We start from the raw sequence: 63,601 nt of genomic DNA on the forward strand, positions 1-63,601 counted from the left end.
CCGCGTCAAGGGTGATTTCTAGACCATCTCTTCCAGAAAACACACTTCAATTGTAATTTTTTGGAACAAAATGAACAACATCAACCTACAGTTTCTTTGTCGGGAAGTTCCGTTTACCTTTGCGTTTCAATTTGGAAATCACCTCAGAACACTGATATGAAACACGTGTGTTGCATGGACATTGATTGGTTGATACCCATCTTTTGACCTTTCTAATGATTCCCAATTTTGTTTTCCAATGTAAAGAAGAATTGTAATTTTCACACTTAAAGTGCAAGTATCATGAAATATAGTAACAGAGTTCTTACTTCATTATGTAACCAGTACAATACGGTGGCCGAGAAAAAAGTGTTAAAGCGTAAAGCTAGGGCTGTTGCGGTTTATTAAAAGTGCGCATTAAAAGTCTGTATTTGTCACAACCCAAACGAATCTTAAAAGTTCTAACGAGGAGGCGTGGCCTAATTAGCATGGGCGGCTAGGCCTCGAAGCTGATTGGGTCTTACCATGTATGTCAGGAGTATGGCCAGCGGGGGCGTGCCAAGTAACCTTGATTTCCAGTGAATTATATAATTTTAACATCGTAGGATATTTTCCTTTTCAATTTTAGGGACTGTTACGGCATAGATTATCGCAGGGCACATATTGTCACCGGCGACAACATATGCCAACGGTCACGTCACATATTGTAGCAGGCGACAATAAATGCCGGGGTTCACTGCACATGTTGTCGGCATTCGTCAACAAAAAAAGTTGGAAACATATAATGATGGGGGTACATATAGTCGTCAGTATGTCATTGTGTTTGGCCGTTAAGTATTGATTTCAGTCCTCATTGATAAATACTTCAGCAATTAAAACTTCAGAGACTTCTTGTTGTTTTTTTCATTAACACACGAAACTATAGACAACAATAAGAAATCACTGAATAATGCAATACAATATATAAATTGTCAATGCAAGAGAATAACCAGTCTAGATTATCCGCCGAAACAAATTAATATTTGGCGTAAAGGTCAAAATAGCTGTGAGATTATTTGAATTGACTACTGAAAATCAGTGATGACACCAGGTGTTCGCGAAAAAAGTAAGCATGTCGTTCCCTAGCGGTAGCATCGCCTTCCACTCATGTTGTTGCAACATTAATGCAATGTTGATTATGTATTGATAAATAAAATACGAAGTCGTTCCCATTTTCTATCAAGTTTATGTCTCTCCTGTTTTTCATGTGAACATTATCCTATGTCCTTGATTAAACGCCGAACCCCGATTAAACGAAGAAACGTCGCGTAAATTTTATGCAATAATTTCTCCAAATTATTAACTTTGCGATTAAACGCTGGGGATGAAGGTGTACCTATGCGGTTGCCCCAGTCGTCTAAGGCGCCGAGACTTGCTGTGCAGAGTTGCGTCCCTTGGGCACGCCAGAAACCTATGATTGTGGGTTCGAATAGCGATTATGTTTCTTGGTTTGTCAGCACCATACCCATGCTGGTGGGTTCCACGTAAGTGGTAAACGCCTGAGACCTGCATCACTTCGGGCTTTCCTCCCACATTAAGCTGACACGGCCTGATATGAAACCCAACTCACTCACTCAAACTGCCCATGTACCAACCCAAGTGAAAGCTCATCATGTTTTAATTGCATGTCTATTTTAAAAATTAGACAGATAGAATTAGGGTGTAGCTTTCCTTATACACGTCAATGAAAATAGATTAAGAGTATCCACACATATAAGTATAAATAAAGCAATGAGTAACATAGACGAAAAAGCGTATACCTATTTCTCTTCCCTCTTAAATATCATTTAATGTATTATAAAACTGTACAAAACATTCTTTAAAATCTATGAGAAACCAATGGTTTTGATAGAACGTTGGAACGTAAACTAAAGATTTCGGTATTGCCTCTTTTTCTGTTCATAAATATAAACATGTATATGAGTGTATGAATATCATTTGTTAGAACAGGTATAACTATGTAAGCGCGTTAACGTAGTGCCCCTGACAGTGGTAAATCGTATAGTTTCGAAATCAATCAAACATAACTTTTTCATATTATCATATCTAACATATTCTCGAAGTACTTACTTGTCTGACTTGGATACAGAATAAGCAGGAGTAGAAATATCATTCTGAGATATTGTGAAGAGGCTTAAGCTTCTATCTCCTATCTTGTCCCTGTCTTAAGTGTTATTTGGAAAGGCCGTTGAAATGGCTAGTGATATACAGCTGAAGGCTGATACATTCGCCAATCGTGCCAAGATGAAGCTCACCTGGCACAACACATTGGATTATATACCAAGGTCCCATATGATATTCAAACTTTCCACTTTCAAGCATAAGTTTGTTGTCATTCATAAGTACCTAACATCTCGCACAAGTAATACTAGATAAGAATGTATTATGTCACATGGTTAATCAAGCAATACTGCTTTCTGTGTCAGTCAAATAAAAACTGGTTCATTGTCCCTTTCCGGCCTGAAGTTCAATGTTTCAAGGCTTTGGTTTCATCAACATTGTTGATCTAACACGTTTCGAAAGGGATTATTATGTGCTTCATGTCTAAATACATTTACCATTTTCGCGTGCAAGGACGGCACTGTCATGTGTAACGCGTTCGGGTGATGTGATTTCTTCTACATGTGCTTCGCTTTCAGAAAACTCACTTTCCATTAATTATGTTTTTCTTTAGTAAAAAGAGCATCATCAACCTATAGTTTCTTTGCCGGGGAGTTCAGTTAACCTTCGTGTTTAAATATGCAGAATACAGAGATAGGGTACTGATTAGTATCTTGTGACTAACTCGGAATTGTTTTTTAATATAATATTTCTTGCATTTATCAAAGTATAACTGTCACAAATCGTATACAATCTCATAGCGTTACAAATATATTTAATGCGAAGTGTGTATGTTACTGGTTAAATTTTCTTTAAAGAAGTTTCTTGATTGAGTCAATAATTGGGATTTCGTATTGTTAAGACAGCCTTAAACACGGACATTGTTTCATATTTGCGATTTCGACTGTATCATAAGCATGTGTTTATGAATCACTATCCAATAGCACCCGTGAAGATTAGGGTCAGAGTTGCTGTTCAGCAACCCATGTGCGAAGTAAGAGGCGACGAACGGGATCGGTTGGTCTGGTTGATGCATGACATCTCAATTGCACAGATCGATGTTCATGATGTCAATCACTGGGTTTTCATGTCCAGACTCGATTATGTACAGCACGCCGTCATATAGCTGCAATGTTGCTGAGTACGGCGGTAAACAACAACCAAAACTGTCAAATAGTGATGATACCACCTGTAAAGGTGAGCGTATCCCGCCCCACCGGTGGGACCCGCCACAAAGACATGCAAAGTCAAGTCAATCGTTCACCTAAAACACGGGATACATAATGTCAACATAATCTTGAAAGTATAAGGTAACACACACACACACACACACACACACACACACTTAAGGTTAGGGTTTTATGGAATTAAACAGACTGATATTTACAAAAGTGATATCATTACGCATTACCTCTCAATGGCACCATTTGTATATGTAAAGTCAAAACCAAATCGAATTGTGTGAATGACCAGGTAAGCTACGAAAACTTAATCTTCATATGTGATAACAGTACAAATTTCTGGGTGAAAGAACAAAGAAAGAATTATATTTCAAATATTAATATTCAGAGGGAACGACAGGGTTGTCTGTTTCTGTCTTTAATTCAAATGGGAAGAATCCGATATGAACTTCCATTTATGATATATTGCCCGAAGGTATAATACAGGCTGGAGTTGGTGTGTCGGGGTGTCGTGTTAACATAAGAGACCTCTCAATGCCTAACTCTCGTTTGAGTTATAGTAACGAGGTAAGTGTCGCGGCGATATAACCAAAGGGTTTAAAGTTTCCACATTTCACACAAAGATAAAACGGGATTCTTGGGGGCACGCCATTGAGAGTACAGTTTCATGATAATATCATGTCGCTGTGCAGAGTTGCGTCCCCCGGACACGCCAGAAACCTATGATTGTGAGTTCGAATTCCGGTTCGCCCCGATTATGTTTCTAGATTTGTCAGCACCATACCTTTGCTCGTGGGTTACACCGAGGTGGTAAACGTCTGAGACCTGCAACACTTCGGGCTTTCCTCCCACATTAAGCTGACACGCCGTGATATGACTAGAATACTGTTAAAAGCGGCGTTAAACCCAACTCACCCACATACTCACTCATAATAATAATGCAACAGTTGTGGTGTCGTTTGTGATATAAAATTTCCAAACTATGTTGTTTTGTTAACACAAGATCAATTGTACTGATAAAAAGGTCTTCTCTTATAGGTGGAGTTCGTACCTCTTGTGTGAAAATAGACAAGTGCCCTCAAACACGTACCCGTGTATGTTTAGTGATATATTTTCTCTGCATTCACCCACATATCAAGTCAAAAACTAAATACTTATACAGTTGTATGCACGAATTGCTTGGAAATGCACGACTTCTTTGGTATAATCCCAAATGATCTATTCGACATTATCTAAAAAAATGAAATTAAAGTAATGTCGGAACTGCTAGAAAAAACGGCTTTCTGGCTTCAATTAATACATACGAATCATAGACCTATGAAAATAACATATATCAAAATATCTCACGTCACATTCTTTGGCCTGACCTTACTGACAAAAATGTACTTTTACAGCTAAAATTATTACATTACTTATAAAAAAATATTCGTGTCTTGTGATACATGTATGCAGCGTCCTGTAGCCTGCGTCCTGTAGCCTGAGGACACCTGTCCCGACGTGATGACCCCACTACAGCTCGTGCAAATATTTGGTGGTAGTCTCAAAATATTGCTGTTACTGTTCTTTATTGAGATAGGCGTTGACGGGGATAGCAGATAAGATATGTACTGCATTTTATTTGCTTGTGAAAATGATGGATTAGTTAAAAGGTACAAAACGGGAGGAGTATTTGAATTATGGGTTTTTTAAGGAGTGTTTGTTTCTCTACATATGGTTTCCTTAGCAAGCATCTGACTCTTGATAACTTGACAGTATGTTTGACAGTATCTGGTTCTAGTTCCCGGACCGTTATGATAACTGGCGTTATCCATGACTATCACAGTTTTCCATTGGGCAGTAGCTGATGTTCCAACCACCATAATCACCATAATCACCAGGGTTGTTTACTTTTGCACCGCCAAATTCAAATCAAATCCATCAATAAACCCAAGATCACAGGTCCTGGCGTGCAAAACAATGACACAATGACCTTTTCCTGAGGGTACCATGGGTGTTCATCTGACGGTTGCCACACGTTGTCAATGGAATGATTATTGTTTACCTAGGTTTCATAAAGGTAAAGGATCTTGAAGCCCTGCAAACGATAGTTATGAATAATGCGGAAATAATGCGACCTCGTAGACAGAATGGAATATGGTCAAAATGGTCTCTGAAAACTGTTCGGTCATCAGCAGGTGCAGTGTATTGAAATCCCCTCTCGTGAAGAGCAAGGAGTAATGTAGTCCGGGAAAAATTAATTGTGGCTTTAATTTCCTCCCGAATTTCCCTACTAGTCAGGGGTACCCTCTGCTCATAAATTAATAAGCTTGTACACTGTTCAAAGCTGTCTAATATCCTTTATGTCCCGGTTGTTTTTGAAAGACCCCTGCCTTCTTTGTTTTATTTATTATATCGTAGATTCGTTAGTATGAAAACTCTGTAGTTTGGGCAGTTCAGTTATACACACTATCTAAATAAATAGGTAGTGTCCCTCTATCTCTCCCAAGTGTAGCGAACTTGTGGACATTTCTTTCTAGCGACTCGACGTCATGTCCTATGGCTATGCATCATGAAAACATTGTTGAAAAAACAAAAGCAGCGGCATTGTGTTGTTTTCCAATAATGCACACCTAGAATTTTCTCTAATTAATTTGTTTTTGTGGATTAGATGTTTTATGATGACTATTATTATTAATATTATTATTATTATTATTATTATTATTGTTATTACTATTTACGGATTAAAATACAAAATGCAGCAAAGAGGGTTTGGTTGATCCTGGCACAGTCAGGCTGTTTAGGCTTATCATCAGCTCAGGGCCCTTGTCCCCCTACAAGCAGCCCAGACAGCGAATCGGACTTCTCACAGGACGCGCTGCTTAGTCGAAGCCACTGCAGCCTTCTGCATTACCCAGATTGTCAGAAGGGCTGTATTCCTGGTAGCAAACCCGGGCACTACTATCACGCGCTAGATCGGCACCGTCAAATTTCAATATAAACTGTACATGCAAGAACCCGGGAAAGAAGAGGTCTTCGGCAACCCATGCTTACTGTAAAAGGTGACTATGCTTGTCGTAAGACGGGACTATCGGCAGCGGGTGTTCAGGCTCGCTGACTTGGTTGATGCATGTCATCGTATCTCAATTGCAGGATGTCAATCACTGGCTTGTTAAACAACAAACAACCAAAGTAAATGCAAAGTGATAACCAGTCGAGATTGTCCACCGAAACAGATTAAAAAATTGATGTCAAGTGCAAAATAACGGTAATAATAATATAATAATGTACGTTAAATCACTGGTGACACTAGGTAAGCGAAAAGGGTAAGCATGTCCTGCCCTACCTGTAGCATCGACATTCACGAAATATCTTCGTTGAGCACGTGTGTGCAACGACTGCCATGTGTGTACCGTTGTCTGAGTGTCATAATGCCATTCCTCTAGCATTAATACCAATACCTTTACAGCTTGAATCTTTAAAAATAACCTTCGTCCCGTTCCGCTTTTTGTTTTTGCTGCGTTTGTGAATGGTGCAGGTGTTGTTTGTCCACGTTGCTGTTGTACACGTGGTTACTACTCGGCACAGTTCCCGACACGCGGAGAGGGTCAACGCTCCAGTTAATTCCACTCCTTCTCCAGCCGCCCCTTCGCTCACAGTCATACACTGAGGCCCTGGAACATTGTAAATGGAATGATTTTGTTTGCAATGTTCCAGCTATATGACGGCTGTCTGTAAATGCTCGGTCTGTAATAATTGACATCATGAGTATCGACCTACGCCATTGGGATACGATGACATGCATCAACCAAATCAGAGAGCCTGACCACCTGCTCCCGTTAGTCGCCTTTTACGGCAAGCATGGGTTGCTAAAGACCTATTCTGACCCGGATCTTAGAGGGTCGTAAATGGAATGAGCGTAAACTCTACATTCATAATGAGTCGTTTATTTGGGGTCAAAAGACCAATGTTTACATCCACATCAGAGATCAATTTACCAAAAGGATATTAAAATTACACACAACGTATATGTAAAAATGAAGAAAAAGGGCTTTTACACATCATGCCCAACCTTAAACCAAAGGGGACTAACTAGATGAAGTGATGGTCATTCCTGAAACATTCCGCTATGTATTCATTGTGGTAAAGGTACAACCAATCAACAGTGTTACAGACATAATATACATAACTTCCATAAATGTCACTGTCAGATGGTACACCAAATACAGACAGATACAGACATGAGCTTGTTTCTAGTGTGGTTTGTCTTTTATTTAGGTAACCTAATATACTGTAGATATTATATATCTTAAATCAGGTCATATGCTCTTGTAACAATGTGTTTATAAAGAGGTTAATGACTGTCCGGCCGGTCGAAAAGGCGGCTACTCTCATATTCTTCAAAATCCAATAGGAACATTCGTCAACGCATGAAACGAGAAGAAATTATAATTACTAGATTTCACCTTGGACACCGGTTCAAAGCCTTCTGCAGTATTATTTAATAAATAAAAACTTCTAAAACGTATACAAGAATGTTAACTACAGATTTCTTTTTATTTTGATACACTGTGGACAAGGTAATAGCAAATCGAATTCGAGGAAATTTTACACAGGAAATGTCAAGGTATCACTGTTTAATAAGACATCGGAAAAAGTCAGTTTATGAATCACACATCGACGTTTGATTGGCGTTCAGAACTGCGCGACATCTTCTCGGCATAGAACGAATTAGTCTCTGAATCTGATGTTGCTGCAATGTAGCCCACTCTGCCTGTAGTGCTAGTTGCTGGAGTGTCTGGGGCTGTGGGTTACGCTGTCGCACCCGTCTGTCCAGGGCATCCCAAAGATGCCAATTCACCAAATTCCAGGCCTGAACGTTTGTACACCATTGAACGCGATGACGTCGATGCTGCTGACGCATAACGGGGCCAAAGTAGGGTCTTCTTGCTCTTAAACCTGCCTCTCGTAGTCTGTTCCTGACAGTCTGTTCAGATATCCTTCTCAATCCGGGTATTTGCCGAGCGGTAGTGGTCGCTGTAGCTGTTCGTTGACGCAGGTGATGTACCCGGATGTACCTACTTTGCGCCGCAGTGGTCACTCGATGACGTCCATTTCTATGTCCATCTTCAACTGAGTTCTGCTGCCGATATCTCTCCCAGAGACGAGAAATCGTGCTTTGATGAACATTCATTCGACGGGCAACTGTAAGTTGAGATTGTCCTGCTTCCAGGAGACCTATGGCGATGTGACGATTGGCGCGGCTCAGTCTTGGCATTTTGCAGTCTTCACAAACTTCCAAATAAAGTGAATGAAAAAAGACGGAGACCGATCTTTTATACCCATCCACGACACGATGTGATCCCCGAGTTTCCCGCGCATTGCACGTGCAACACGTATTCTGTGACATTAAATGCGTCTATCGAAAATCATGCTTTAACATACGGGTTTTTCAGGCGGGATGCGTTTGGATATGACGTTTTAAGACAAAAACACCGGAGAAATCATAAACAAAACAAATATTTTTGAAAAACCCACCCTGTACCAAAACATTGCTGCATCAAATCACTATTTTCGTTATGCGTTTCCTTTTTGAGAGAGTGTATATATCACTGCCATGAAAGTGCATTGTGCTCCCTATACGGTTAAACATTTGACTGCAATGGCAACAATAACATCAGACTATATTATCTCTGGTTACTCATTTGGACCCTGATATCCTTTTTATTTCAATTCATCATTTTCTTCCTTATTTAAATATCTCAGAAATGCAGTTATACATTTATCCTGACAACAAAACCATGTTAATTACCTGTTACTGTCTCGCACAATCGGTAAGTAAATTCGATGACCTGAGTGTACTTGCTTCTATAACTGTGGTATAGTGTGCACCCACGCGTCTTGAAATCCCAGTAAACAGACTTTATTTTCCAATTTGTAAACCCATAGTTTATACACTCCAGTATATTCCTAGAGAATGGTTCCTTATGTGTCCGCCTTTTCGTGACACGGGCGGACACACACTGTGAAACTGAAAGAAACATAAAAATGATTGATTACTTATCAAGAGACCATGTGATTCACCTGGTTCCTAGTTTTAGAATCAGATTAGGAACCATGCAGGTAGCAAAGATACTGTAAGTCCCCATGGTCCCTGGTATGGTGACTTGAATTCTTGGTGATCTCTAGCCTGTTTTTATAATGAGTCGTCTGTCATAATCTCATCATTGTATTCTTCTAAAACTAGTTTTACAATAATAATCTGTCATATATTGCTGGTTGTTGTAATGTCTTTCGACGATAATTTTTTTGTATATAATATAAATGCATAATTTGTTCAAATCATGATATGGCTGAAATATTGCCGATGTGACCTTAAATATTAACTCACTCACTCATTAGAATCAGATTAATTATCGTTGTAATGTTAAACAGTGAATGTCTGGAATGAATGATAGTCTTATGAAGCCCTCCCAATTACACTAGATGTCGGCAAACGATCTATTACTCTCATCATAGTCTACATATTCCACAATAAATTTCATTCATTGATTATCCCCTACAAGCTATTGCAATGTGGTGATTTCAGACATGTTGAAAGTTAGGATCGCCACAGAGGCACCCCACTCTGTAAACGGCTCTGAGGTTTCATCAGTTTCTCATCAGAAGGAATGCATGAACGTTTAGACAATTTTTAAACATAGGATATGCAGATATTCTATATCTCTGTTTTCATTATTGCGTGGAAAAGTCATACAGTGGGCTTTGAAGAAGAAACAACAAAATGAGGACATCAGCCACGCCACCGCTGATCGTGCACTTACGGGAAATCTTTATGTGATTGAATTTTATTGTTCTTTTGAGAAGCTGGATAGTATTTTCAAGCTTTCCGTGTTAGAAATCTGGAAAACGGAATCATTGAAAGCAAAAAATCAAGTCTCTATCTCTGACAGGCTCCATGATGTCCAATACAATCTCAGAAACTGTAGCTCGCAAATTCATCAACCATCTCCAAAAGGTAAAACCTCAACATTTGTATACGGCATACACGAGGTGCTACAAAAACAGACATAAATAACGGATATAGCAATCACCAGAGACAAGGACATTTTCCTCATCACAGAATCCTGGTTAAAGGCGACAGGAGATGATGTTGTGAAGGCTGAATGGGACTACACATACCAAATAATGACGGTCAAGCTGAATGTCGAATCATCACACTTACGTGCAATAGAAAAGACCGATTTGTTTGAATCCACTGAAGAAAAAAATAACAATGAAACATGGAGTGATTCATGTTGCCTGTCTATACGGACCTCCTATGTTTCAAGAAGAGCAATACCAAAATATCAACATTTCATGAGGATTGGCAAACTACAATCAGCTTCTTGCAGTTTACTATTATTTGTTGATTTAAATATAAATATACATTTTGAAAACCAGTCGAATGCAGATACCATAAAGTTGATATATTCCTTGGACTCACTCGGCATGACGCAACATATAACCACCTCTACTAACACTGGTGGTCACACGCTTGACTGGGTGATCTCCCACTCTGAAGATAACACGCTTAGCAGTATTGCAGAAGATCTTCAAATGTCAAATGATTTCCCCATATCTGTAACATTGAGCATCCTGAAATCCCAGTCAAAGCTATAGAAAATAGCTTCGAGAAACTTCAGATGAATTAATAGAGATAAATGTTAGCAAGACATCAAAGAATCTCCCCATGTTAATATCATGTCCGAAAAAGCTTGAGCACTTGTGGCTTTGTACAACATTGTCCTCATACCAATCCTCAATAAGCATGGACTAGAGCGGGAGCAAAGATTTACTGTCACGCCGTTGACATCACGGTACAATGACTTGATTAAGAAAGAAAGACTGTTCGTCACCATCTTGGAGGTGGAGAACCTACTTGATGAACTGGATAAACTCACCTGAGATTCACCAACAAATGTATAGAGCTCAAAGAAACAAATTAATAAGAAAGGCGAAAGTTGAGTATCAACTCCAGGGTTGCCAAATGTGGCTCTTATGCCAAACAAGTGTTCAAATGGACCTCCAGCTTAACAAATAAGACACAGCCAACAATTTGTCGTTGTTTTTTCAAGAAAATAATTAGGCAATCCATCAACAGCTTAACTCCCAATTATCTTCATCTCAGCCAGAAATCACAGGTGACTGCTTCATAGACCACGTTCTGTCAGACGCCAAACCCTTCACTGAGGAAGAAATTGGTATGGTCATCAATGCATTACCAGCAACAGCGAGATGGACACAGTTCCAACAAATCTGCTGAGAGAGTGCATGTGCATCTTGATACAGTGCATCACTAATATCTTAAAATTCTCGGTGAAAACGGGAAGGATGCCGACAGCACTAAAGAAAGCAATAGTGAAGCCACATTTGAAGAAAGAACATCCAACGACGGGTCTGTTCACAAATAGTGAAGGCAGTAGTCCATTTGTCAGAACACCTGGTATCTAACAACGTTCGGGAAAATAATCAATCAGCCCACGGCGTGAGGCACAATACAGACAACATTCTTGAAGGATACAAATGATATAATGATTGAGGCAAACAAAGGCAACACATCAGCTCTAGTCTGCCTATACGAAACCATCCACCAATATGCCAATGACAATCAGCCCTATGTATCATGAACACACAATGCCATTTAGAAAACGGTCAAATGTAACAAATGTTATATTTGGGATAAAACCTTTTTGGTAAAGTACAGATTCGGTGGTTGAGTGGGTTAGATCGCTGATTTTGTGTGCTGGCGATAAGGTGCCTCACTCTGGCAGTGTGGGTTCGAATCCTGGACTCAACCCAAAAACGTATGAGAATCAGTACTTTACTCAAGTGTTATCCCAAATATAACATGTGTTACATATGTATCATGTTCTGTGGATGCGTTACCATCATGTCTGAAGAAAATTTAAAACTGCAGCAATGATCTTAAAATATGGATGAAGTCTAACTTACTGAAGTTAAACGATATCAAAACCAATTTTATTCCATTTGGCCCTCAAAAGATTATATCAACACTAGAAAAGTCCACTACCACAGTAACTGTGGGACATATTGAAATACCATCAATATTAAAAGTCAGGAATCTTAGGTCGATGCAGAAACCAAACTTGTTACAGCACCCATGACCTCCAACCACCACTTCTGTAACAGACCCCAGACTAACATCAGCCAATAGTAACTCCAAAGCCTTCCACAAATACAAAACACTGCAGCTAGAATAGTCACGAGAACAAAGAAGTTCGATCACATCACCCTGTCTTGAAAATCTCCGCTGGCCACCAGTACTTTCAAGAATTGACTTAAGAGTATACATTACTGCTTTTAAATGCTATAATCGCGTCTATCTCACAGAGTTAATGCCCCCGACATTTACTCAGATCACAAGACCTAATGCGCCTGTATGTCCCAAACGTCAAAACCCACTCTTTGGGGCAAAGATCCTTCCGACATGCAGTTGCAATCAACTGGAACAACTTTCCCATTCCGACCAAGTCCTCCCGAAACAGCTGTTTTCAAGAAACAACTTGGAAGTCCTATTTACTTCAAAATGCATGATTAAATTGATGGAGCCGCTCCATCACGTCGCCTAGGATACTGTGTTTGTGCCATGGCATCCACTGATTATTATTATTATTGTTATTATTAATAGTAGTAGTAGTAGTAGTAGTAGTAGTAGCAGTAGTAGTGGTCACAAAATAAGGATCGAGTCAAACTGAATCACGTATAAATAGTTTAGGGTGGACAGTTTACATGTGTTTGTGACAGGTGACACCGATGGAGCAGGATACGCTCACCTTTTCGCCAACAGCTGATATCAGCACTATTGAAAAGTGATTACCAAAGACTTGATTATGATATAGTCGGAATCGTACAATGGACTCTGCTCTTAGCAGATATTTCTTATCATTTTGGAAGTGGTTTTGTCGCTTTTCTTAACACATCATGTCGCTGAATCTACAACACATATCCGCGGTCATATTTTAGAATCTAAGATCATATCAAGTTTGATCAGTCTGCCAACTCTGATAATTTTACTGTTTTATTAAGTCTGAACAGAAAATGAAAGAACATATAGATGCAGATGTATCTATCTACACTGAGTTAAATTAAATGTACATGTATTCATGTATGACATCGTTTTGACTGACTACAATGGCTTCCCTGGTTATAACGCTGTCCTGGTTATAACGCCCAAATCCTCCTGAACAACTATTTGTGTTATAACCAGAGTAGACCTAGAGCGTGGAACGCAGATGAGGACGATATTGACCATTCACAAACAGCTTTCTGATACGCAGAGAAATCGTGTAAAACGCTTGATTGACCAGGCCAATATATATATATAATATTTGAAAACAGTCAAATGTCACCTACAAAGAGCAATAGGTATATCGTTCTTTGAGTCAGAAAACAGCTTGACAACTTTGTTGTAATTATCACAAGGCACATTGTCATACAGTGAAAAGGAATAGAGCTCGAATACATTTTCACCGTTGTATCACCCACACAGGATAATCAAACTTGTGTTAACACATCAGTGGTCCTGACGCAAGATATACTGTTCTGGCAAACGTTATTAATAGTGTTCGTACTGTTGCCATGTTAACCAGCAGAATCTGTAGTGTTCTCTCAAATAAACCAATATGATGTTTGGACATTTAGTTTTACACAGCATAACTAAATTTCAAGATATGTGCTATTGTATGTACTCACATGTCTGAGTTGGATACAAAAGTATTAAAAAGAACAACCTCATCCTTGGATGCCGTGAAAGTTTCCCAATATGTCGGAACAGGCAATGGAACTAACTGTTTTGTCATGTGTAGTTTTAAGCTCATACATACTGCCATCAAGCCAAGCTGAGCTCACCTGGTTCGACTAAAGGGAGTTATCCCTGTGTATGGCCATCACGTCACAACAAGTCACAACACTTTATTACCAAGCAACTCTTCACAAGTAAATTACACGAGACATGTTATGGTATGGCAATTTAGGCAATAAAATAATGGATTCTAAGGTGGCCAAACAGAGTACTTACAGTGTATTCCTTATATTTGTTTTGACCCGTGAAGAGCCGGGGTAGAATAGTTCTTCAGCAACCCATGTTTGCCGTAAAAGACGACTATGCTTGTCGTAAAAGGCGACTAAAGGGATCGGGGGGGTCAGGCTCGCTGACTTGGTTGATGCATGTCATCGCATCCCAAATGCGTGGATCGATGCTCATGTCAATCACTGGATTGTCTGGCTGCCGTCATTGCTGGTGTATTGCTGAGTGCGGCGTTAAACAACAAACAAACAAACAAACATTATATTTTTTCTTCCTGTGATTGTGACATTAAATGTGATATCACGCGAATATAAGTGGTACATTTATATAAATTTGAAAAATCATCATAATAGTTCTCTGTAGGTTTTGTACAGTTGTTGAACTAACATGTGTGAAAATTGACAGTTCCATATATTAACATATGATATGTGCTGCCACTACACTACCAGTGCTGGATATAGAGAGTAAGAATGAATATATGCTTTGTTTAATGTGACAGATGTTAAATTTATCTTATATTACCATGTACCTTACAACACCAATTCGTCTTAACAACATTGCAATAACTGCCAAATGTGATGAATCAGGTTAGCTATAGAAAAAAGTAAAATTCATTTTCGCATCTGATATTTTTACATATGCTTTTTATTTGTGATTGTTATCACAGAATGATTAGCGGAGATACTGGGAACAATCAAATGTCAGTGAACATAAATTATTTATTCGTTTTAAGAGAAATATATTCCTGTTGGGATGATTCTGTTACCCCAAGAAAAATCATTTATGTCAAACTTGGAGTCAAATGAATTGTTGATGATAACAATGACTCTATCTCAGAAAGATAAAGTTTCAGTCACTAAGGGATGAATTTGAGAGATAGGATCATGATAATGTCAAATACCGATGCTGAAAGCTTCTGTTGTACATCCTGACGCAAGCCAATTGCAAACAGTTTCAATTTCTTCTTGTAATACTTGCTTTACAGACATTTTTTGTAAACTGTATTGGTGGTGGTAAGACAAAAAATAAAATAACAATTGTGAGGAGGATTTGATCCGCGGTGAATTTAAAAGTGAGTGAGTGAGTTAGGTTTAACGCCGCTTTTAACAGTATTCCAGTAATGTCACGGCGTGTCAGCTTAATGTGGGAGGAAAGCCCGAAGTGATGCAGATCTCAGATGTTTACCACTTCGGTGAAACCCACGAGCACGGGTTTAGTGCTGACAAACCTAGAAACCTAATCGGGGCGAAACGGGATTCGAACCCACAATCATAGGATTCTGGCGTGCCCAAGGGACGCAACTCTGCACAGCGAATCGCGGCGACTTAGACGACTGGGCCACCCGTGCCCCCGAATTTTAAAAGAGGACGATATGCAATGTAAATAAAAGCAGAAAACTCGTTCCATTTCCATAACAAATCTCTGCTTAATTGTACGATTCCGACTACATCATAAGCATGCGTTATGAATCATTACTGAAAACATAAATCAGTAAGCCACGTAATTAAGGAAACGCTGTTCCTATCTTAACTAAACTATAAATGCCTTTGGGTCACACTCAAAGGAATCAAAGATTATCAAGTTTTCAACGTCCTGCGTCTATCTGAAGGGCAAAAAAGTAAGTTTGTCAGATCATGTTCTAAGGCCTCATGTGACCCATACTATAGTAAGAAGTTTGGAAAGAAATATTCAAATATGTTAAGCGGTTTCATTTGTTTGGAAAGCCTTCTTTCTGACCCTAAATCAGAAACCATTCAGGATAATAATTATATTCATGACACTTTTATTGACCCTTTGATCTTGTCTATTTTTGCATTTGGCAGTTTAGAATTTCATTATATTTTCATCCACGGGAACAATAATAAACATTGCTATATGTGTGGATTAACTTGGTAATTTTAATAAATGAATAATTAGAAATTTTGCACACAAATTGCGTTATATTATTTTCAGTTGATTCGTCAACCGAGTGCTAACCGCCGGTCCCATACAGTGTTTGATATGACAACCCACCCCACACACCCCTCCCGCAGCTTAAACAAACACGGTGGGGATTGTCCCTTGGCCAGCGGCGGGAGTCTCCGTTATGGTACCCAGCAGGATGTTAGTAATACATTGTTAGTTACAGATTGTCAATTGTTATTTTAATTAGTCACAATATCAAGATCAAACTTAAGGTGGGGATCTCACTCCATATTTCATATTCAAACAAACTCGTAACTGTATTTTATTGCTTTAAACCATCCATTTTCACATTTGTTCCAAACTCCTAGGTTTGCCGTTATGTAGGACTGATCAGTATGATTATCGGAAATCGATTAACTCCACTAGGTGAGCCTTGATGATGACGTGTAGCAGCACCACCGTGTGGTATGGACACATACACAGGCCGTATATGCATCGTTAAGGATTTGCTTACAAGTGATGCATTATTAACGAGCTCTCCTTAGAGTCATGGGTAAACCGTTGTCTTTGTAAAGCGTCTCCAACCCTTAAACAATGTGCACTGACATTGCGGCAGGTAAGATGAAACTACATTTATATATATATATATATATATATATATATATATATATATATATATATATATATATATATGCTTTGAATGATGTTTGTAACTACGGTGAATCTTCGTTTGCAACACACATTTCTTCTCATTGGTCTCTCATGTCTGCTGGTGCCCATGTTTTACCTGAAACCATCGGGACCGTGATGAATTGTTTGTAAGTACTTGGACTGAATCATCTCTTGATCTGCTTGTAATGATTTCGATATTTACTTTTGCGATAGACAAGACTGTTGAAAGCGTTGGGCCTGTGGGAATTCCGTGTGAGAATAAGTCCCCAGAAGCCTGTCCAAGAAATGATGATGAGGCTGAGTGACTTGGTCGATTGGCTCTTACCGTACCTCGATGTCGTTGTTCATTGTTCATTCCCTCCATCACTGGTTTAACTGGCTCCGATTCTATTATTTTAAGCCCGAGATATAACAGCTGGAACATTGTTGTGCAGTGTGAACTACCATGATTATAAAACTCTCCTGATCATGAAACAGTCTGGTTGGTTACATTTGTGCTGTTTTGAGTTAGAGTTCCTCGATTTGTGCAACCATTCATGCCCCATATTACCGACAGTGTGTGTGTGTGTAGCTCGGATATGTCCAATGGTATAGTTGATGGGTCCACGTTAAATTGAAATAGTGATTCATAAATACATACGCATGATATAGCCGGAATAGTACAATGGACCCTTCTTTCAGTAGAGACGTATGATAACGGAACAGGTTTGTTTACCAAGTGACGATTAAGATGAGCGATGTTATTCTAATAACGGCTTACATTGGCACGTGGAGGGTACGAATCTAATAGTTTCATTTTCGGTATGTAAAGATCTCATCAACTGAAGGAATATCAACAATTGTATATTTATGTTTCGCAAACTTTGCTCAATGATAAGGGTCACACAAAAGTGAATATTCATGAATATATGCTCAGGGAACATTTGCACAAAATGATCTTAGCGCTAAGACTATTCTAAGCCTATGCTAAAGTAAAGGTTTTACGATCATCTTAGCGCTAAGATTGCTTTGTGCAAGTGAGCCCTGGTATCGCCAGGAATGTGTCGCTCCTTTTTCTGTACTAGCAAGGAGTTCCGACGAACAAATAAAACGTTGTCTAAGCCTGGTATCGATTTGTACACCTATGGGCTAAATTCCTAACATTTTCGCGTACATTAAACAGGGATATGTCAAAGTTGTTCAAATAGATTTAATGTCTTAAAGGGAACAAACTCGGAACTAAAGTACACGTGGAAATGAAAAAAATTTAATAATCGACACAAAACATTACGTAGATGTAAATAGATGTAAATACAAAATAACATAACAACTGGAAAAGTACTAGTCTGGATGTGCCAGTTTTATCTCAGTGCTCAATACAAAATGTACTTTACAGGAGGTAATTTGTAGGCAATTAGGCAACATTCAAAAGTCCAAATTGACATAGCAGAAACAGGCTATAAGCATTATGCAAATTAGCCTGGAAAAAAGTTATCAAAACAACAATAAAAATAACAGGTATGTTTATGTACATAATAATAATGACATGTAAGTTGTTGTTTGAGAAGGGAATATGTTACTTTTACGTTCTGATATTTTGACGATGATTCACTACACCACAATGCCACTCACAAATAACTAACCACTAACAAATCACATGCACGTGGGTTTCAAGCACCTGCTTTCACCTGTCGTCAAGGTGTCATAGGTCATGGACATTCACCTTGATCTACTCACACCTGGTTATGCTCAGTTTCACAACAGTCTGTTTTGTTAATATTGTTACACACTTTTACGGGTAAAAAGACATAAAAACCTTTGATACGCTTTATTTGTGCCAGGCCCTATTAGTACTAATTGAGTTGTTTGAATATTTATATATTTTGTATATTAACTGCATTTATTAAAAATCTGAGATCGAAAAAACAGTTATATTACTGAAATACAGTTCAAAGCCACGTTAAACCGGCGTTAAAAATCACTCGCTATACTGTTTGCTTTAGTTTGTGTAGCATTCTTCCTCTTTACTTCAACACACATTTAAAACTGTAACGTAAGAACGCTATACAGGCTGTGTGTTTCAATCCGTATAAATTATTTATCTGTTATCGATCGTCGTAGACGTGTCTAGGTTATAGTCAAGATGGACGACGATGGTGACTACAATCCATATTTACCAACGCTATACTGACTTAACCGATTGAGATAACATGCCAAAATATTTGACATACAAGTGTTAACAATTTACGACCGATGATGAGGCTAATTAGAGCGCTGTCTACCTGTCCAGCATATGTCAATAATTCTCTCGCTGAATACAGATCGAAACTTCTATCACGATTTGTTTGCACTCATGTTTGAATCCTCAGGGCAGTCACAATTATTCAACTGCTGTTTGTCATATTATTGGCACCGAATTTCACGTCATTCGTCATACAGTTTTAAAATTAAATAACGATTGTATTATTGTGTTTTTGTAATTAACGTAAACTTGTTTTCCATTTTGTGTTGTCTAGATCTCTTTCTTTATCAAGAATATTTCCTTTTGGCTCTCATAAGAAATAGTTATAGTGGGGAAGTATTAGTGGTAGAAGTAGTAGTAGTAGTAGTGGTAATAGTAATATTGTATCAAAACCGGCAGTAGTAGTAGAAAATAGCAGTAGTAGTAATATTAGTAGTACGTAGCAGTTGTAGTAGTCGTGGTGGTGGTGGTAGTCGTAGTAATAATAATAATTGTATTAGTAGTAGTAGTAGTTGTAGTAGTAGTAGTAGTAGTAGTAGTAGTAGTAGTAGTAGTAGTAGTAGCAACAGCAGTAGTAGTGACGCTCGTGGAGCGTGATTGTCTTGGTTACCATATAATCCATACGCATGTTCAACCTTACATCATATTTGTACAACGATATTTCTCGATACCTATATATTTACAAGAATCCTCGTTCATAGATATTTTGGACATCATTTTTGCCACATTGACCTATTTTCCGTAGACTCGTCACGACACAATTGCATTGACCACCTGAACAACTACAAACAGGTACAAACAGGTACAAACAATAGTTCTTACAAGCAACCGAAAATATATTGTCAACTTGCATTGCTGATGATGCATTAATGATTCACTGCATGACAATCAACACTTAACAAAGTGCATGTTGACCTTTGGCGATCCACAAAACGTGACGAAGACGGCTTCCGATGCATTGTGCTTTTCATATGTTGTTGTTAGCATTTTAGGGGTATCATTTTCAATGTAGGGTTGCTTCAGTTGATATAAGGCACGAGATGTGTTATTTGATGGATTCATGGTTGACAGGAAGTCAAGGCCGTTTTTATCGAAAAATTGTCACATTTGTTCAAGCACTCATTCATTGAAATAGTGAGACAGTATTCCTCTATTCATAATTTATGTCGTTGATATTGGAATAGTACGTTGTAAGTGGTAAGTGTTGCTTGTGATAGCCGTTGCTTTCCTCAGATTTATTCCGTACGGAGAAGAAACACGTAGAATAACATGACATTTTAAAGACTTATCGAAGATGTTCATAAGATAGCCCTGGATGTTCAAGTCACTACAAGCCGAACCGACACGTGTCTGAGGATACTGATGCGGTTCAAAGAAGATAACACTCCCCAGAGATGTCAGCCATTACGTTGCTGGGGATCCTGTTGCTTGGTGCATCCCGAACAGCTATAACACTGGATACAGGTGCGTCTGTAATGAATCATTAAATGTCTTCTATTTGTTACAGTACATAAAACCATCACAACAAAGATACCTATTGTGCTTAAGTCAAGCAGAACGAGTTTATTTGTCCGCAAACGGAACTAGTCTCTGGCGACACTGGCGACACGTTCTAATAGTGGACTAGATTATTAAAGCGTACTGGAGTTTTAACTTCAAAGGCTTTTAATGTTTGAGTATTTGTTTGTTTGTTTCTGTCTACTTTACAAAAGTTATGAAGTGCTATTTTCGTTCGCCATAAGAAATATACAACACTTTAAAATGGAAATAAATTGGCTGAAGTTTCAAACCAAAACATAACAAAACGGCATCGAACTACCGTGGTCTGTGGTGTTGTGCGGTTCGCTGTGTAAACAATGAAATGGATGCTTCATCTGCAGGGAAACATAGTTCATATCATCCTAACTATCAGTCATCAGTACATCAATCACTGCCATCGTGAATGCGTGTTGTTGTCACGATGAACGTCTACATTGGCTGACCTTTTGTGGCCAATTAGTCACATCGTATTTTGGGTTACAGATAACTCTTCATTGTTAAATGTAACGTCTTTATAATATTATTAATGAATATAATGTTTTTTAAATAAATTCCGAATTCAGATCAGCTCCAAGATTTTGAGGCATTGCGTGAACAAACAATAAGGATAGCCATTGCTGGGAAGGGGCTCTGTTCGCCTGTCGCGCCGAAGACCGGTTCCCGATATTTTTATAAGAAGGTAGCCTGTGTTTCAGATTGTCCGGTACGGAACTGCCTCAGATGTCGAGAGGGAACATGCACTGTATGCAAACCCGGTTCTCAGTCCTGTCCTACTAACTGTGAGGAACGGCTGGTGTGTGCGCACGGCTACTGCAACGGAGGGTGTCGAGACGGCTGGCATGGGTCCAGGTGTAACACCCGGTGCCCAGACGGTTGTCCTGTATGTGACAAGAACACCGCCCGGTGTACCCGAACTGACACACCGCCCCTACAAAATGGTAGGTCATACAATATAGGAATCTGACGTTCTGGTAAAAATGACACGAGAGTTGTTCGCACGAGAGTTGTACATTATCTTCCTTGTTCAAGAATCTATGACGTTAGTCCAGGGAGTGATGTGTGAAATTTGGATTTCACTCCCGGTGTATTTATATCTTAGGAGGGTTGTTTCTTCGTACAAAGGGCACATGATATCTGTATTTGAATAGAACTTCCGATTCCTGTAGTCATCCTGTAAGTATAAAGTCGGTATTAGACAGACCCTCTGTTGGAATTCATAGCATTTTCCTTCATGTTACACGATTCCTCGGTGGGAAGCGCAGAAATGCTAATTCCTGGCAGGGTTACCGAAGGTGGGATGCGGGTGCATCGTGGATCTTTATTTTACCTCTATAATCCTTTCCAGTTTCATACTTTATCCATTTAATGTAGTTCATGTCAGAAATGATTCTAGGCCCCTAGTATAATATGCCTTCAAGTTGAGTGAGTACAATTTCCAGCGCATGTTGATACGTATAACATCCAGACATCAATACATTACATATAAGTGCAATTTGATATTTTTACAATTTAGCATGTTTTACGACAAAGAACTATAATTCAACTCCAATGGTAAGCTACCAGTGACGATCCGGTTTAGAACTGGTCTTCAGCTACCCATGCTTGTCGTACGAGACGATTCTGCTTGTGGTAAGAGGCGAGTAATATGATCGGGTGGTCAGGCTCGCGTACGTCGATGCTCATGATAACAATCACTGGACTTTCTGGTCCTGACTAGATTTTTTGCAGACCGCCGTCACGTAACTGGGATATTGCTGAGTGCGGCATCAAACAACAAACAAATGCTTCGCCTCAATCAAACGGACGCAATTCCTTTGCAGAGTGTCCAGCCAACTGTTATTGTGTGCAGGCGTCTTGCATCCGATGCCGGACAGGCTTCACAGGGTATAACTGTAAACTTCAAGGTTAGTTGACACTGATACTGGTACTTTTCTTCTCAGAAGCAGATCTATCTACTTATCTTATTTGTTCACATGTATTTCAACGGGTATTTCAGACTCTCACAAAGCAGACAAACCAACCAGCAGCTATGGCGTGCTAACAGCGGTTTTCACTGGGGTAGGTTTACTGCTAGGCGTGACCTTGCTGACACTCTGTGTTACATGCTACATCTGCCGGGCGCAGAAGAGATGGAGACAACCAACCGTCGGCGTGACGCACGAAGAGCGAGACGCTCCTCCAGCATGTACTTCTTCCACGTTAGAAGAGTCTGTTGAATTACAAGAAAGAGGCGATAACGCTCAAAACAGAAGAGTATTTCTGCCAGATTATCGCGTGACAGCTCTTCCTCCATCGTATGACTCCATTTTCTGTGAGATATCACGTGACAGAGAAGAGTCACGTGGTGCATGTAAGCCACCCTCGTATGAAACAATACAGCACGTGTGACCGACTATACTTTGCCTGTAAAACTACATGTATGTGAATAGTAACAAAACATTCAAACAATACATGTATGTGGCAAGAAACTGGACATCCAAACAATACGGTATCAATATCTTTTTATTGAAGGGAAAACTAACAGGCTATAGGCCTATAGTACAAATATGTGTGGATATCATATGTACAGAATATATCTCAAATAATTGATACCACTTGTCTTATCCGTAACTTTATTGCAAGGAATATATAAGCTGCAATGGACTTTAATACAATTGGTATTTACAGAAGACATTAATTCTTCAAACTTAAAGATAACTGGAGGTACAGAATTTGAAGTAGCTATGCACAGCGTAGACGTTATGCAAATGGGCAAATGAGAACAAAGTGGTGATCGTCTTCTATCAACGTAAAATTCCTCTTTTTACACGGTGCATTTATCCTCTGGGTTTTGACACGTCTTCATGTTACTATTTTCAAGAAATGTGAGGAGCACAGGGAGACAGACATTTAATCAATACATATATGGCTGACTAACTGACAACTGGATGTTGGACGTTATGTTCAAATTGAATTTCTGGAAGAGAATGATATGCTTGTACGATTCTGGGGACAGTTTAAATACAATCTGGAAATATGATCATAAACCAGCGTACTTGGGAAAACATAACACTAATATTACGTTAATATATCTTAAATTTGAAAAATATGTTATATTAACCCCTCTTTACATTTGTTGTATAGCAACAGCTCTTGTGTTAATAATGCACATATTCATGTAAATACTAGCACCATGTATTGGCTCTGAGAAATATCAGAGATCTTGTAAATCTTCGGATATATATTCTGGAGGAAATATGTTCGTTCGTTCGTTCGTTCGTTCGTTCGTTCGTTCGTTCGTTCATCTGGTCTAATGGCAATTCAAACAATATAATATCGGGTCTAGGGGCAAGATTTACAAACATTTCATTACCTGGTCTAGTGGTAAGACATTCAAATAATACATGCACCTGGTCTATTTGCTAGGAATAAAAAAATACATGCACCTGGTCAAGTGTCTAGACATTAGGGCAGTACATTACCTAGGCTATTGGCAAGATATTCAGACAATACATGCTACTGTTATTGTGGCTAGACATTAAAGCAATACATGCACCTGGTCTAGTGGCTAGACATCCAAGCAACACATTAGGTGATCGAGTGGCTAGACATTCAAGCCACACATTACTTGGTCTAGTGGTTAGACATTCAAACAATACATGCATCCAAATAGATGCTACCCATTTAATGGCAATACATTCACCTGACAAGTAGCTGTAGGTTTAAGCAACAAGACATTCAAACGACTCGTGTATCTGAATGGTATCCAGGTAGTGGTACAAGATGGTTCTATCGAAAAAAATAAATTCTCCCCGACAGTTCTGGACAAACATAATTATACTTCAAATTGTCGAAACAAAAAAAATGACATTGTTGCAAGGTGCTTTCTCATAAAAACGTCAGGCTCATAATTTTAAATTTAAAAAATAATCTGCTTTTGTAATTGTTGCTGAAAAAGCCTCACCTCTGGATACAAAATTCTCCTTTAATATGACAGAAATCTATGAATGAAACTGGTTGGTTCAACCCAAATGAAACACAAGACATGATTAGTTGATGGTATCATAGTTGTGCTTTGGACGTTAGGTTTGTAGTGTTTCGGCTTCTGTTGCCAGCCATGTAATGTTTTGATAACGTTTGTATATTTGTCGTTGAATACAGTTTTCAAGCGTATTACCTTTTTTTAGTCCGGCCGTTCAGCTAAAGTTAAGCTGACTTCGACGTAAAAAAAGAAGCAAAAATATAACAGTTACATTCTAATGAAGGCTGTTGCAACTTGGAGTCCTTGAACATTTGCATTGTCATAGGTCTTGATTGTTATATTGTGTCCCCTGAAGTTGAACTGACAGACACCCCCGGGATGTATTGCAATGCACAAGGTGTATACAGCCATGTCGAACTCCGGAGACACGCCCACAAACATACTGCCGACTTGCTTCCGCCCTCCTTTCCACGTGAACCGGGCCCCGAGAATATACGGCTGAAACAGGCATATTTTACATATACTTTAAAACAAAACACTTCTCATAATCATCAGAAATCTCTGCTACAAGTAGTGTGAATAGTTAATCAAGTCTACGTTCTACACTGCACTGTTATACAGATTAACACATTCAATAGCAGAGTTGTTTATTTCTTGTTTGAGATGTTGTTTAGACTTAACAAAACAGCAACATAATCAGACCTGACAGATTGGTCAAACATGAAATCCTTTCCATGAAGAACCTCTTCCCTTGTGATTACGGGATTCTAATGTATGCCCGCGGACGTGTAGCTTCAGCTACATGTGGCAAACTTTTTTTCCAAAATTATAAAAATGAGTGAATGTGTGAGTGAGTTGGGTTTTTCGCCGAAATTAGCAATATTCCAGAAGTATCATGGCGGAAGACACCAGAAACGGGCTTCACACATTGTAGCCATGTGGGAAATGGAGACTGGGTCTTCGGCATGACGGTTTAACCATTAGGCTACCCAGCAAAATCATAAGAAATGTCCTTGTAAATTCCGACTATATTATAAGCATGCGTTATCAGCATGTATCAAATAGTGATGGTACCAGGTTTTCGGGAAAAGGTGAGTATAATAATATCCTAACCCACCGGTGGCACCGTCACAAACACATGCAAACACAAGTCAAGTGTTCACACGAGCAATCACGGGAACATCTGGTACAAGTCAAAACAGGGAATTGCATGATATTGTCTTCCACATATCTACCATAAACTTTAGAAGCATTACTTCGGCATTGAATGCTGTAATCGTGATTAAACAAAGTTTGAGCAAAGAGTCGTATGACGCTCTTTCAAGTCTTCTAGAGCTGCTGGAACATTGCTAGACATAAAGACAATGATGGCAATCGGAAAGTGGAAGAAAACTCGTCTATACTGGCAGGCTAAATCCGATAATCAATATTACTCACATTACTAGTATTTACACTACGTGGTTAGAAGCTACAAAATTGGCCATGATTAAAGTCAAATAAAATTAATTTCTTGATATATTTCAATGATCTATTGTATTAGTTCAATAATAAACGTTCATTTAAATAACTTGCGACCATCTGTATGTATCAGTGTGTGAACGTTGTTAATGAAACCAAATCAGCCGGTAACCCTATGCTAGTATTGCATGTAATCACCCTTTACCTCCAACTTGGTCACATATCCTTCATAACTCAAACGCCCCTGTTGTTCCTCGAGATAAAACTGAATCCAGTTGTGGAAGCCTGTCACTCTGCTCCCTCTTAGTTCTCCAACCATCACGTGCTCAAACCCGCTGCTGCTGACCACACCACGTGACCTCCGAGGGTAAAGGTCAAACCAAAGAGTTTTCAGCAGATTCCTTAAATCGATGGTCGTGTCTTGAATCACTCCTGAAGCATCAAGTGTAGATATTGTTATTTGTAAAGAATTGATTTTAATAGTATATTGAGGTTAAAACGTAAAATCCCGTGTGCATACTCTGCAAATCCCCGTAGGGCTTCACACAAATTGTGCACATCGTTTTCAACGTTCATATTGAAGTCGATTAATTCTTGTTGATAACTAAGACAACAAAAAGCTCATCAAAGATTTTTTTTAGCATTAATACAAAACACTGGCGAGAAAGATACGAAATTAGTGATATGTTCAGCGCAATAATGCAACACAAGCCCCGCCCAACCTATTATCAGCTAATCAGGAAACAGTTAAGCGGAAGTGGGTGTGGCCTAATTTCTTTCCGGTGTGTAGAAACATAAACGCAAAAAATTGCATGGTTATCCAATCAAATGTCTTGGGATTAATTTGAATATGTGTAGTTAACATCAAATACCGTTAGTGGAAAACACTTAAAATCGAGTGGTCAAGAATTGCTGGCCTGGGTCTTTGCGTATCATCTCTCCCCGACGGCGTGGCTCGCTGCCCGTGCTGTCTATATCTGGTGATGGGAGGCGGGGTAGTCCACTGGTTAAAGCGTTCGCTCGTCACACCGAAGGCCCCGGATCAAATCCCCATATTGGTACAATGTGTAAAGCTCAGTTCGGGTGTCCCCCGCCTTGATATATGATATTACAACCGTATTGCTCAAAACACAACTCAATCACTATAACTGCCCTATACTGTCGTGACATAGCTGGATAATTGCTCGATTATTGCTGGCTGTAGTTATGGACAACGTTTACCAAGGCCGTAGTTAACTTTTTTGACGGGTGGGGGTGGGGGATTGCGCAAGTAACCTATTTCTATGAAAAGAAGTCCCGGTTGCCCTCCCCGGCTTGCTACGGCACTGTTTACTCTCACTCGCCTTGCTGCGCTAGATAATGACGGAGGAAGGACATTGTGTCCGTAGCTACGACGCCATCTAGGAAAGCCTCGGTTTCATGTCTCTCGCTAGCCGTCAGAGTCTCGAGCACACGGACGTTGGGGTCGTAGTTGTCAAGGAGGTTGATGAATAGTCTGTATGTGTTTCTGTTGAAGAACTCATGGCTGATATTGTTGAACAGACTGAAACACAATAATCACAGAGGGCTTAGTGAGTGAGTATGGTTTTACGCCGCTTTTAGCAATATTCCAGCAATATCACGGCGGGCACAGAGGGCTTAATATACGAGAATGACTGTATATTTCTGAATAGTTGCACGACAATACTACACTAATGGCTGGTGTGGGGCATGAGTGGCTAGTCAGTCTAAGGCGCCGCAATATGCTCAGCAGCGAAACCTATGATTGCAGGTTCGAATTCCTGTTCGCCCCGATTATGTTTCTAGATGTGTCAGCATCATACCCGTGTTCGATGGTTTCACCAATATAGTAAACGTCTGAGACCTGCATCACTTAGGACTTTCATCCCGTGATATAACTGAAATACTGTTAAAAGCGGGATTAAACCAATCTCACTTACTCATTACCGAATTACTAAACCTGTAATATTTGCAGTTAGTACTACCAAAACGGTATATTCTTTCTAAATAATGTGTATTAAATGTGTATTGGGAAAGACAAGCCTTTGTTGGCTAAGGTAACGTGGACGCGCACTTACGGATACACTGCTCTGTCGCTGGTGTCACGGGTAGTAGTGTGATTCTGGAAGTTGAGGCTGAACTCGGAGAGGGGAAGGCGGTTCACGTCGGACGCCCACAGTCCGGCCACCACTTCCGTCAGGGTAGCTGAAATACCGTTACAGGTGAAACTAAACCGTAGGTAATGTATGTTAAACTATTCAAACAAATCAAAAGCCTTCCAATACGTCAAGGGAGATGTTGTAGCATAATGGTTGAAGCGTTCGCTCGCCACTCTGTAGGCCTGGGCTCGATTTGCGATTGTGCCCCCCACTCTCTCACTCACGCCAATAGAATTAGTGGTTTAACGCCGCTTTGAACAATATTTCAGTTATATCACGGTGTGGTAATGCAACTTTAAGTCATAAGTGATACAGAAGTATGGTGTTCACAAATATTGTTTGAATCAGCGTTAAACTCTAATCCATCTCATACACGTCTAGGGCCGGAAGGGTAGCCTCGTGGATAAAGTCGCTAACAGCGTAGAACTTGACTCACTCACTCAGGGGACTTACCGTTAGAACGCATGGTGACAAGTGATCGGCTGTTTGGCGTTGCTTCAGGTACAACTCCACTTGAACAGACATCCACGTAGTCATGACAACAGTCTCCATGTCGCCGACACTGGTCATTACAGAAGCAGGTTCCGACTCTGCCAACGGTACATCGACCAGAACACGAACCCGATGTCGGAGGTGTGGCTGCAACGATGCATGTGTCAAAACCGCGTGAACAACCCCAATACAGCCATAGCTCCCTGTATAAATGCCTCGTCGTACCTAAAACTGAGTCTCTTGTAATGTGTGCATTTCATTGCGGTTATTTCGGAAAATCAGCCATGTTCCAGTTGTTCCAGGACCAGGCAAACCAGTAAATGTGATCAACACACCACGCCTTCCGGGTACGAGGACTCGAGAATTGGTCTCCAGCAGCCCATATTTGTGGTAATCGGCGACTGAAGTGATGGTGTGGTCAGGCTCGCTGACTTGCATGTCATTGTATCTAAAGTGCGTAGGTCGATGCTCATGATGTCAATCGCTAGATTTTCTGATCCAGACTTAATTAATAAAAGACCGCCGTCTCACAGCTGGAATAGTGCTGAATGCGACAATATCAGATAGCTAAATCGCAAAGAGCAATGAAGAACGAAGCGTGGTTTTTTCATGACAAAACATTGTTCTATCATGACGTAATTTCTGGAGATTCGAACACGTTATTTTTAAGAGGGAAGTGTCTGGTGAGTTGTTCCCCATATATGTAGCAGGGCAACGCAGATAAACGCGTTGGCCGAACGATCGCATCCCAAACCGGGAGAGATATGACAATCGGTATTGGAAGATAAGGTACAGGAAGTCGACGTGAGGATTGTGAGAATATGCGGAAAATACCCACATGTGCATAAAATAGACTTGTCCGACGTTGCCGAGGTCGTATTCTATTGAGGGAGTCATCATTAGGGGTTAATATTTTAAAAGCTTGAATGTACATTTAATCAACATCCTCAAAGAGGCTGTACATAATGTTGATATCTCCTCTCGTGGTTAATTCTCCCTGTAGTGTTTTTGTACGATAAACAACGAGTCCACGAGTCGTTTATTTCTTAATTAAACAACAATTAACAAGTGTAAGATGTCACATAAAGACTCAGTTCACAGAACTTGACCACACAATCTCCTTTATTGTCTGCTCTTACGACACCGAGGGATATTGAGTCGAGATTGATCGTGGTAGGGTCACTATTAATGGATGAAGGTGACTAACCTATCCTTTTTGAAATCTGGGTAGTACATGCATCTTGGTAGTCATGACAACAGTCTCCATGTCGACGGCAACGGTTGTTGCAGAAGCAGTCTCCGACGTCCCCAGCGTTACAACGGCCGCTACACGAAGCAGCAACTGGAACAAAGTAGTCATGACATATCTTTAAGGTACACATCGCCACATGTACTCTCACAGAACGCTGCTAAGGCAACGACGTTGGTTAAGGTGCTTTGAAAGCAATTACTTGCACCATCCACTGTAATGTTAAAGGAGAAATATATTAGCAACTTAGACTGCTATCATGTCATAAATGAATTAATAAATTCATACATGGAATGGACATCAACCAATACTGATTCACGTAGGTGAGTGATTAAGTGTGGCATTATGTCGCTTTTAGCAATTTTCCAGAAACATCAGAGCGGGGACACCAGAGATGGGCTTCACACATTGTACCTCTGTGGGACTCCATCACGGGCTTTCGACGGAAAGAGCGAACACTTTATCCACTAGGCTACCCACCGCCCCACACACGTCAGAAGTTAGAAGTTCTACGATATTCCGAAGACACGTGACTGGTTACATATCCACAAACTAGAGTTTCTATCCTTTACATGTCTACTCAAAATAATCACACTAATATGAAAGCAGTACACACGATCAGTCTTTGTAAGATGAATCCTTTGGGGATTCGAGGGGCAGAATAAAATAGGAGTATCCCATGCTAATCGCATTGGACGAGAGGGGTGGTGACTTTGCTGATTGTGTCTTATTGTGTACAAACGGCGCGGAACGTTGTAATACAGCCGCCGTACTACCGATTGTAGAATACAATAACTAACACTCGCCCTCTCTCATCACATTAGAGGGCCGGTGGGATAGACTAGTGGTTAAAGTGTTAGCTCGTCACGCCGAAGACCTGGGTTCGATTCCCCAAAAGAATGTGTGAAGCCCATTTCTGGTGTTCCCGCCTTGATAATGCTGTAATATTGCTAAATACTCATTATACTAAATACATATCATTACCAAATGTTTTAGGGGGTCATAAAAAATGTCATGTTTATAACCAGACAGAAAGTTCATTTGCATTTTGACTTTTCGGGGGTCAAAAAACAATGTACAGGGTCATGGAAAGCGTCATCTACAATTTGACAAGCATTAGGGGAGGGTCATTATTTCATCAAAAACATCTGCACTCCGCTCCGCGTTATAACACTTAGCCAAATCACTACACCTTCGGTGTACTCATTTTTTTCTTTCCCGTTAATCTCACTGGCGTCGTCGGGGCGGTCGGGTAGCCTAGTGGTTAAAGCGTTCGCTCGTCACGCCGAAGACCCGGGTTCGAGTCCCGTACAATGTGTGAAGCCCATTTCTGGTGTCCCCCGCCGTGATATTGCTGGAATATTGCTAAAAGCAGCGTAAAACCAAACTCACTCACTCACTCACTGGCGTCGTCATTATATTGTTTTCTTTGTATATCAATCTTATATCATTGGCTTTATCATTATATTGTTATCTTGGACATTCACCCCACCGTATGTTGTGTAAACATATTATCCTGTATATATAAATTAACCCTACGCGCTCATTCAGGATAAACCCAATGAAGGAGCAAGAAGTAGCTCTGAAATGTCGTGAAAATGAATAGAAGTATCGTTATCCATAAAAAATGTCATGTTATGAAATATCTCTCGCATATAATCATATATCACACAAACTACTCAAGAGGTACGAGGTGAAATATTGCGTCTACAAAGGACATGGACCCTCTCACCCTGCGGCATATTCTGCCTTACTCTGTCTTGAGTTCATGGTCAAGTTTTCTATACTTCATGTGACATAGTTAGTTAGTTAGCTTAAGGAAGCATAGCATAGTTTGAACAGAAATTATTGAGAATGAGAACATCGTGAATTATAGATTTATTAAGTTATAGACCAAGAGATTAATTGTTTGTTGTTGTTGTTTGTGTGTTTTTATTACTAATTTCCTTGGGAACAGATAGGACATGTTATTTTAATAGTATATTACATTATGATGGTCAGTATGAGTATATGAAGTTTATCTCAAAAGATAAGTTTGTCAAACACTGCTTACCAAAAAGAACAAAACAGCAAACTGTTCAATATTTTGTCACACCTCTTCTTATCCGACTATATGCTTCTATGCGGCGAAGCATACTGCCTTTTAAGAACGTTAAAAAATATCTCATCACCTCTGCTTTCATATCACATATATTTATGAGATGTTTTATTGACATGAATGTCAACATAACTCCGCAAATATTTTTCAATTGGGTTAAGGTCCGGACTCTGGCTGGGCCATTCAAAGAGTGTACCATATTGTTCGTTCAACCATTCCTGAGAATGCTTCGCTCTATGTTTTGGATCATTGTCTTGCTGGGTTACCCAATCGTTTTCATACAAACTTGTGCTATTAGAAGGAGATATCCCCGTAGAATACCAGTGTACACTGCACTAGTAATGTTACCTTCAAATACACATAATGGTGTGGCACCCAACACACACCCACGCAACACATCAAATTTAGGATTTTACTTTGGACGCTGGAGAATTGGTTTATTTACTCCTGGTTCACATTTCTTATGCAGTTTGGATATAGCCACACTAAAGTTTAATCTCAGAATATAACATTGTGCCAAGTGAATTATCTGAGCTCCAAATACCAGTTCAAACGTCGTTCTTGCTGTCCTGGTTTCAAGAGTTGTGATGTAATTCCTCATGAATTCTGCCAATCCATTGAATGCAATTGCGTTCTTATGGTAACATGAACTGTTCCTTTATCTTACTTACTTACTTACTTTGGAGATTTAACGTGCGCTTTCCGACTGACGCGTATTTCGCACACGGGCCCGGCCAGGCCATTTAATGTGTTTCCGAAAGGGGCGAGGGTGGTCTGTGCAACCCAAGAGGGGGCTTTAGGGGTTGCTTATATAGAATTTGGGAATTTTGAGATTTGGAATAGATGCCGATGGGGTTGGGGAGGAGAACTAAGGGAGCTGGGTATGGTGGATGATTGTTTGTTTTTGTGATTTTGATTTGGTAGGTTATTATGGTTTTAGATGCGTTTTATTAGTTCCGTTTTTATTAAGAATACGCCTAAGGCCTTGAAGTTTTCTAGTTTATTTTGTGGGTTTAGTATTGCTTCTAGAGTGAGAGCCTTGTTTATATTGAGGGTGGTTTGTAATGCGGTTCGATGTGTTAGGTAGTGTGTGCAGTGGATGAGTGCGTGTTCTGGGGTTTCTGGTTGTTTGCAGTGTGGGCAGTTACCTGTAGTGTGTTTTTTAAATTTTTTTAGGTGGTTATTTAGGTTGGTGTGTCCTGTTTGGAGTTTAGTGATTACTCTGTCGATTTTTTTGGATGGATGGAGAATTTTTGGTTTGGTTAGTGGTTTGCTGAGCACTCTTTTGATTTGGCTATTTGAGTTTAGATATAGGTTATGCCATTTTTTTGTGATTTTTTGTTTGTTTACACTTTTAATTTCTGATTTTGAGATGGGTAAGTTTAAGCTTATTTCTGGGATTTTGAGGGATAGTTTAGCTGCTTTATCGGCGTTTTCATTACCGTATATTCCTACGTGGGCGGGTATCCACAAGAAGGTTATTTGTTTGCCTGCTTTTGTTAGGTCGTTGGAGCTTTTAAGTATTTGATTTATTAATTTAGGTCGGTTTTTGGTATTTTTGTTTTGGAGGGCTTGTAGTCCACTTAGGGAGTCAGTAAGTATTAGGATTTTTTGGTTGTTTTTGGATTCTTGATTGTGGAGGGCTGAGGCCATGCCCATTAGTTCGGCCGTGAATATTGATTGGTTATTTGGGAGTCGGAAGGATTGTGTGGTTTTAGTTGGTTGTGTGGTATGGACTCCGAAACCCGTGTGTTTGGAGGTCGGATCTGAGGATCCGTCCGTGTAAATGTGACACCAATTTGGCCAATTTTTGTGTATGTATGCTAGTGTGGTAGTTTTAGCTATGTTTGGGTCGGTTTGTTTATTTATTTGGCTAGCTAGTGTTGTGTCTATTTTGGGTATTTTAAGTTTAGGGGTGAAGATATTTGATTGTTTGCAGTTTTGTTTAAGATTTTTAATTTGGTGTTCATTTAGGTAGTTTGTTATTCTTTGGGATATTGGGGTAAGTAAGGGGTGTTTACGAGCTAGAGCTTGGTTTTTAGGGCTGATGTTTTGGTTTATTAAGTTTTGGATGAGAGGGTTTGATTGGGACGCGGCCCAGAAATTTAAGCTTAGCTGTTCCCTGCGTAGACTTAGTGGCATTTCTCCTGTTAAGGCCTGAAGTGAGGTGTAGGAGGTGCCATGTTGGGTGCGTGTAATGAGTTTGAGAGCCTGATATTGTATTGAGTCAAGTTTTTTAGATAGAGAGTTGTTTAGGGTGTTGTATATGGCGCAGCCGTAGTCTAGTTTTGATCTAATTAGGGATATGTAGAGAGAGAGGAGAGTATCTTTGGAGGCTCCCCAGTTAGAGCCAGTTAGGCATCTTAGGGTGTTTAGGTCTTTACTGCATTTAGTTGTTAGGTTTTGGATGTGAGCATCCCAGGTGAGATGTTCATCGAAAATAAGTCCTAAGAATTTGGTTTGTTTTTGAAATTTGATTGTTTGATTGTTTAGCTGGAGGATTGGGGAGGCGGGTTTCATGTTTTTATGTTTGAATACTATTCCTGTTGTTTTTTCTGAGTTAAGGGAGAAGCCCCATTTGTCAGCCCATTGTTGTATTTTATTAAGAGATTTTTGGAGTAGATTTTTGGCCATTTTCATGCTTTTAGTGCGGATCCAGATGGCTCCATCATCCGCGAATTTTGATATGTTTACTTTAGGGGATAGACCCTCGAATAGATCGTTTATCATTATATTGAAGAGGGTGGGGCTGAGGATACTGCCCTGTGGAGTGCCATTTTCTAGGGGACATTGGTCCGATAGAGTTTGGTCTATACCCACGGTTATTTTACGATTGTTTAGGAAGTCCTGGATGTAGTTTATTATCTGACCTTTGAGTCCTATTTTTTTAAGTTTTTGTATTAGCCCATCGTGCCATACCATGTCGAAAGCTTTAGAGAAGTCTAAGAAGATGCCTGTGGTATATTGTTTATTTAGTTGTCCTGTCTTAATATCTTGTTCTAGTCGGGCGAGGTTATCTAGGGTTGAGCGGCCAGGAGTGAAACCGCTTTGATCTGGGTTTATGGTGTTATTTTGGGTTAAGTAATGTTGTAATCTATTTTTAGCCATTGATTCCATTACTTTACATAAGTTTGAAGTTAGGGATATTGGTCTATATGAGTTAGCTTGATTAGCTGGTTTATTAGGTTTAGGGATTGGTATGACTAGGGCCTGTTTCCAGGGAGTAGGAACCTGTCCGTTTAGGTAGAGGAGATTGTATAGTTTGAGTAGTGCCTGGAGCAGTTTTAGGGGGAGTTTTTTAATTATTTGGTAAGAGGTTAGGTCTAATCCTGGGGCTGTGCCCTTTTTCCTGTTTCGGATTACGTAGAGGAGCTCCTCCATTGTGTAGGGTTGATTTATTTCTAGATTGTTATTGTTTGGTTCTTTTGTGGGTTTGTTTTCTGTTTTAAGTTTATCTTGGAATTTTTGGCTGAAGTTGCTGTTACTGCTAACGGCCGAAAAGTGGTTGGCGAGATTATTTGCTTTTTGGGCGGGGTTGGTTGAGTTGTTAATGTTAGGGGTTTTTTTATGTCGTTTTAAGCCTCTAATGGCGTGGATTTTGCGCCAGACCGTTCTGGCATCTGTACGGTTATTTATACCTTCGCAGAATTTTTTCCAGTCTCTACTTTTGGCTATTTGGACTAGTTTTTGAACCTGGTTTAAATATTTGTAGTCGCGTTTTGCTTTATTGAAGGCTGATTTACGTTTTCGTCTAGTCTGTTCTATTTCCTCATTCCACCATGGTACCGTCGGTTTGCCTGTCTTAGATGTTTTGAAGGGGATGGAGGTTTTGGCTGCGTTTATTATATAGTCTGTTAGGTTTTTACAATAGGTTTCTGGATCATTATTTTCTATTTCGTTTAAGTTAGCTTCGTTGCAGATATCTTGGAATTGGTCCCAGTTAGCTTTGTTGTAATGGAATTTTGGTTCTTGGTTTTCTGTTTGGATTGGTACGTTTGTATTTCCTATGGTTATGTTTATGGGGAAGTGGTCGCTACCTAGCGGGACGTCGTGTACTTCCCATTGAGTGCTTTGGGCTAGATCTGCGGTGCATATGGTTAGGTCGATAGCCGACATTTTTTTGTTTATCTTATCGTACCTCGTGGGTTGGTTGCTATTAAGGAGTACTAGGTCGTTTGTTTCTATCCATTCGGAGATTAATTTGCCATGATTATCTATTTTATCATCTATGCTCCATGTAGGATGGTGAGCGTTAAAGTCTCCTAGGAATATAGTAGATTTATCGCTTATTTTGAGTAGTTTGTTTAGATCCTCAGGTTGGACTTTTTGTTCCGCCCAGTGGTAAATATTTATGATGTTTATGTTTCGGTTATTTAATGTGATTTTAATGCCGTTGGCTTCTAGGTTTGGCGTGTCTATTTTTATTTCTTCGTAATTTATATCTTCCCTGATAAATATGATTAGTCCTCCTGCGGCTCTTCTTGTTTTCGGTTTAGCTCTGTCAGTTCTAACTGAGTTGTAGTTAGGTAGTGTGAATTTCGATTTTTTTGAGAATTTGGTTTCCTGTATACAAGCAATGTGAGGGCCTTTATTTAGTTTAAATTTAGTTTTTAGTTCATGGCCGTGGGAGGTGAGTCCGTTGGCGTTCCACTGAAAAATATTTAGTCCTTCCATTATTGGTTTCGGGTGATTGGTGATTTAGTTTTTAGTTTTTATTTTATTCGGTGAGTTCTTTTAGATGGAGGTTAAAGAGGAAGAAGGGAAGATCGGTTAATTTTAGATTGAAAGCTACTTTGTGGAAGGATTCCATACTAGCTTTTGGTGAGTTTTGACTATGCATATATGCTAGGAGTAAGGTGAGGTTATTTAGGTTTGGGGTGTTGGCTGGTTGGGAAGTTTGGTTTGTTTTAGTTGGAGTAGTGTCTATTGTTTCCTCAGTAGTGGAGAAATCTTCGTCATGGGTTGGATTAGGTTTAGCTGGTTGAGTTTCCATGGGGGAGGCATGTGATGTGGAGGGTTGTGAAGGTGTTGGCGGGATGGGTGTAGCTGATGTTTTCTTAGTGTTTGTGTTTTGTTGTTGTGCTTGCTTGTGGGAGAGCGTTGTTGCCATATGGGCTGTAGGGTGGTTGGATGAGGGTCGTGTTGTGGTGGTCATTTTGAGGTTTGTTTTGCATGCGGGGGTTGATGTTTTGGGAGGGTTCGTGGTTGGTTGAGTGGCTGCTTGTGTGTGTGAGGTGGGTGCGGTTTCTCGGTAGGGGTCCCAGACAGAGCTGTCGGTTATGGGTGTGGTGTTTGTTTGTGGGATGGTGTTTGGGTGTGGTGTAGGGAGGAGTGGTTTAGATGCAGGTGTAGCAAATTTTCGTGTTTGGATTTTAGCCGTTTCTATGTTTATGTGTTTGTTGGCCTGCTGGGTGAGTGTGTGTCTGTGTGGGCATTGGTTTGAAAGTGAGGTGTGTTGGGTGGATTTGCAGTGGATGCACCAGGGTGTGCATGTGCCTGTGCAGTCTGTTTGTGCGCATTTTTTACATTTAGTTTTAGGGTAGGTGCATTGGGAAGCAGTGTGGTTGTATTTGAGGCACTTTGAACATTGCTTAACCTGCTTTATATAGGGTTTGACTTTATCAACCATTGTATGCCTAATATTTTCTTTGCTCATGCCTCTGTTGTTAGACACCAAATACTAACAAGTCGCCTTCTGTCACCAACAATCAATGTCTTTGCCCCACCTGCTCCACTCTCATTTTTTTGCAAAGCATGGTACACTGTTGATAGTTAAACATGAATCAAATAAAATATTTATATCCCTCGAAGTGAACACAAGTCAAGGTGAACACAGTTCAAGAACAGACTATTATCCTCGAGCTCCATCCTTAATCCCCTTAATCCACCAGAATTTCAGTATTGAGCTGGATGAAAACACCCCGAAGTAGCGATGCTGTGGAACATTGGAACTCAGTTGACATCCCCGTAGTCTAGATCTTTGAACACTTTTCATGCACTTACAGACACAGCTTGTTATTGCATTATTCATAACATAGGTGCTGACTGACTGGTTGACAGACACGGCTGACAGCACGGAGAAGCAAACATCATGTTACTAAATAAATCATAGTTAAGGAGAGAGAGAGAGAGAGTAGTCGACACAAGTGAACCTGGGTTCTGTTATCACTATGACTACGGTAGACACAAGTCTGCAACTGTTACTATTACTTCATCTAGATAACGGTAGACACGACTGTTCACTTGTCACTATTACTTCATCCAGATAACGGTAGGCACGGGTGTTCACCTGTCACTATGACTACATCTAGATGACGGTAGACACAACTGTACAACTGTCACTATTACTTCATCCAGATAACGGTAGACACGGGTGTTCACCTGTCACTATGACTACATCTAGATGCCGGTAGACACAACTGTACAATTGTCACTATTACTGCATCTAAATCACTGTACACATCAGTGTTCGCCTGTCACTATGACTACATCTAGATGACGGTAGACACAACTGTACAATTGTCACTATTACTGCATCTAAATCACTGTACACATCAGTGTTCGCCTGTCACTATGACTACATCTAGATGACGGTAGACACAACGGTACAATTGTCACTATTACTGCATCTAAATCACTGTAGACACCAGTGTTCGCCTGTCACTATGACTACATCTAGATGATGGTAAACACAACTGTACAATTGTCACTATTACTTAATCCAGATAATGATTGATACTAGTGTTCACATGTCACTACGACTACGTCTACATGACGGTAGACACAACTGTACAATTGTCAGTATTACTTAATCCAGATAATGATTGAGACTAGTGTTCGCCTGTCACTTTGACAACATCCAGATGACGGTAGACACAACTGTACAATTGTCACTATTACTTCATCCAGATAACGGTAAACACGAGTGTTCACCTGGTTTCAGCTGTCACTCTGACTACACTTAAATCAGTAGATATCTTCCGTGATCTGGATGTTAGTCATAGTGACAGTTGAACCCACGTACTTTCCGTTAGATGCAGCAAGTCACTGTGAAACACGCGTTTACACTTATGTACATCAATGTAGCGAATGTGACAGTTTAACACGCTTCTTCCGTTACCTGACTGTGTTCAGTGTCAAACTGCCTAAGTCGACCATACCAGTACAAGCGAGGCTAATTAAACGTTTATGCTGAAACCATGTGCCTATAGCAGACTTGTTATGGCATATAATACGTCACATGTTATTCATATATGTATATTCCCGAAAAGTTATGTAAAACTTACACTGGGTCTCTCAAAGTCATATCAATATTCGTTGTTTTCACCAGGTCAGTAACGCCCTACGTTACTTTACGCTTTCCTCCTACATTAGGCGGACACGCCATGATATGAAATGCCCTAAATATATATAAACTCACTTACTCTTACCATATTTAAATGACTTCGAATGTCAATGTCGATGTACATAAGATGACCGCACACATAACACATACAATCTCAACCTCAGGGACAGTAATTCTGTATCGGGTACATACCGGCTGGTCCTAGTGTAGCAGCGAGGAGACAGAGGCAGTACACACACGTCAGCTCCATCGCACCTAGTCAGCACACATACGGCCGTTGTGTCAACACGGACACAACAAACATGCCCCAGTGACAGTTACAGAGTTGAGTTAAGAGGCGTACGCCCACACGTCCAGGACATAATGACAGGTCCAGCCCTCTGTAAGGATTTACATATTGAGGAAGAAGTGAAACTTCCTCTTTCCGTATGTGTGACTGCATATATATATGATAAGTAAGTTTATTTCCTGGCTAAGTTCTGCAACCTCAGGAATACTCTCATTATTACTCATCAATTTAATGAATAAAAATGGACGATTTTTTACCCAATATCAACGACAGTAGCTTGGCTATATTATATTTATCAACAAACCCAACAAGCCGAGATCATGGACATAAGTCAAACAATGTGGGACGCTCACGTCCAGAAACGAGTGTAACCACACGAAGGATGACACTTCCCTCCCAATCACATAATATTGCTGAGTGCGGAGTTAGACAAGAAACAAACAATCAAACACATACGAAAGTTCCAGTGAAGATAATCATTCAAGTCAATCAAGTACCATTAATTCAAAGTCCAGTGTAAAAAGAACCTTCTATGGGGTCACTGGTTTTAACCAAAAGAGACTTGTTCTGTCTTATTAATAGCTGGCCCTCTGAACATGTACAGGACGCAATCAAGGACTGAAGAGGAAAGACAACCATCTAACACAATACGTGAAAATATGACAATACAACGTGCAAAGGTAATATTATCTGATGAAAACGCTTAGGCCTGAACACGGAAACTGATACTCTGTATGCATATGACAAATCAGTATCCGAGAATGAAATGTCATGCTATTAATGAACAATACACATAGTGCTCACCTACTTCTCGTAAAATTCTCACTTGCAACTTGGAACATTGCAGCTTCATTTACCAGGCTAATAATACAGAGCACAGATCTGTTCTTTGTGATGTTTCTTTGTTTGTTGTTTTAACGTCGCAGTCAGCAATATATTCCAGCTTTTTGACGACGGTCTGTAAATAATCGAGTCTGGACCAGACAATCCAGTGATTGACATCATGAACATCGACGCAACTGGAATACAATGACATGCATCAATCTAGTCAGCGAGCCTGAACACCCGATCCCGTTCGTCGCCTCTTACGACAAGCATCGTCGCCTTTTACGACAGGAATGGGTTCTGAAGACCTATTCTATCCCAGATCTTCACAGGTTTACCGCATATTGGTTAAGTAAAATATGTACCGTCGATCCATTAACATTTTACATGATTATTATATCATTTACTACAAACAATAATGCAGTTTAGCCTGTACTTCTTAGCGACGGTCAAGTGGTATAGTAACCTTCATACATAAAGGCGATTGGTGTACATGTAGGATATCCCTTATAATACATTACAAAGTCAAAAATATCATCGGAGTAGGTCTACCAGTAGGTAGTAACACAGTATAGGCGATAGGAACTCTAATGCAGAAACACGACCATTATCTCATTTTCTTCTAAGGGTACACAGTGAACCCTCTAATCAGATGCCCCATTACATAATATAAACAAGTATACGACGTGTATAAACAAATGGAAAGATGTGAGAACACTGAAAGACAAAAGGCTTGTAAGTGTTGATTATCTGCATAGCGTATTGGTTGTACCATCGATACTGATTTACCCTATACTGTCGCTGACCATTTGCCTAGTACCCTTCTATGTATGACAAATGATTGTCTTCAAATCAAGTAACGAGTGGCAGCTTACAATGTAATCAATAGTGACGTCCTAACTTTCGGATGAAATCAATGTCGCCTGAACATATGTACACTGGTAACATAATTTTCCCTGTTAATAAGAAAATTGTTTGCGCTGCAGTGTGCACAAATATCGTTACAGCTCTTGTAGAAAGAACGAGGTTTGTATGTTAAAACAGAGAAAATGTATAAATGTAAATCATTATTCTGGCTTGTACGTTGGTGGACCTATTCCGATAGCTGGGCATCTGACGACGGCGTTTATGGATGTGGTGTATGGGGAAAACTGTCATCGGTAAACATGAAAATGGTAACGCATTATTAAATTATAGCGTCCTCCATACATTTTATATCCTATGGGAATAACAGATGGGCTGACAATCGGCACGGCAACCGACACTAATAGTCGTGTCTGCTTCCGCAATCTGGCTCTAGAATTTATAAACCATCTCATAGGGTCGATTATGTAGTTGCTGTCGTCTGCTGCGCGGATATCACCGTGACGGCATTGGGAAACACACACTACTCACTTCTCTGTCACAGGTACGATAAGTATCTTAAATTAGCCTTGTGTACGATGTGGGACAAGTTTAAGATAGTTTCGAAAAAGTTGTATACCAAGGAGATAAACTTACTGTATTTGAACATTAGATTAATATCAGACCAATTCGATTGTCTCTACATTTCATTTGAAACCGAACTGGTAGCGTTGACATTAATCTATTTTTCAAACACAGTACGTTCATCTCCATTCTACCATGAACGAGTTAAGATCGAACTCCTTCTTTCCGCGGAAGACGATGTAATCCTGCTTGGCGTGAGAGGCCAATTGAACTCGTCTTTGAAAGGGGTTGAAGGTGTCTTTCGTTGTGTTTTTACAATAATATTCGTCAAAATAAAACAAACAACTATCTGTTCAATTATACATGTTTTTACGTAGTAAATAAGTAACAGCTTTGTTATATAAACCCTCCAAACGAGACAGAATTGAGCTTAATGTTTGGTGTGTCGTAGTACTGTACCCCCTGCCCACACTACATGAAAAGGCCTTACCTGCTTATTTTCTGGGAAGTAGTTGTTGACAGTTTCGCAACAATTTGATTTTTCTTTAACATTTTGTGCAAGATTGAAATTAGAAGGACTGAACCCTGCAGAATCGAAGAATAGTACATTTCTTTCTGATCGGCCGGTGTGTCGGTGTCGGTGTCAAGGACTGTTGATTTTATTACCAGGGAATTTGATGATTGATTCCACGTGCCACTACCCCGGCGTGCGACATAAGAGTGAAAGTGGTGGCCCTCAATGATGTGTGTAAATGCGACTAACTTGTGATTCCTTGGCAATTGTTTTCACCATCTGGGACAGAGGACTGTGGCCAAGCGGTTTTGAAGTGTACCAACATGGATCACGAGCAGTGACAGTTTTGTGGGTAACTATTAGAAAGCGGGATTCCGGTTGTTCAGCTTTGACATGTACTCTTTGAACGATGCAACGGGGCCCGAGGGAATATGAATGGCCTGAATTCGGGTTTCCGCCTGACCCTTATATTATCTCTTGATTCCGAATGAGTCATTGTGATACACTCTATCCTAACATCGTCTGATTCCACGACAAATGGTTTGAATATATCTGCGACCATAAAATCAAGCATTGGTTTTTTTCAACCCAAATTGATTGTCCAATCAAATTTGAGTATTTCACGTAGTCATGGTAGAATTAAAATTGTTGCGAGGTGGTTTTCAGATATGAATAATTCTTCAAAACTTTGTACAAACAGTCCATTTACATCTCGAAATTGTGAAGACATAAATATATACCTGAAATTTTCAGAGTAAATCCAGATAAACAAATGTTTATTAATCTCGAGTACTTTCAGTAGTTTAGTCTTAGAAATGTGATCAAAATACATGTATGTCTGATTCTCCTTTAATTGGAATACGTTTAATATATTCTTTTCGCGTGATATTAATAATTCTCATGTGTAACAATAAATATTCATGAATTAATAAATATGTTTGCGTACTATGGGACCTGACAATAAAGTGATCCATAAATATCAGTGATCCATATATATAACGGCCTGTGTCCTCTTTCAATGAAAAAACAAGCTCTAACTCTGATATCTTTAATCTTAGCTTTGGTCGTTTCGAAAAGCAAGACCCCCGCGGCTTTGCTTAATACATCATGCTCGTGTCTCAAATACCACGGGTAACAGTTTACACTATCACCGGTCCGCGAGTCGACTGCAAATCGCTCGAATATGATGACATTTGGCTCTGCATTTAACCTCATATCTACGCAGATGGAGCCAGGTTATTGTCGCCTTTTCAGATGCGGGTGATGTATATGGAGAAAGGGAACTGTAACAGTGGTGAACTGACAACATACAATTCGCTGAGAACGCGGAAGTGTCAACTTCCTCTGCTTTGGTAGAACGCAGACGTTCAACAGACCAGGAATAAGTGCTACAGTGATAAAGTGTGTTGGCTCGCAGCGATCGATCGATCGAGCTACGACGGTGGTGACGGTAAGATGTCGCAACTATTGCACTTATTCAGAGAGATGTATTCATGTGTGAGAGGCTGCTTTTACTACTCCGGAATACTGCCGCAGTTTTAAAAATTTGATAACTTGATAACCTGACAACATGCGTCAGTCTAACATGGATACCTCATTCAGACACGGTGTACTGACTCCGAGTCGACTAGTCTTTGTTTTATCCCCTAAATGCGGGGTCGAAAATTAGCCTTCTTAAGCTCCGCGAGAGCCTGCATTAGCAATGATCGTGTTTTCATATGTTTTTAGATATAAGTTCCCATGCCATTTACCTTTCCCACGGAGATAGACGATTGCATGTGCACTTTAGACAACAAATCCCATGTAATGACTGCATTTACTACATGTATACTTGAATCGTTGAATATATCCTCAGCCATGCAATGTTATCCTATGGCTGTAAATGGATCACACATCTCATTGAAAGGCTGTGACTAATTACTAATAACGTTATGTGGTTGTCCAGATCGCCGACGATCAGAGTGAGTGAGTGAGGTTTTACGCTGCGTTTAGTAATATTCCAGCAATATCACGACAGGGGACACCACAAATGGGCTTCACACATTGTACCCATGTCGGGAATCGAACCCGGGTCTTCGGCGTGACAAGTGAACGCTTTAACAACTAGGCTGCCCAATCGCCCGCCGACGATCAGAGAAAAATCCAGTTTGCTCAAATGACTTTGGCTACACAATAATCACCCTGCCAGATAAAATCATAACTTGCCTTAACAATTATCGTGTTGCATATGTTTATAGATCTTAGGCATTCCATTTACCTTTACCAGGGAGACTACATAAGACCCCCGTGCCTTTACGTGCAATAATTGTATCCGAATGAAAACGGTCAAAAGTTATTATGCGGAAACCAGTTTGGTTAAGAATAGCTAGTGTTTGAGGCAGGGGTAGATGTGTTCGTTTGTTCTGTTTTTCCCCCTAACTCCCTCCCAGGTAAGCGGTATTTTGAATGTGTACTCAGATGGAACTCAAAATGCATAAAATGAATTTACTTTTCAATAATTCACGATTAGGAACATTGGGAAAACTGTCCAAATTCTGTAAAATCATCATGTCATTGTTTAAACCTAACAAGTAACTCTCCCTCTTTTTGAATTGCACATATATTGCTGCCCTAGTGAATCTGTATAACTATGCATGCATGCTCGGCAAATATGTTTTTGTATCTATTCTGTATTTATATGTATTCTGTTGTTGAAATAAATCTGTACCTCTGATGCCGCTAATAGCGGCCTGAGATCAGTTCAGTTCAGGTAAGCACAAGGACGTTAACAAGGAGGAGTACAGCTACGAGTTCGGAGCAAGCATCGATTACTGTTGAGTCCTGTATTAGAATAAGATACGCTTCTTTATGTTTTGTTTTTTAACACACCAGCTTATTGTTTTCTTGGATTAGAAAACAATATGTGATTGAATTATGTGAATTGTACGTGACTTATACTCAATTGGGACATGGACTTTTTTTAAAAAGCGATATGCATGTTTATGGCTGTGGTTATATTGACGACGACCTACCCTTTTCACCATATGACGCCTGGAAAAGACTATTCTGAGTGGTGACATTTTGCATCCGCTCTATCTAATACCAGAAAGGGCTCAATCCTGGTTTGAATTATTATCTGGCCTCCGCGATCTAGTGGTAGAGCGTCCGTCCGGAGAGCGGCAAGTCCGGGCTCGATCCCCGGACGCGTCATACCAAAACACGTTAAAAGATGGTACTTGTAACACTGTCTGACGGTCGGCATTAATGAGAGAAAAACAAAGACTGGTCGGCTCGGAGTCAGTATATTTTGTATGAGGGGTGTATCCATGTTAAACTGCGGCATGGTATCTCAGTGACCTAGCATTATTAATCGGCATTAGTCCGGTCAAGTTCAAGCAGCCCTTTATAAGTGCAATAATCATGGACGCAACGTTAAACCCAATTTCACCTCACCTCAAAATACAATGCATCACTGTAACGGTCAGGAAAGGGCCGTGTATTATCAGCCATTCCAGGTTGGCCGATCCAAGCAAACATTCGTCCTGATTATGGTCAAGATTATGTCTTTTGTCAGCGAATAACTATGGCCCGCGTCTCATTTCAGGCTTTTGGTAATTAACCTGATATACCGTGATCAACGAGGGTTGAAGAATGACTTCATCGTCTCAAATACAAGGAATTGAGTTATAGTGAAATCTTTTGATGTGGAAATTACATGATTGCATACAGAAAAATACACACAAAGTGATTCAATTGAGAATATTGTTCCACGGTGCTTGGCAGATCAGGAAGATAAGCAGAGATCTGTGACCTTCGGAAAGTCCTGTTAGTCATTTAAACCCAACTCACTCACTCGTACACTCATCCGTCCACTGTAGCGACGTTGTAACTCATGCTTGTCTTCAGAGGCGACTACCGGAATCGTGTGGCTCGCTCACTTGGATGATGCATATCATCGAATCCTAATTGCGTAGATCGATGTTCATGATGTCAATCACTGGATTTTCTGGTCCAGACTTGATTATTTACGGACCGCTGTCATATACCAGGAATATTACTGAGTGCGGCGTTAAACAACAAAAAACATGCAATGCTGTTAACATAATCTTTTGGGCCGGTGTATTAATTATAACCCGCGAAGATCTTTTTTACTGAATCATAAAGAGACATGCATAGGCCTTCTATGTGTGTATTTTACGTGAAACATCGAATTTGTTAATCCAGCCGTCACCGTTCCTGGTTGCGTCGTCAGTATGACAACAATTCCGACCGAAAGCATCCTGTGCCCTGCTTTATATTTCTCAAGATATGTACAGGCAATATCACCCGGAAAACAGTTACCGAACTGGAATTTTATACTAGCTCAACAGATTAATCAAAGAATGAATGTCACAAATCTTAGGTATGATTGTCAAACTGTCGAACAAGTGCTCATACACAATTTTGATTTTGTTTAGAATTTACTTCTGAAATTGTGGAGATTGAAGGATGCCGAGCCAAATTGACATCAGTCCAACAGGGCGCGTGCGACCCGGGAAGGCGTCCGTGGCTGGATCAGGGGCCATCCTCCTCATCATCTACTGCGTCGGCCTCGGCTACGATACGTGGATGGTTGCATATGAGAAAAAGCACTACGTACGAGGACGTGTCATAGCTAAAGCGGGAATATTCAGTGCATGTGGTTATGACTTTAATCTTCAGGTAAGGACGTACTCGTTGTGTTGATCTTGGGCTCAGTTATTGTTCATCATTGTTGTATCTAGTATCTAGTAGCATCTCGTCACATGAGTGAGTGAGTTGGGTTTGACGTCGCTTTTGACAGTATTCCAGTTATATTGCGGCGTGTCAGCTTAATGTGGGAGGAAAGCCCAAAGTGATCAGGTCGTACGCGCTTACCACTTCGGTGAAACCCACGAGCACGGATATGGTGCTGACCGAGAAACATAATCGGGGCGAACCGGGATTTGAACACACAATCATAGGTTTCTGGCGTGCCCAAGGGACGCGACGCTGCGCCTCCTCCTTTGACCGACCAAAGAAACTAACAAGAAGACGACATTAACCAATCACAGAGCAGCTTTCTCAAACCTTGTGGGACTAGTTTCAAACTGACTTTGAAAAACATTTTGACAAAGTTCTCGATTCGAAATTTGAAACCTGAACAAAAATCAATTATGGCAGTAAGACAGTACTTTCCACGTGCTATTGAAAGTCTCTTCCGTTTGAAATGTTTATCCCAATTGAAGCGAGAGTAGACGATGATTTTGACGGAATGACTCCTACCGCCCGTGACTGTCGTTCGGAGTACCCCGAGGTTGCATGGTTAGAAAACACATTCCGACTCTCACTTTCCCTATCCGGTAAGCGACGTTCTGAGATGGGTCGGATAAAAGTTGTTTTGACGTGACTCGTGATGGGATGTGCTCAGATGTTTCTTTAGGGGTAGCGAGCACTAAGATTTGAATGTATGATGAGATGTGTGTCCGTTGGTTTCTCACTCACCCACTCTTTGGATACCATGCTGAAAGTTAAGTGAGCTTAAGGCATGGCCTTCTTGTCCGGCGTCAGTCTTGCCATCGTGCATCCAAATCATCTTCTCCGACGAAACCACTGGACCAATGAAGCTGAAACTTCACATATTTGTGAACGGTACCAATATTTTAAGACCTGTCAAGGACATTACACAGCTTCCTTTGTTCCAAATGTTTTGCAATTTGCGTTTTTGTTGTTTTTAATAGTGAGCCTCAATGCATGTGATCCGTTTTTTGCGATATCATCAACTTTTACTTTGATTTCACCAATGTGTTTTGACCATTCTTGAAGCTGAAACCTCTTATGGACATCACTCAGACATTTTCGTTACAAATGTAATGACATGTACATGCGTCGTCAGCAGTGGGGTGAAACATACAATGTTATCTTTTCGGTGATTACCTTTATCCTTATTTTACCCCTTTTCCATATTTTCTGTTCAACTGAGCACTCAGCAATATTCAGCTATTTGACTGCATTATGTAAATAACCAAGTTTGGACCTGACTGTTCAGTGATTGATATCATGCGTGACCATCGATCTACCCAATTGGGATACAATGACATGTATCAACCATGATAGCGAGCCTGGCCACCCGATATCGTTAGTCGCCTCTCACAACATGCAGGTGTTGCTGAAGGGAGTGTTGCACTTTGACCAATGGCAAGCTCATAAATTCTCTGAAAATGTACTTCCTCTCACTGTAACCATCATCCCCTAGGTACTCTCTGGAACAATGAAGCTGTAGCTTCACAAACGTATTCCCACCAATGAGACAACCGGGTTATGTTTTTAGGTTTGTCAGCATCATACCGTGCTCGAGGGTTTCCCCAAACTGGTAAGCGTCTGATACCTGCATCACTTCTTTAACGGCCTGTCTGGCAGAAATGTCAGCTGAGCGTTGAGTTGGTGTCCAATGCTAAACGTATATTGAAACCTTTCAGTTTTAATCTGAAAATATTTGATATTGAAGCTAACTGTCGATGCTCTGCATTACTATAATGTCATCTTTGGCATCTCATACTAATGAATAAAACCGACAGATCCCTTTCCAAATTCCGTAGAAAACTCTGCTAAAAGCAGGGTCGATTGTACGACTGTATCATGAGCCTGTATATGTTTATGAATCACTATCAAATTTTGATGATACCAGGTGTTCGCGAAAAGGTGAGCAGAAATTCCTTTTCATATCCATAAAGAAACAGAACTGCACAGTTGGTGCCCATTGGGGTGCCTACCTCTTACCTAAATGATTTACCCCCGAATTTTACATAGATGTTATCAATGAGGAAGTCCAGCATTTCACATAGTTTTCTCAATAAACTTCAGATGGCATTTGCTTTCATTTTTAGCAATTGTAACGGAAGCTCGTTGGATCAAAGAACGAAGTTGCAGGCTTTGAAGGTTCCATATGCATTTACAACACTTCTTAAATCTATGTTTCAGGTAGACCATGAGGCAAGCCCTAACGATTGTTTCAGTTTGCTCCTTGCTGGTGTGCCAGGTAAATTTCCGCATGCATGCTGACAATGGCACATTACATTCCCAAACGGAATACGCAGACATGTTAATTATTGCATTCAATTGCTAGGTTTGCATTTTTATACGGGTAGGCATGCACCTCGCACATGATACCGCAAATGTCATGAAAACTTATATGACTTATATATTTATTTATGAAGGAGACTAAAATCCACGCAAGTGCGGCATAGTCTTGTGACAAGGAATTGAAATATTCTGTATTCAATACATTGGGATCTATCTGACTCTTTAAATGTTTGTCCTTTACAGGATGGGTGCGTGCAGTGCAGTTCTTTGCCATCTTGTGTCTGACTCTGCTGTGTTTTGCATCAATCATGTGGGGTTGCATTGTCTTCCTAGGGAAGCTGGACGAAATGAGATATATGGGACCGTTCCTTGTTTTGTGGACCACTACAGGTAAACCCCCTTCCTTCCACATGGATATTTCCTCACGTTTTTAGCGTGAAGATCATGCACAGCTGCAGCTTCAGGCCGATTGACAATATCGGGATGTTAAATCAAGACATTCAAACAAAATGTTCATATGAACGTAACGGTTTAGTCTAGATCAAATAACTACAATGTCTTGTTTGTAGATGGAGAGCACCCAAAGGAGCCTTTCCTCACTTTCTATCGTACATGTTCTACATGTACTTCAAGCAATCTGTTAAATTATGTTTGTTTCACTTCCGTCGCTTAGGCGTGCCAGAATTCTTCCATTGTTGGATCAAACCCCCAGTTTGAAAGTGATAAATGTCCAATACACTTCGTGCTATCGTCCTACATTACGCTGGCATCCCGTAATATGCCTGAAACACTGTTCAATGCGGCGTTAAATACGACTCTCTCACCCATTATTTTACTTCCAGGTCTTCTGTCGATAATCCATCCGATAATCTTCGCTTACAACATGCGCCCTGGTGATCTGGTGATGGAAGATCGAGGCCTCAAACCGCAGTATCGGTTCACCTTCTTCTGGGGGGCCTTCTATCTGCACTGTGTGGCAGCTGGTTTCATCAACCTTATTACTCTAATGGCACTGTGCTGCCTGTGTCTAATAAAATACTTGTAAACGATGACGCGGTGCTCTCTTCAAGAGAAGTTGAAGAATATCAACATCCGTTCCTCAGGATCATGACTGTATTTTCCAGTGTTGCATTTATATGTCTCGCTGCTTGGGGAGTTATCCCCCAAGCGGGTTTCCTATGATTCTGGACCGCCTCCGTGGTCTAGTGGTAGAGCGTCCGCCCGGAGAGCGGAAGGTCCGGGGTTCGATCCCCGGCCGCGTCATACCAAACGACGTTAAAAGATGGTACTTGTTGTTACCCTGTCTGGCGCTCGGCATTATGAGGCTAAAACAAGGACTGGTCGGCTCGGAGTCAGTATACTGTGTCTGAGTGGGATATTAATGTTAAACTGCGGCATGGTGTCTCAGTGAGCTAGTACTATACATCGGCATCAGTCCGGACTAGTACAAGCAGCCACACAAACACATACACGTGCATGCACGTCGCTATATAAGTGCAATTATCTTGGACGCGACGTTAAACCCCATTTCACCTCACCTCACCTCCTATGATTCTATGTTTCCCAGGGTGGTCTATATATTTGACACCCTTCTGGAGTAGAGGTAATTTACCCCTCAACCTCATGACTCTGTAATTCCCAGGGCTGCCTTTATACAGGTCACCCTGATTGGGGAGAGTTCGTACATTACCCCCAAACTGAATCCTTCAACCTCATGATTCTGACGTCCCAGTGGAGTATCTATCTGTGGCAACCTGCCAAGGTCGAGGCCGACATTAATCCAACGTGATGATTTGTTCAGATTTGTTCTTTGTAACCGGTTAAGTGAACAAAAAATGTACCGTTCATTAACGCTATGCATGATAATATTAATGTTTACTGCAAAAATGAATGCAGTTTTGCCTGTACTTCTTAGCGAGGCTCAGGTGGTATAGTAACCCTTCATACGTAAATAACCGCGTCCGTGGTCTAGAGGTAGAGCGTCCGCCAGGAGAGCGGAAGGTCCGGGGTTCGATCCCCGGCCGCGTCATACCAAAAGACGTTTAAAGAAGGTACTTGTTCTGATCCTATCTGGCGCTCGGGGGGCTAAATCAAGGACTAGTCGGCTCGGAGTCAGTATACTGTGTCTGAGTGAGGTATTCATGTTAAACTGCGGCATGGTATCTCAGTGAGCTAGCACTATTAATCGGCATCAGTTCGGACTAGTACAAGCAGCCGCACACTCTTGTGCATGCACGTCGCTATATAAGTGCAATAATCTTTGACGCGACGTTAAACCCAATTTCACCTCACCTCACCTTCATACGTAAAGGTGATTGGTGTAGGGTATCCGTTATAAAACATTAATAATAATACATTATAATACATAGTAAGTCTACAAACAGGTAGTAACACAGTATAGGTGATAGGATTTTTAATGCAGAAATACGACATCCTGAAGTCAAAAGACCGAAAGGGTACTAAATGACCGAGCCCTATAAACATATTGTACATTTGTAACATAACTTAAACAGTCATTTGTTTATGCAGGAGTGCACATAAGTATCTCATGTAGAAAGTACCAGGTTTGTATGTCAAACAGAGAAAATAGATAAATCTCATTCATGATTCAGGATTGTACTTCGGTGGACCTATTCCCATGGCCGGGCACCTGGCAACGAGTGTTGTTGCCTGTAACGTATATGGATGTGATGAATGGGTAAAACTGTCTTTCATGAAAAATGATATGCTAGAAAGCACGTCACAGTATTTTGGTAAGACAAATCCAGGATGTTAATAGACTTACAGTATTCCTAATGAAATAGTGAGAGATACAATTTGTGTATATCCGTACAAGGATACTTTGATCATCAAACATTTTTGCTCTTGACGTAATGGAAAGTTTAATATATATTTTCAAGTAAATGTTCAAACTACATCAAAATACGGTTGTGGTCACAGCTGGTGAAGGAAGAGATACCTATATGAAACGATTTATCAGGGAGTCTATCAAGTCTTTGTATACTAGTCTCCCTGGAATGATGCTGATAATTCACAGCGACAATACCCTTTCCATGTTCGTGAGAGATATCTGCTAACAGCGTTAATAGTGCAGAGTTGATGATGTCGCAATAATGCGTTTCTGAGCAGATTATCTCTATCTAGATATCTAACGATAAGATCTGGACGTGAACATATGTTATGGAGAATTAGCCATATACAGGCCTGATACTTTACTACTTCAGCGAGACTTGTTCACTTTGGTGCAATGCCAGTGTTATCAAAAGAATGAATTTGTGGAACAGCTGCGAATGGTATCATAAAACATATTTTTGTGTCACATCTAAAGATTTTAGTTGAAAGAAAGCGACTGTGTAGGATTTTGTAGGTGGTAGGAGTATTCTACGGATTTGTTACCAACCTGCATGACTTCGGGTGTATCCATGATGAGTGCAGCTTTGCCCTTGTCAGCCTCTGTGATGGTGAACGACTCGTCACGGGTGAGGTTGTGATTTGTTCAGGCGGGTTTCTTAAATTTAGAGATGATCTGTTGTCTGAGATAATCTACGTTGCCATTCGGTGCTAGTTGTTGTCCATTTTCTATGCCAGTGATAAATTCATCTGTTTCCTCCTTAGCTTCATCATTTATAATGTTATCGTCATCCTTGTTCATTGGCTTTCTCCTTATATTGTTATTTTTGTACATTAATCCTATGTCATTAGCTTTGTCATTATGTTGTTATTTATTAACATTCATCCCAAAATGTGTTGTGCAAACATCATGATATGTGTATGTATATGTGTACATATAGTACTCTATGCACTTCTAAGCATTCGCCTGATGAAGGAGCAAGAAGTAGCTCTGGCGCGTCGTACAAAGAATAAAAGAAGTTGCTGTCCATAAAAAGTGTCATGTAGACAAATCCCATGTAATGACTGCATTTGCCGCATGTAAACTTGAATCGCTGAATGTGTCCTGAACTGTTCGATATCTTCCTATGTGGCTGTAAAAATCACCGTGACGTCACAGGGAAACACAAATTAGTCTCTTCTCTGTCACAGGTACGATAAGTATCTTTAATTAGCCTTGTGATTAGATTGTTTCGAAAATGTAAACTTAAGATTGTTGCGATAATGTTGGTGCCAAGAATGGTTTTCAGATGTAAATAAGTCTTCTAAACTTTGCACATACAGTCAATTTGAATCTCTACTTCAACCTAGAAATATCTGTCTCTTTCAATACCTTACAGATATCATATCTCTCTTCGTCGTTCTAGATGCTCTGAGCAAAACCTAATGTTAGAAGGGATGGGAAAGTATAAACAAAAACTTACGTCTTCGTATATTTTGCAAATAAAACAATATATGTAAATGAAAACCACTACCTTTCAGACTGTCCAACATATGTTTTTTAAGATATAAATATATACCTGCAGTTTACAGAGTAAACCCAGATAAACAAATGTTTATTCATTTCATATGAGTACTTCGAATAGTTTATTCTTAGAAATATTATCAACATATGTCTACTTCTCAATTAAATTATGAACTGAACTGCTTGCATTGGAATAGCGTTTTGCGTGATATAAATCCTTCTCATTTGTTACAATAAATATTCATGTATTCATAAATATACTGAACCGCAAAAGAAACGTCACCCCAAGTAACATTGCATGAAAAGTTGTCACTTAAATATGTGGGTAATGTTTGTCAAAGTTTCTAAAATTTAACATTACCTTGTCCGGAAAAATGAAATTTGATGATAAAAAACAAAGCAGATGACAATATAACCGATCGCCCAAACGCATCAGGTCAACGGCCATGGTAAATTGAAATGCACATGTGTTCCCCCATTTCTTGCCCTATAAAAATCCGCACAGATCGGATAACATTCATTCGTTATTGAATTGCTACCACATGCCAAGATTGAGAAGAAATCAGCGACACCAAGCCCTTGGACGATAAATACGTAAATACCATATACAGGTTCCAGCAGCAGTATCAGAACACCAACACTAAAGATGTCCGACCACGTTGTGGAACACCAAGAGTCACCCCCCCCACCCCCCCCCCACCCCCACCCCCCCGACGTCAGGATCGTGAGATTGTGCGACAGCATCTTCAAGATCGCTTTGTTACTGCTGTGGAAACTGCTTGACAAACCATGGGCACATTAGTGCGGACACTGTGCGTCGACCATTGACGAGCAGACACCTCCACTGTCACAGGCCACAAAGAGGACAAATTCTGACACCACATCATCGCCGGGACCGTCTTCAGTGGGCAACACAGCACCAGCATTGGCGCCACCAGCAGTGGAGAAGAGTCCTCTTCTCAGACGATAGCCGTTACTGTATCTCAACTGAGAGTCTGGCAACGCCGTGGGTAACGTTATGCGGATGCTTTTGTTGTTGAGAGAGACTCGGGGGTGGTCCGAGCATCATGGTGTGGGGTGGAATTGGCCTTGCACAGAGGGTCGGCCCTGTGGCCTTCCAGAACATCGGTCCAGGGAGAGGCAATGGTGTTACAGCAGCTCGGTACATTGATCAAGTCTTGAGACCACAAGCCATACCTCATTTGGCACGTCACCGCAACCACGAGTTTCAGCATGATGTCTACACTGCGAGAGCAACGAACTGTATCAGGCGTTCCTCAGAGTGTGGGCTCAAGTGCCTGTGGCCTTCATCAACCCCCTCAATTCCATGTTTTGACGTTGCACGGCAGTCATCAGTGCACATGGCAGAAACACGAGATACTGACTTGTGATGCCATTTTCTCAGAGACTAGTGTTGTGTTTCACTTTAAGAACATTTGACACTTTATTTTCAACCTTGATGATCAGTTTGGACAAGTTTTATCTTTTTAATATTTCTCAAAGTAAGTTTACAGTGTTTGGACAAACAAGGTTTCTCATTTATCTATGCATGTTGACGGTTTTGCGGTTCAGTATATATTTGTTTGTTTGTTTGTTGCTTAACGCCGCACACAACAATATTCCAGCTATATGGCGGCGGTCTGTAAATAATCGAGTGATCTATAGATAGGCACGTTTATATGCCTGTGGCCTCTTTTAATGAGTAAACACGCTCTTTCTCTCACATCTTTAATCTTAACTATGATCGTTTCAAACATCAAGACCTCGCAGCTTTGCTTTATACGTGACGTCATGCTAGTATCTCAAATACCATGGGTTACAGTTTCCACTGTCACCGGCTCGACAGCAAATCGCTTGAAAATGTTGACGTTTGGCAACTTCATAGCTACGCAGATGGGGCGAGGTTATTGTAACCTGTTCAGATGCGGGTGAAGGATTTCGTGAAGGAGAACCGTAACGGTGGTGAGCTGACAACATACAGTTCGCTGAGAACGCGGAAGTGACAGCTTTCTCTGCTTTGGTACAACGCGGACGTTCAACAGGCAACTTGGATCAAGTGCGACGATGAGAAAGTGTGTGGGCTCGCATCGATCGACTGAGCTGCTATCGACAGTGAGACGGGGTTTAATGTTGCGTTCAAGATTATTGCACTTTTTAGCGACTTGCATGCATGTGTGTGTGTGGTTGCTTTACTAGAATGGAAACTTCTTAACTTGATCACATGCGGCAGTTTAACATGGACACCTCACACGACGTACTGACTTCGAGTCTACAAGTCTTTGTTTTATCCCCTTAATGCAGAGTTGCGTTCCTATAGATTCCGATGCGAGCCTTCATAAGCTCCGTGAGAGGTTGCACTAACAATTAACGTGCTCTCATATGTTTATAGATCTTAGATCCCATACCATTTACCTTTACCCTGGAGACCTTACATAATAACGGACCCCTGGCTTTACGTGCAATAATTGTATCCGAATGAAAACGTTTATTGTCAAAAGTTCTGAAGCGGTTAAAAATAGCAAACGTTGAGGCAGGGATAAATGTGTTCGTTGGTTCTGGCTTATTACCTTTGGCAAAATACATTTCAACTGAAATATTTGGTTAACTTCCAGGTAAGCGGTATTTTGAATGAATACTCAGATGGAACTTGGTAAGATCAAGGGGGTAAACATGGAGAACAGCTACGAGTTCGGAGCAAGCATCGCATCCTTTTAACGATCCCTACATTTAGACTGTGACCTTTGGAAAAAAGACAATTAAAGCCGAGGAACTTGACTTTGATTGTTGGTTCTAATCACGATTCGCCCCGATTATGTTTCAAGGTCTGTCGGCACCATACATATGCTCGTGGGTTTCCCCAAAGTGGTAAACGTCTGAGACCTGCATTACTTCGGGCTTTCCTCCCACATTAACCTGATAAGCCATGATATAACTGGAATACTGTTCAAAACGGTGTTAAACCAAACTCACTCACTCGTATATTCATCCGTCCACTGCAGCGACGTTCCAACTCATGCTTGTCGTTAAGCGATCAACGAGACGGGGTGGTCCGGCTATAATTTCGACAGGTTCGACTTGTGTTCGGCGCTTTTCTCGCTGCGCTGCGCAAAGAGACACCTATCGGAGGATCGAAGAATAAGAAGTCGTATATTAAAACAAAGGGATACAATAAAGAGTTGCAGCCAAACTGACATGTGTTTTGTTGTTGAATAACGCATGTACAACATGCAAGGGTCAGGCTGTCGGTCAACATCGTGCAATAAAAACTACATAGTTCCCTTCAGAGAATTCAGGTAAACGAACAGGGGATAACAAACTTGATCAATAAAAATGTGAAATTCAGATAAATTATCACTAACCATGATGATTTACCTTTTAAATTGAATTGTCTGCTCTGCTAAGCATTGTATCATATGCAGAAATAAAGATTACCGTGTTTATTTTCTCGTAAACTAATCCGAAATGTGTCTACCATTCTACCGATTCGGTTATAAAATGCACAATAAATACAACTTCAAAGAATATAGAATGATACAATGATCGGGTGAATAGTATCTGACACTAGTATTTTACCAGATATAAAATATTCCGCTATCGAGTTATTTTAGTTGCAGCTTTGCTATATCTGTGTAAAATAATAATAACCATAAGCGTAGCACTTTTGAACAAGTGATTGCTGTTGCCGGATATGTTTTTACGTATGGAACTTCAGCAAATAAATGAAAACAAAATGCAAATATTGTAATTACAACCGACAAGTGTTATATGAATATCCGGCTGTTACCTTGTTCGAGGAATGTGTCCGCATATATCATCATAAAGGAACAGTATCCCATACATCTGAAGCTGTACAGAGAAACTCTGATATATATATATATATATATATATATATATATATATATATATATATATATATATATATATATATATCGTTTCAGGATATTGTGACCCATGTTCGTTTCTCAGCTGACCACGTAAATTTGTCTCAGGTGTTTCACATAGATTGGTCAGCTGAGATGGCTCACGTGGCAACTATTTTCATGATGTCCACTGTTCTTTAAAAAACTCCATTGAATTAGATAACAATCAGAAATCAATAAACGTATTATCGGTTCATCCTTTGATCAAAGTATGTTGTTTTTACATCATCACTTCACGCCCACATATGGGTGTATTCCATCTGCTTTTGTAAACCTACACATGTAAACACTTACTTTTGACAAATCCACGATGCAAGATAACAGTGATTAATCAATCAACGGATTTTCTGTTAATCCTTTTACGTGCGTTTTGTGCAACTCAGCTGATCATTCCTCTCTTGCTGCGCTGTCACGTGCATATTACATGACATACACTTCACCCACTTCAAGCCTTGATTTAGATTGAATAATTTCCCCAGACACAGGAATGCCAAATAGGAACCTCTGTCAGGTAATCTGAGTGGTGCTACCATTAATTATACCTGTAATAAACTCATCAACTGAGCATAAGGTGAAATCAAGCATCAAGACGTCGAATACAAAAGGTGTAGGGTTATACCAGGAACTATAGATGCCAACAATAGAGTAGCAATTATTAGTAGTATTATCCACGCAATCCGAAATCCGAAAATGCGTTCTCTGCCGGAATACTTGTTTTTATTAAACAATAACCACCAAAGGTATTTCCCAATGACGACATCCGATGAGCTTCCATCATTCCTTTTGTCTGTTTGTTTAGGTTGAATAAATTAATCAACATGCTCCCTTCGTAATATCGAAATCTTCAAAGATCACGGGTTACCAATCAGTGTTCAGAAATGCGTATAGATATTGCCTGTAAGTATGTTTACGTTGTCCTTACAGATGGTAGCCCAGTCTCTTGTCCGACTCAGTTGCGTTAGCGAGCCAATCGACTCAGGGCGGCTGGGGACCCCAGCGGGCAGTGTTAGACAGCCTGTTGTGTGTCATACAGACCCTGAAACAACTATATCCAATACAGTCCATGCAAGTCTATAAGTTTGTCAAGTCTATATTACTGCAGTATCATCTGAAAATGAAGAAAGTCTCTGGGCTCCTATTTAATATATCATTTTTTATAGCTACCAGAGCACACTGAAGACCTACCTCTTCAGGAACACTCAGCTTGTAGTAGAACCCCATCTGTGTTAGAGTTTCCTGCCAGCGCTTTTGATCCAGTTCTTCACTGGATACCAGCGCTTGAGAAATGCTTAGTTATTATTATTATTATTATTATTATTATTACTTAACAACTGTTTTTTTCTGTAAAATGTGTTCATTTCAGAAACTAGATGTTAGTCTAGAGAGCTGGAAGAAGCCCCCTTTAGGTCGTTTGAACATTTCGAGCTCCGGGGCAGTAATTACAACACTAAAGACAGAATGGACACAACAGATGAACAGATAGCTGCAACAACTTATTGGAGATAGGCACAAGATCTATCGTGAAATAGGACATTACAGACAAAAGGGGCGTTAGAGACAAAAGGGGCGCTATGACATTACAGACAAAAGAGGCACTACGACATTACAGTCAAAAGGGGCATTACAGATAAAAGGGGCGCTATGACATTACAGATAAAAGGGGCAGCACAAAATCACGGAGTACTAATAAAACGCATCTAAAAACACTATAATCCACCAAATCAAAATTACATAAACACACAAACATCCACCATACCCAGCTCCCTTAGTTCTCCTCCCCTACCCCAACCTCTTGGGTTGCACAGACCACTTTCGCCCCTTTCGGAAACACATTAAATGGCCTGGCCGGGCCCGTGTGCGAAATACGCATCAGTCGGAAAGCGCACGTTAAATCTCCAAAGTAAGTAAGTAAGTAATCACGGAGTACGATAACACTACGGACGTTCTTCTAGATAAGTGATGTTTAGTTTTACTAAATGGAATGATGACTTATGAAGATCTTGGAACATTCACTAATTAACCCACTTAGGCCTGGGAAGTCTGGTCTAGACACGCCGGGAAAAACTCTACAATGATAACGCTAGACTGTACTTCATAAGACAGCAGCCTGAAGTTAGCATCGGGTTCGTATTGTCGTTTCTCGTTTTTCAAATACTTAAACACAAGTCAAAAAGATCGTGATTCAAATGGTTGTATATTAAGTAACTACAGTAATGTGGTTAAATACTGTAAGTCATTTAATACATGACTTCGGTTCGCCTTATAGGTGTACCATCTTCCAAAACGTAGCTTAACTGAATGTCTGAAACACAACCATATCACCCATATCTAATATATCACCGCCGAAATACCTTCCTGTTTGTTTCAGTTTAGCCACCATCAAACATGGGTGTATACTTTCTGCCCGGCAGGTCAGTTGTTCTGGCGAGTGTGCCTGTTACATAGATGATTATGGTGTGAAGGTCACAAGACGTAAATGTGTTATATACATTCATCCGCTTATTTGATGAACAGTCATGTATTGTTTCTATGTATTCTTGTGGCTTTTGATGTTTTGTTTGTTTGTTTGTTTGTTGTTTAACGCCGCACTCAGCAGTATTCCTGCTATATGACGGCGGTCTGTAAATAATCGAGTCTGGTCCAGAAAATCCAGTGATTGACATCATGAGCATCGATCCACGCATTTGGGATACGATGACATTCATCAACCAAGACAGCTAGACTGACCATCCGATCCCGTTAGTCGCCTCTTACGACAAGTATAGTCGCCTCTTACGGCACGCGTTGGTTGCTGAAGACCTTTGATTCTACCCCGGATCTTCACGGTCGGCTTTTGATGTCAAATGCGGGAATGAAATTCTTTGTTCGACCGGAACAGTTTAAGCTCATACCACATGACCATATAACTAAATAATTGCGTACATTTAAATGCAACATATTGTATCTATGCAATGTTAAGGACACAAAGTCAAGTAATAGGAAATCTTCGTCACTGAAACCAGTAGTTTACAATCACTAGACTGGCAAGATCAAATATACACAATACAACAAGTGTATTTAAAGCTTCTTAATTCTGACAGCTCACTAGTCATACCAATCTAAAAATAACCCCACTGTTGTTAGAAGAGCTATTTTCTCAAGCACCTGCCTGGTATAAATAAACCTCACGGGGAACAATTTGGGTAGACACCGCCCCGCCAGTAAACAGACACACCAAAAATAGTCAACTGAGAAACTGTGATTCACAGAGCGGGGCTGTGATTTCTCCAAGTATTACAGGGCATTACACCAGCTAGGCATCTACGTCCTGATTGTCGATCGTAAGTCAATACTCTGTATTTGCATGCATTTGCATTGCTCAAGATATTGGAAAGCTCGTTTCCATAAATAACTTTCAGAAACATCGGAATTTCACACTGCGCGTTGCCTGACGGCTCCATTCAGACATTAGTGCAGCTCCAGAATGTACTCGCTACTCCATGCAGTACTACCAATTACATTCTCAGAATTATCTCACACTGAGTGATAGTATTGTGTGTTCTGTTCTGCAGCTACTCTATGTAACTGTAGCATTTAAGCATATACTTCATTGATGCCGTGTACTGGGTTGTGGACTAACTTTTCATGAATGTATTTTTCACTCCAATTTTCATCCCGGAAGCCGCGGTGTGTATATGAAATACTTTTTTTTATATAAACTGATCATATGTTACAATCATTTCACAATTACGATTCAGTAACATCGAATATAGAGAAAGTAATCCGATAATTCTCATTCTGAAATTTGAATTCTTCGCGTCAGTGTCCATATCTTAAAGATTAATTTGAACATTTAGAACCGTCTCTTCTGATAACGGATATTAAATTACGAATGAGACTGCGGGGGTTATTTGACCTTTAACCTTTCAACACGGCACCCCTTTATTGAAGGCAGGATGCTACAAGGCATGTACTGGTCGTGCTTCGGTTACAGTTATAGATGAGGATGGAACTCAATGCGTTCTTCCTACTTGAAAACATTATCATATTGCAGTAACTATGTGTTTCATTTCCATGCAAAGGAATCATGACTGAACCCATAGACAATACACATGACGCACAACAAGAATCAAGAATTTTATTGTACAAAACGCTCCCACAGGGCTGAGTAAAAACGAGCTACATTTTGGAGAGAATGTAATTTCAAGCATAGAAGGTATACTAAAAATTCGCACACTGTACGTTATACAGAAAGATATTACATAGTTTTGTTTACAAGATGCATAGGGGGTTTATGTTTATCATGAGTTGATGACGTACTATAATGTACTATATGATTAATGTGCGGAGTATTGAGGATGCTGCTCTCCCGTCACATTTGCAATATGGTGTCAGAGGTGAGGAGACGTGATGTGACATGAAGAGACTGGGGCTTTTGAGCCTCCTTAAACAACATTACTTACTGATGTATGACGGCGTGATCATACAAGGAGCGATAAGTTAGAACCCTGTGAGGAATACCTATTGAACCACTCTCAACCACTGTACATCATTAAGTCAAATCTACACACATTATTCAAATTTAATTAAACGTACTGATTGCACGTACTTAAATATATTAAAGGATTTTTTTTATATAACTGTTATTGTTGCCAGTAAATTTAAATAAATAATATAATAATTGTACGATGTGGGATTTCTAGTTTGCAGAGAAGGAAACTTGGATTAAATTCTCCACGATTACGTAGTGATAGATGTGTAACTGAACGCATTAGAGACGTGTGTCCTTTGTACAACACGCCATAGTATAACACACACTGTTATAACACATGCGAGCGAGCAATGGCTTAGCCTTGCTCCACGGCTATACTGAAAGATAAAACCAGGATGGATGTGTAGTAATTCTGTTCTTATGATAAGGAGGTCAAGACAAGCGGACAGTTCACTGGTCTTTTATGGGGAAAACTTGTTCTTATTATTCATATAATATTGAAATTATTATTACAACTAATAATTATTGTCATAGAGACTTGTGCAAGTCTAGCAATGTCCGTTTCGTGGATTTTCAGAAACTCGTAAAAGGGATTCCGTTATTGTGTTAAATAATATATGCGATCGTTTACAATAGCAGCTCACTGTTGAGATTAGAAACTTGACATCTGTACTCTGTTTTGTGTGAAAATACTGTGTTGTCGAATCGTCAACAAGTTTATTTTACCGACGCCATGTTTTTAACATGATTCTTAGGCGTGGAAGTCCCACTGATACACAGGGTCCGAGCGGGATGCACAACGCTGTACGCGACATTTGAAAGCATCTGTAACCCCCGTTAAAGTACTTCCGTGTGAAATTATAAACGCATGTTCTATTTCCTATCGCTTCATATGACGCCACATGCTGCTAGTCCCTTGCAGGCTGTGTGGAGAGTCGTATTCGAAAACAAACAATTGCCTCTCGCTCGCACTTTAAGTGTGACCTGAAAGAAATCGTTACATGATAATTGTTTTTACACTTTCCTTCAGCTGACAAGGAGTTCTGAGCGTGAGACATATCCTCTCGTAGAGGAGACATCTCATGGTCTTGACCTTGGACCTCACTAGTAGGTCTATATCTCAGGCTCATCAAACACAGGTGGTAAGCGTTGTTACCGCCTGTCTTGTTAGCCGTTGAATGCATGCCGTGTAAAGCAGTACATTAACCACTTGGTTTAAATGACGTTATATCATTCCACCGTGTACGGCAGTGCATTAACCACTTGGTAATAATTGAC

General features: G+C 40.2%; 4 protein-coding genes across 4 annotated transcripts in view; 3 read left to right on the forward strand and 1 right to left on the reverse strand.

Moving 5' to 3' along the window:
• The first annotated feature begins 20,556 nt into the window (after positions 1 to 20,556).
• On the forward strand, positions 20,557 to 23,089 carry LOC139461913 (notch homolog 2 N-terminal-like protein C). The gene is made up of 4 exons (XM_071243404.1): positions 20,557 to 20,626; positions 21,397 to 21,639; positions 22,522 to 22,605; positions 22,698 to 23,089. Exons 1-4 carry the CDS (start codon positions 20,557 to 20,559, stop codon positions 23,087 to 23,089), a joined length of 789 nt encoding a protein of 262 aa, XP_071099505.1.
• Positions 23,090 to 23,192: 103 nt separating this feature from the next.
• Positions 23,193 to 39,740, reverse strand: LOC139461924 (uridylate-specific endoribonuclease B-like). Its single transcript, XM_071243414.1, has 7 exons — positions 39,656 to 39,740; positions 29,979 to 30,113; positions 28,733 to 28,918; positions 28,199 to 28,325; positions 27,464 to 27,663; positions 26,326 to 26,552; positions 23,193 to 25,160 (listed from the first exon to the last, which is right to left on the reverse strand). The coding sequence occupies exons 1-7, from the start codon at positions 39,711 to 39,713 to the stop codon at positions 24,930 to 24,932; spliced, it is 1,164 nt and encodes a 387-aa protein (XP_071099515.1). The 5' UTR covers positions 39,714 to 39,740; the 3' UTR covers positions 23,193 to 24,929.
• A 3,952-nt stretch (positions 39,741 to 43,692) lies between these two features.
• On the forward strand, positions 43,693 to 50,625 carry LOC139461933 (uncharacterized). Its single transcript, XM_071243422.1, has 5 exons — positions 43,693 to 43,969; positions 46,956 to 47,199; positions 49,477 to 49,534; positions 49,822 to 49,968; positions 50,421 to 50,625. Exons 2-5 carry the CDS (start codon positions 46,987 to 46,989, stop codon positions 50,621 to 50,623), a joined length of 621 nt encoding a protein of 206 aa, XP_071099523.1. The 5' UTR covers positions 43,693 to 43,969; positions 46,956 to 46,986; the 3' UTR covers positions 50,624 to 50,625.
• Positions 50,626 to 61,064: 10,439 nt separating this feature from the next.
• Positions 61,065 to 63,601, forward strand: part of LOC139474405 (uncharacterized) — an 8,578-nt gene continuing 6,041 nt past the window's right edge. The window contains exon 1 of the mRNA XM_071257417.1: positions 61,065 to 61,172. The gene's annotated coding sequence lies outside the window, so the exon portion shown is untranslated. The remainder of the gene's footprint in view (positions 61,173 to 63,601) is intronic.

Source organism: Haliotis cracherodii, unplaced genomic scaffold (assembly GCF_022045235.1).
Source record: "Haliotis cracherodii isolate W230 unplaced genomic scaffold, xgHalCrac1.p SCAF_1, whole genome shotgun sequence".
Classification (NCBI taxonomy): Eukaryota; Metazoa; Mollusca; class Gastropoda; order Lepetellida; family Haliotidae; genus Haliotis; species Haliotis cracherodii.

Coding starts and splice junctions, on each gene's coding strand:
- LOC139461913 (XM_071243404.1), top strand. CDS start 20,557: ATGTCAGCCATTACGTTGCTGGGGATCCTGTTGCTTGGTGCATCCCGA. Junction 20,627..21,396: donor AGCTATAACACTGGATACAG/GTGCGTCTGTAA, acceptor CCTGTGTTTCAG/ATTGTCCGGTACGGAACTGC. Junction 22,606..22,697: donor GTATAACTGTAAACTTCAAG/GTTAGTTGACAC, acceptor CGGGTATTTCAG/ACTCTCACAAAGCAGACAAA.
- LOC139461924 (XM_071243414.1), bottom strand. CDS start 39,713: ATGGAGCTGACGTGTGTGTACTGCCTCTGTCTCCTCGCTGCTACACTA. Junction 27,664..28,198: donor AGCGACAGAGCAGTGTATCC/GTAAGTGCGCGT, acceptor ATTGTGTTTCAG/TCTGTTCAACAATATCAGCC. Junction 26,553..27,463: donor TCATTATCTAGCGCAGCAAG/GCGAGTGAGAGT, acceptor TTGATGCTTCAG/GAGTGATTCAAGACACGACC.
- LOC139461933 (XM_071243422.1), top strand. CDS start 46,987: ATGCCGAGCCAAATTGACATCAGTCCAACAGGGCGCGTGCGACCCGGG. Junction 49,535..49,821: donor GCTCCTTGCTGGTGTGCCAG/GTAAATTTCCGC, acceptor TGTCCTTTACAG/GATGGGTGCGTGCAGTGCAG. Junction 49,969..50,420: donor TGTTTTGTGGACCACTACAG/GTAAACCCCCTT, acceptor TTTTACTTCCAG/GTCTTCTGTCGATAATCCAT.